Source organism: Triplophysa rosa, linkage group LG4 (genome assembly GCF_024868665.1).
Source record: "Triplophysa rosa linkage group LG4, Trosa_1v2, whole genome shotgun sequence".
NCBI lineage: Eukaryota > Metazoa > Chordata > Actinopteri > Cypriniformes > Nemacheilidae > Triplophysa > Triplophysa rosa.
The window spans coordinates 13,403,747-13,475,835 of record NC_079893.1 but is presented as its reverse complement, the minus strand read 5'-3'; the positions used below and the strand labels follow the sequence as shown (position 1 = coordinate 13,475,835).

The 72,089-nt window shown below is 40.4% G+C and overlaps 2 protein-coding genes across 2 annotated transcripts in view; both read right to left on the bottom strand.

Moving 5' to 3' along the window:
- Positions 1-1,740, bottom strand: part of atmin (ATM interactor) — a 22,260-nt gene extending 20,520 nt beyond the window's left edge. Inside the window, exon 1 of the mRNA XM_057330608.1 lies at positions 1,514-1,740. Within this exon, the coding sequence (XP_057186591.1) occupies positions 1,514-1,726 (213 nt within the window). The 5' untranslated portion in view covers positions 1,727-1,740. The remainder of the gene's footprint in view (positions 1-1,513) is intronic.
- A 12,379-nt stretch (positions 1,741-14,119) lies between these two features.
- cenpn (centromere protein N) lies at positions 14,120-60,619 on the bottom strand. Its single transcript, XM_057330981.1, has 10 exons — positions 60,426-60,619; positions 59,931-59,976; positions 59,693-59,752; positions 59,506-59,579; positions 45,786-45,959; positions 45,453-45,554; positions 43,462-43,516; positions 43,078-43,187; positions 42,784-42,907; positions 14,120-14,846 (listed from the first exon to the last, which is right to left on the bottom strand). Exons 1-10 carry the CDS (start codon positions 60,594-60,596, stop codon positions 14,746-14,748), a joined length of 1,017 nt encoding a protein of 338 aa, XP_057186964.1. The 5' UTR covers positions 60,597-60,619; the 3' UTR covers positions 14,120-14,745.
- Between the last annotated feature and the right edge of the window lie 11,470 nt (positions 60,620-72,089).

Below are 72,089 nucleotides of genomic sequence, written 5' to 3'. Positions count from 1 at the left end.
ACCGTTTCTGTCGGACATGTCCGATTTGTGAACCGTCGGACCGGTTGCCGGTTCGCGAATCGCTTCTTCTGACACGAACCGGTTGCAACAGCTTTCGATTCAGCAGTACACGAAACGAAGAGCTGCTACTTTCGGACAAGTCCGATTCAAAATCTTTAAAAGCAGATAAAAAGCGTCTAAGTCAGATATTTTTATAAAACAGAGGTGTGATACTATAAAACACATTGGAAAGATGTTTAGGACTTTATTACTGCCTTATCACTGTAAGTAAACCAATCTGCAGCACCGTTTACGTTCATGCCACTGCTAGAGCAGTTCTCGCTCTCGAGTCAAGAGCCGGTTGCAACAGCTTTCGATTCAGCAGTACACAAACTGAAGAGCCGCTTCTTTCGGACACGTCCGAGTCGGTCGTGAGTGAGAACCGATGAGCTAGTGAGCATGCGTGATTCACCGTGAGGCTACAGAACAGTGTGGACATCTGATGCTGAGCTAATGTTACGAGCGCACATGAACCGAGGCCTTAACATATATGGAGCAATCTGGCAAAGCGTAAGTTTATTTAATAACACATGAATCGTATTGAATTATGCATGGTCATATAATTTCTGTAAAATGCTGATGAAGATTAATTATTCACTTTTTATCTTTAAGACTTAAAATGTCATAGTTTGCTGCACTTCACTGTGCCTATTTGGGTGCTTTAGTTGCAAAATGTATATGTAAGAAACGTGTCAGATCATGACATGATGTGTTAACTGACAGAAGTTATGATTACTGGTTTTGGTTTATATTTGAATGTGCCAGTGTATTTTAATCCCAGCCGGTCGGGTTAATACTAGAGTCTAGACTTGACGCGTTTCGTCAGGGCGAGTGACGTCATTACGTCAGAGCGTAAGAGAATCGGTGAACCGGTCTTTTGAACCGGTTCATTGAAACGAACTGTCCGAAAGAACCGGTTCGCAGAAAAGAGCCGGACTTCCCATCACTACTGACTAATCAGCAGAATGGGGAGTTTCATTCCCGCCCACATTTAGAGAAGAATATTCAAGCTATCTATTCCTGAACGAAAAACGACAAATCGAGCTGAATTCTTGTTTTTCGTGTTTTTGGAAAAAATAAAAAACAAAAAAAGCCGTTTTCTCATTTTTCAACTTTAAATCAAAAAACGACTGAACGAATGATACATGGATTCGGCTACAGTTTTATCTTTGTTTAACAAATATAAGACTGTATTCAAATGCAATATTTCCTTTGAGTTTTTTGTTTGTCTATGTTCAATTATTATTCACATACCCTAATACTTGAAATGCTGGGATTTGCTTTATCAAAAAAAAAAAAAAAATGTTTTGTCTATTTTGTACCATTTACCATTTTTGTACCACACATCCAACTGTTCATTAAACATTAAATTAATCATAAACCTGCGAAACAAGAATACACATAAGCATACCCCAAAACAAACAGGTTAACGAGTAAAACAAATGGTTTGATGAAATGTTATATAATGTTATACCTTAACCCTGTGAGATTTTACCAGATGCATGTTCAGTGCTGGAGTGTTGGGCAGAATCTTCCCGCATCCCTCTACAGTACACAGGATGTTGGTGCGTACTTCTCTGCTGAGTTCTGTTATCGAGGGTTTTATAATCTCTCTGTTCTGTAAGGACGGCTGCTCGCAGCATTTCTGCATGTTGTGTGGGCTACTGCTGAGAGCAGAAGCAGCCATGATTCAACGTTTTCTTCTTCTTCTGTGGTTTTATAGGCGGGTTGCAAACCAACTGTAAAGGTGCATTCCGCCACCTACTGTACTGGAGTGTGACGAAGATGAGACAGGATTTCTATATTCTGTTTATCAGACCACTATTTCTCAGGAATGTTATTATTGCTGATACTACTTTACTCGATTCCACTCCTGTCTTTAAAATATTTATCAATCTAAATTCTGTAATACCCAAAGCTTGCATATCTCCTATAAGACAAATTCTCTCCTGTTCATATTTCTTACAACTTATCAGAACATGCTCTACCGTTTCTCTTTCCTGACATACACTACATAAACCAGAGTTGTGTTTACCCATAATATGAAGTGTAGCATTGAGATTTGTGTGACCCATTCTTAGTCTTGTGATTAGGGAAAAATCTTTCCTATTAAAATTTTGATTCATTTTACTACATTTTATATTACTTTAAATTCTGTCGAAATGTCTTTCTTCCTTACAAGAATCCCAGTATTTCTGCCATATACTTCCACATGCTTGTCCAATTAGTGATTTCCCTTCTGGCCTGCTGAGGGTGATTGCAATGTTAACATTTTCCTCTTCAAGTGCTTCTTTGGCCATTTTATCCACTGTTTCATTCCCAGGAATACCAACATGTGCTGGTACCCATATAAACGGCACTGTATCTCCCAGATGTCTTAATCTGAATAAAATAGTTAATATTTCTATAAGTAGATCGCTTCTACATGATTGAAAGGTTTGTAGGATTGACAGAGAAGCCATTGAATTTGAACAAATTAAAACTTTACTTTCAGAATTTGGCATCATCTCCTCCACCCACTCAAGAGCCATCTGAATGGCTACAAGTTCTGTTGCATGTACTGATACTGCATCTGTTAATCTGGCTTTCCTCCCATTTTTACTTTCTGGAACATAAAATGATGAACTTGTTCGCTCTGTTTCAGGGTTTTGGGAACCATCTGTGTAAATCTGAGTGAAAGCATCATAAATAGAGTTAATACGTTCTAGAGTTATGTGTTTGACCTCTCCTCTGATTTCTCCTTCCTGTATCAAATCATGTATGGTAAAGTCAATTTGTGGCTCATTTAAGAATTGCAGGAATTGGAGATATTGTTACAGTTGGATCAAATGTTTTTGATTCTATCTTCATTTCTTTTGCCCACTCTTGTGCTTTACAGGCAACCCCTGAACGTGAAGATAGTTTCCCAGTTTTCTTCAAGGACGATTCAACGTTTTGCAGAACAGCAAAGACTTTTACTTCCGGGAGACGTCACTCAGCAACGGTCTCGGGCTGTGACTGAAACCGCTTCCTATATCCTATATTGTTAAGAGTTGTAATAAGTGTGCTCCCATTATGTGCAGTGCATGTCATTTGAGTAAATGAAACGTGATGTACCTTATATTGTTATATGCAAATAAAAGAAGGAAAAAGATTCTTTTCTTCTTCCGGTTCAAGTGAAACTGATGTGTGTGAGCGTGTTTGTTACCTCCGTATAATATTAAGTTATTGCCGGTTACCATACGCAAAAATGTCTGCGCTAACATATATAGTGCACTATATCGTGTTTCCGCCATTTTGTAGTGGTGTCCGAAACCTGAGTGAACTACTTCAATCCTTAGGTGCGTCCCAAATCGCGCACTTATGAACTATTCTACGCCATTTTGTAGTATAAATAGTGTGAGTAGTGCGTTCACATTGAAAATCCTCAAAAAATGAAGTGCACTGTAAGAACCCGGATGATGCTCATTTTCGACCGAAAATATGAAGTGTGGAACTGTGGACACTTCACGCACTCAACAATCGTAGTTTCGCTTACGTAGCGGAAGAGAGGCGGGGCTATCACACGCTGCTCAAGCAAAACTCTCCTGATGTCTAAAGTAATCCTGGGCAAAACACATGAAAACTACTTAAATGTACAATGTACAAATAGATTTTTATTCACACGCATTGTTCCGTGCGACTGACGTCATTTGCTCGTCTGGGAAACCGATATACTTCCGGTTAGTATAAAACCGTTTAGTATTCCATTTGGGAGGATACTACACCCTTCTAAAATTCATACATTACATGGTTGAGTGCATAGTTTAAGTGCATAGTGTTTGCTCATTTGGGACACAGCTCCTATCGTTCACTCTTTTTTTACCCAAAATGCACTCTGATTTTGAGTGTACATTCGATGAGCACTCGCCCACTCACTATGGGTGCGTTCCAGTCCAAATTTTTATGCCCTTCCCTCGCAACTTCCCTCAGTCTCGTTGACTCGGATGTGCGTCATTGCTTACGTTGCACGAGTGCCCACTACAGGCGGAACTCGTGAATAAGGTTTAAATGGAACGCACTAAGCCCGATCACTTGGTATATAATTATTAAATAAACCCTTTTTCGCTTATGTAAATAGAATAGTGCATGAAACAAATTAATATCAGTTGTTGTAGAAAATATAAAAAAATCCTCTAGATAGCACTTAGAGCTGTTATAAAATGACACATTCATAACATCAGTAGTATAAACTTTGACTGTAAACGTCTAGGCTAAGCTAGCTAGACGTAATATGCAATTAAATCTCACAATATCTGTAGGCTACATACACCATAGGTTGAGCGATCTGCTGTGACGTCACATCAAGTTGAATTGTGGGATATAGAGCAGCTTGAAGTATACACATGAAGTAGACTCGCTCCCTCAGTAAAAATCGAGGGAACCAGGGTCTGTCCATATAAACTTCCCTCGTTCACTTCACGAAGTGGAACGCACTTCAAAATGGCGGCGGGGATTCCCCGAGGGGAAGTGCTTAGGGAAGTTTGCGAGGGTCTGTCTAAAAGTGGAGTGGAACTATGTCCCATGAATGCCACGAATGCACATTTATACACTTGTGTTTGTTCTTGTTGGGGCCAAGCTCCGTATAGGGGCTATGTGGTTAAGTTTGTTTCAAAGGTTATGATAAGGCCTTTCTAAAGGAAATTTGATTTGATAAAGCCTTGTTGAAGTATGATTTGATGTCGTTATGTCACATGCAGAGGTGGGTAGTAACGCGCTACATTTACTTCGTTACGTTTACTTGAGTAACATTTTGGAAAATATGTACTTTTTAAGTAAAATTAAAAGTGTGTACTTTTACTCTTACTTGAGTAAATTTCTAATAGAAAATGTGTACTTTTCCTTCGTTACATAACTTACATTGCGTGACGTTCCTTCGTTCCTTCATTTTAAAATATGCTTTTTAAAACGCGTTGTTTATTTCAAGGTTGTCGTCTCTTTTTACGGGCATTCCCGAGTGGTCGATTCTTTTGAGTCGATTCTTTTGAAAGCATTAATTGAACAATGGGCAAAACCATTTGAATAGGCTAATGAATCAGTTCAAATGATTTGTTCAGTTCACAGCACGATCTGAATCAGCTGAAGCGGCGGATTACTCACTCCTCGTAGCGCGAAACTTAAGAACACACAGAACACAAAGAGGATGAAGTAGATATTAATCTATATCTATACAATCAAAACTGCAAATGTGTCATATTGTTTACCAGCAATGATAAATGCCCGCCATATGCGCGCACCCGCGCGACCTGTTCGTCAGACACCGCAACATGCGCGCAACCTGTCAGACACAGAGACGTGGGCTTTCAGAAATATACATTTGAATAACAGAAGGAAGAAAACTTGTTGATGGGCGTGTGGTTCACTGTTTATTTACAAGTAAGAGCGTTTCACAACACACACGTGACACAACATGAGAAAACATGAGCTTTGTTCAAAAATGTGTATTTCATTTAAGAGCTGGACAGGGCCGGCCGGACAGGGCTTGACGCCGGCTGGAAGGCCGGCTGGACAAGGCTTGACGCCGGCTGGAAGGCCGGCTGGACAGGGCTTGACGCCGGCTGGAAGGCCGGCTGGACAGGGCATGACGCCGGCTGGATGGCCGGCTGGAACGTCGGCTGGAACGTCGGCTGGGACGCCGGCTGGAGGACCGACTGGATGGCCGGCAGGGACGCCGGCTGGATGGCCGGCTCACCGGACTGGATGCCGGCTGGATCACCGGACTGGATGCCGGCTGGACCACCGGACTGGATGCCGGCTGGACCACCGGACTGGACGCCGGCTGGATCACCGGACTGGACGCCGGCTGGATCACCGGACTGGACGCCGGCTGGATCACCGGACTGGACGCTGGCTGGATCACCGGACTGGACGCCGGCTGGATCACCGGACTGGACGCCGGCTGGATCACCGGACTGGATACCGGCTGCACCGGACTGGACTTAGGGCTGGACACAGGACTGGACACCGGACTGGACGTCGGCTGGACGCCGACTGGATTACCGGACTGGACTCCGGTTGCTGCACCGGCAGGGAGGGAAGTCCGCGCTGCCCGCCGCTTCCTCTTTCTCTTCAGCCGCACCACCCGCCTGGAGGTCGGCTGAAGGAAAGAGGCAAAGGGTGCGGCTGGCTCAGGCTGGGACTCCTCAGACGTGGAGCCCCAGGACTCACGTCTCCCCCGCTTCCCGCCAAGGCTAGCTGGCGCCGGAGAGGACGGTGTGGCGACGCCCACAACCCCGATCCGCAAAGGACCGTTCATCGAGGCAGCCGTTGAAGATTACCTTCAACTCTGCCTCAGTGAACCCCGAGTAGCGCGCGGTGGACAGGAAGTCCATGGCGAAGTCCTTCACAGGGGTCCCCCTCTGGCGGAAGCCGAACAGGACGTGAGCCTGGCGGCTCCTGTACGCCTCGTCCGACTCCATGCCTGCTGGGTTTGGTGGTGGCTCGTGTATTCTGTCAAGATCGCCGGAAGAACCCAAGCGCAGGCAGGCAGTAAGGGGATAACAGGGATTTATTTAAACAACAAAAACAGAACAAAAACACCCACAATGGGGGAAAACAGAACTAAGAAATATATATAAAACAAAAGACTTCCCACGAGGGAGCAAAATGAAAACAAGAACAATAAACTAAACTAAAGGACACGACCAAACGTCTTAAAACAAACACGACATGACAGGGTAGAACACAAAACTCACAAAGGGAATCAGGGTAAACCAAACACGAAATCCACAACTCGACACACGGGCAGGAACACACACAACGTATCCACAACGTAATACACGAGCACAGGACAAAGAAACAAGAGGGTATATATAGGGAACACAAACGAGGGATAATGACACAGGGCAGGTGTGGGTAATAAAACACTCAGGGAAAGATAACAAGGAAACGAGAGGAGTGGGGCAAATGACAAGACACTGGAGAGAACGTATACTATTGTCAAAAGGACAATAATATGTTTCTCTCCACACATAACCAAAAGCTTTGCCATGGCTCTGCTACAGGACCAAGAAAAACATGACTAAGGACGCAGAGCCATGACACTTTTTTACTTTTACTCAAGTAAATTTTAAAATAGTGACTTTTACTTTTACTTGAGTAAAGATTTTGGCTACTCTACCCACCTCTGCCCAATACTTCTGTGATCATTGGACACAGAAATAAGGATAGTGTGTGGTTGAAAAGACTGTTTGTCATGACTGTTGTTGTCGTTACATACCTTATGATAATAATGCTATCTCTGCTTCTGCGGCAGCACCAGCACATATTGAAGCGTTATGATTTTAGTCCGAGGTAAATTAGACACGAGAATCGTTATAATTAATGAGATCGTGTGGGTGTTTCAATCGAGATCGCGATCTTTTAACGATTAATCGTGCAGCTCTACAGTGCCATGTACACACCCAATGGCACCTGTGCCTCACCGCATGCCTGATTTACCCTTGCTGAATGGAGTTCCATCTGAAAGCTAGACTTGCCAACCACTGCCTTAACATTGGTCTACACTAACAGCGTGACCAAAACGAAAGGGGGATAGCCAAGCACCAGCAGAACATGGCTCTTACCACAGCCTGAGCAACCAGATGACAAAAGCTGCTCTGTGCTTCACAAGCCATCCAGCGATGTTCTATTCACATCAGAACACAGAACGTAATCATAGAGACCTGCCACCAACCTGTGATGTTTCTAACAGTCAATGCTTCCTCACCACAGATCCCACGCACACAAAGCCACGTGGTCGACGACACAATGGTGAGGCACTGCACGCCCAGAGCACTGCAACACGTCAAGCGGGGGCCCCAAACATCACAGCACAAGTGACAGCTATCCTGAATATCCTTCAAATCGCAGCAGCTCACAAAAACTCTATCAGACAATTTCTTACCTGCATAACTAAAAGTAGGCTAAGCTAAGTTTCACACGCTATCACTTGGCAAGAAACATAGCGAATCATAAGCCAGTTGAGCATTAACACCTGTTGCAGACATCTAGTGTCATCACAAAGGAACACGATATGCTCCTCTGCGGGAAAAGGTGAAAGAACATTCAAAGTCAACCTGTGAAATCTGAGGGATTTTGTGGCAACCGGTGGTCACCAAAAGCCCACCCGCCCATACCAAGCTTCGCTTCTAAGCCACAGCTAGCACCTTATGCCGCTACGAAGCCTGCATCACACCCACCCACACTGGCTCCGCCTACAATACAGCTTCGCTTAAGCAACCACCAAAGCTCACAAGCGATGCTAAACCACCTCTCAAACCCCTCCACCTCCCTTTCACGATGTCCATCCTTGCTGCGTCTGATAAGCAAAATCCTCTAGCTTGTTGCTGTAACAACACAGCGCCACGGCTTGCAACTTTCCAGGAACAAAGGGGGGTCATACTGATGTATGCCTACGACGCACCATGGGCCAGACATCATGACACCAAAGCCACTAACACACAAAGAAGTGGTGCACTGCCCAGGCATGCAGCGACAGAGCACATAGGTAGATGTTTAGTTTGATTCTAGCTCCAACCAGCAAACTTCACACCCTCACTATGACGCAAAGCAGCCACCTCCAGGACATCAAGAAAGATTATGTGTGACCTATGCCCAGGTCAACAAGGGGCAACTATGACTTTTTACAATCACATGCAAGTTCACCAAGTGGATAGAGTACCGCCCAGCAGCCCACAAGACAGACCAGTGCATCACAGCACACCTACACATGTTCTCCAGGTTCAGACTGCCACTGATACCCAGCTCAGACAGAAACGCCCACTCCAGGACTGAGATCAGGCACAGAGGTTTTGGAAACAAACAAGCATACAAGCCTGACTCCATTCTCTGAACCAGTCTCAGCCGGCCAAGTGTAATGAACCAACTGAACAACGAGCAGTACGCTGGAGAAGTATGTATCTGTTAACATGAAAACTGGGATGGGAACAGCCCCCTTGTGTGTGTCTCTTTTTGATCTGATGGCCTAAGGTCAGACAGCACCACCACAACATCCAAAGTGCCAGCCAGAGACTCCAACCTTGTCACACCCTACACCACTCAGCAGTACTTCAACAAAAGACACCGAAGCGTGACACCTGCTTTTGCCCAGCAATCATTGCAGAAAACGTGAAGGCCAGAGAGCATGCTGCACCCGGCAAGATTCACAAGAGGAACGTGATGTGGGTGACAAGATTTGGTGTCATAACTTTGCCCAGCTACGTGAGACAACCTCCCATCTGTTGTCCAAGAAACTTCTGCCACACTGGATGGGACTTCCTGTGATTGTAGACAGGTGCTCCCCCATCACTCACAGAGTCAAGAAGAACCAATCATAAGGAAGAACCAATCATCAGACGTGTCCATCGCCACCAGTTTAAAGACACTTGACCTCTGGGCAAGAAACAAGCTAATGTCAACCGAGCAGAAGTGAACTTCCTCCTCACAACCAAAACTGCGAAGAGGACGGGGGTTAGCTAGTAAACGCCACTCCCCATGACACGGCACTACAGGCATTTGCTTGGAGGCCAATCATGCCATCTCACCTGCTGTTTCATCCAGGACTGCTGTGGGTCGTGTTTGGGCTGTACAGTCTCACAAAACGAACATTTCTGAATGATTGTGTGAAGATATTGTGACTAAACAACACTCAAAATACTGAATATGTTCATGATGAAAACGCGTATGAGAAAGTCTACATGAGACATTCAGCATAGCGAGCTCACCACCTAATAAGGCAGAGAATTTTCTGCGAGATGTTCTAACAATGTAGCTACTAGTTCTATCGTCTACAGACACCTAATAATCTTAAGAAACACTTAAGCCATTTCTGTCTTTGTGCTCTAATTCGTGTGCATGCGATTTATTGCTTTTATCAGCTCTGTCTGCAGCCTCACATCAACGCACGTACACCTGGCTCCGCCTTCACGCAATGACGCTGTATCGGGGAGGGGGCGTGGCCAGCTCGAAATGCATTCTCAAGTCCACATTGAATTTTGCAACACTCCGCGCGCTGTGTAATGAAAATGCAATCCAAAATGTTCAGCCCGTGAATGTTAATGCATTTATGGAAAATAACATTTGAATGATCATTTTGCAACAGTTTTGCTTTGCTATCTTAAACACATATACTCAATCCGGGGAATGCCTTTTCATTTTAATTTAGCAACTTAAAGAGCGTAAAAATATGCATTTCAAAATACATATTAAAAGTAGTGTAGGAACGGACAAATGTCAATTGTGTAATTGAATTTTCATTTTCATTTTGCACCTAATGTTGCACATATGTTATTTTAAATGTATATTTAAAGACATAAATGCATTGTCATTTTACATACTGCATTGCCATTTTGCAAATTGCATTTCAATTTGATAATTGCTACCAAAATGCTTCCATAAACAGTGGTGAGGAACCCAAAACTCCAATCGAGAAAAAAAACTCAGGAGAACCCAGGTGTCAGGAAAGGTGTAGAAGATGAACCCAAATGCAGGCAGGCAGAGGTGAAGGGGTTAACACGAAATACTTTAATTACAAACAAAAAACCCACGAGGGGGTAACGAAGACCAGACTAATATAAAAACTGAAACAAAACACTTCCCTCGATGGGGCAAAAATAAACTAAACAAAACACGACACAATGTCAAGGCAGAACAAAAATGATACAATAACTTACACGAACTAAGACACAACTGAGACAAGAACATCCAAGGCCAAGGTAATTAACTGGGAGAGAACGACACGCAAGCATACAGCACAAAGACAAAGCACAGGTACATACACATGCAACGCAAGAGCACAGGACAATGAAACAAGAGGGCATTAAATAGGGCAAGACAAACGAGGGATAATGACACAGGGCAGGTGGGAAACATTAGACACGGCAGGGAAGCAATACATGAAACGAGAGGGGCGGGGCCAATGACAAGACACGAGAAAGCACATGAGATGTCAAAACATAAACAACTCATGGCTTTCTCACATAAATCCTAAGGGCTCCATCCCGATCCTGCCACACGACTAGAAATACAGAACCAAGAAGGCAGGACCATGACAGAGCCCCCCCCCCCCCTTAATGAACACCCCCAGGTGTTCACCAAGGGGTTGACTAACAAGACATGACAGACTGGGACAAAGACAAAAACCAGACAAACATGGTGAACAAGACAAGGGGCAGACACGCAAAAATTACAAATGGGTCAGGGTGGGTCAACAAAAATAACAAACATGGGAGGGGGGGTGGGACAAAACAAGGGTTCGTGGGGGGAACAGTCCTAGTCCCCGAGTGTGCTTGAGGGCGCGGAGTTCTGAGGGACTTAGGGGGGAAAGTCCTGGGGGGACCGCACTGCCGGCTGAGATGCTGGTTGGAAGGCCGGCTGAACAGGGTTTGACGCCGGCTGAAAGGCCGGCTGCTGCACTGGACAGAACACCGGACTGGACGCCGGCTGCTGCACCGGCTGGCTCATCGGCGGCACCGGACTGGACGCCGGCTGCTGCACCGGCTGGCTCATCGGCGGCACCGGACTGGACGCCGGCTGCACCGGACTGGACTTCCCCCTCCTCGGCTTCTTCTTCCTGGACCGGCCCACAGGACATGTGGCCGGATGCTGGGAAGCGGTGGGGGGCACGACTAGCTCCGTGCTAGAGGAGTCGGACGGGGAGTCCCACGACTCCCTCCTTCCACGCCTGCCGCTCTGCGCAGACCGATCACCTTATGACAAAAAGCATACGGCATTAGAATAGCAGTTCTAAAGCATACAGAGCAGTAAGTTCACAAATAGCTCGCACTGTGCTTTGATGTCATACGCCGTTCCGTCTGCGATCAAACATCTGTCTGTGGCACGAGGCGGTAACGTTACGAGTGTTCACCGGTGTTCAGCTCGCGTCACAGGCGGAAATTCAAAATATCGTCTGAACGACTTTCCCATTGGAGGTAAGTATGGTTAAAATATATAAATAGGCTTGTTTGAGATGCACCTTGACTCGCCTGAAAAGAAGACGAGAGTAGGCGGCTGCAGTAAAAGGAGGAGTGAAAACAGTGCAGGCAAGAGGGACAATTCCCAAATCGCACTGTCGAGTCGACTGGAAACGTCAGCAATGGAATAGATCGCGTTCACGTTTTTTTATCGCATTTTTCTTGGGCCAACTGTTCTAAATCGTATATTAGTCAAACTCTCAACCATGTCTAGGCTGTTCGAAAGAATTTAGATATGTTCTTTGACAAACAAAATGCTTAAACTAAGTTTCCAGTTTATCCCCCCAAAAAATACATTTCAAAATTGTATGTGATATTTATACTTCTGGGGAGTTCCTATATTGTGTAAATTCTGTAACTCATTTCCAGAGAACACAGACCCTATTTTTTCAGAGCATATTTTTCTTTAATTCCTGGACAAAGTGCAATAATTGTGGTTAAATGAGTAAAATGTTGTGAATTTAACATTTAACACAAATGTCGTGAATTTATAGAAAATGTAATATGGAAACTGTGAAAAAGGAGGTCAAACTTTTTTTAATATTAATAACTTTTTTTTTTCCCAAATGTATTTTTTTAATTGTTTGTAGTATTTAAGAATTATTTGGGACAATATTTAAAAATGCTGTCAAAAGCAAGTAATAAAAAGCTGGAATTCTGTTAGACTTATTAGATAATAGAAATTATATTTCTTGTTTTGAATTTATTAATAGGCCTATGGATGGATTGAACATTTTGATTTTTTTTCTTTCTTTTTGTCTTTGTTGTTTGGTTTGTATTATCTTTTATTATTTTTTCTCGTCTGTTTTTGAATGTAAACTGTATACCATCTTGTTTTGTAATGTTTTTGTTATACTTTAATAAAAAGCGCTTTTTATCGCAGATGAAATCTATGCAATTGAATTGCCACTGCTTTTACATCAAGGTGGTTATGAGGACTATATATTTCACATAGGTGTGTTTTTTCCACATATAAATCTCAAAACCTACTTCAGTTTAATGGACTTATTAATAGAACGCTTAAGAAAAAAGATATCAGCTGACGTTCTCGCCCAATGAGCATTTAAGCTGTGTCGTCAGCAAGTTGTTTCCCATCGTGCTTTCCATCAGCGCAGTCGGTGGAGAGCAACTGCGCCCGACTGACGAATCCGACACAGCCGCCTGGCCGTCGCGAGTTTTTTGACACACGTCAGCATGAATCAGAGCAAGGCGGACGTTAATTTTTAGTGTTTGATGCAACAAGTACATCATTTGTTTTTGGAAGTGTCCCTGGTTCCGGTTGATCTAACTAATGCAGCCTAAACCCTCAGAGGATTTATATTATGGAAGTGTATGCAAGAGTAAAAAGATGTCTTTAGTCTAGATTTGAACTGACAGAGTGTGTCTGCCTCCCGGACAGTGCAGGGAAGACTGTTCCAAAGTTTAGGAGCTAGACAGGAATAAACAGTAGTCACATTACTACTAAACAGCAGTCAAATATTGAATGTTTGGTCATTTACATTGTGTGTTGCACAACACTCTCTCAGCTTAAAAAGCTGAAGTGTCTTGAACAGTAGCTCCATCGTCTTTGATTTGATCGGTCACTGCTCGGCTCTATAACCAGTAACTCCCTCCTTCTTTCGTTTGATTGTCCTCCTTCTCCCTCACTTATTTTGAAATTGCACTGTTGCGTTTAGTCAGTAATTTAACACACACCACGGAAAAAAAATAGTGGGTATAAAACCCTGTGTGAAAAAATAGATGTGTTGTCAATATATCACAAAAAAGCTGTAATTTCATGTGATATTGGGGGCACTCTGGTTGCCACGGGGGCCTAGGCCAGCTCTGGGTACAGAGGTCTTCCATCCAGCCCTGTCTGGCAGTTATCCTAGCAGCCTTATCTGATGGCACTTTTAGCATTCATTTATGTTAGCCCACCAAAATCCAATCCCAATGCAGTAAACATTTCTCCATCATGGCAGTTAAAGAGGGGCTCAGGAATGCATTGTTCAGTGCTGTTCGCTACAGGTATAAGTACATTTTTGTTTCCATCTGTGAATTAGTGACAACATTTATCCCAAATTACAAATGAAAATGGGTAAAAATGACAATATTTGCAGATGTTGAATATTCAAAGACAAGTTCATATATACAGTATATGTATAAACAACAATATGAATGTTCTACATGTATTTCAGCAAGTTAAAAAAGTAAAAAAAGAATATATAATAGAATAAGTACAAAAATATTAAAATATTTTTTAATATCAATTCCCCCCATGTCTGTATGTAAGCAAATTATCTGGTTGTTGTGAATAAACTTGGTTAAAGGTTACATACATTTTAAACCTTTAAAAATATTTTCTGGTAAAAAGATTAATAATTCAATAATAATAACATTAAATTGGTCTAGAAATTAACAATTTGTACTAACACAATCAAAGAGTACAGAACAAGCAACAACCTAGGAATTACACAGTATGTTTTTTATAAAATGATCAAATACTTTATTTAAAATAATTTTTAAAGTAACAAGATAAAAAATGCTAATAAACATATTAGATTAAACTAAAAACATTATATTGTGCTGCTCAATCAGCATTACAGCAAATTCAGCGGTATCAAGTCCTCTCTCATGACTATGAACAATACATGCAAATACTTTCTTTTAACTTTGCGGGATGCACAGTATATGCTAATGTATGTCCCAGTGAATGAAACATCGGTGTCCTCTGTCATCCGAAAATTTGTACTGACACTTAGCTGGAAACACCAGGTCCTTTATCTGTGATGACAAAATAATTCCTCCCTTTCTGAGTGATGGCAGACAATAGTGGAGTAACTGAACCTTCAACCATCCCTGCCAAGGAAAAAATGAATAATTAGTAAGGACTACATTTATTTAAAATCTATTCAATTTATTTTTGAAAAGCATTGTTATTTTACCCCAAATGTAAAGGAGGGAAAACAATATGACTATGAAAGCTTTTATTTTATTATTTGATTCTTAAATCAGCAGGACTTAATCCATGACCACTGGCAGGAAAACAATGTTACTTAAAAAAAAAAAACATTTATCCTGTTAAAGAATGTAGCATCATATTTTTTAATTATTAAATTGATTTGTTTATTTTCACATGATATGTTGCATCCAAAATAAATACAAATTTAGTTAAGCATGCAGTTAATTTTAAATACCCTAGGTTAATATGACCAAAGAAGGCTGTGAAAATAAATCTGCATCATTAAACCTGTTATAAATTACAAAAATCTTTCATTATAAAATAAGAATTTTAAATGGGGTGAATCTCATTTTGCTCATAATTAATCATACCCTTTTATTCAGTACTTTTTACATCCTTTTTGCCAAGATAGCAGATTCGTCTTCGTCCATAATGCCTGATAAGTTTGGAGAACATCTGACGAGATCAGAGACAATTCCTTTATACAGTATTGCTCCTAATTATAAGTATTAGCAGATGACTACTATTAATCCGAGACTACTATATACTGCTGTTTTTTCCTGATCAATGTATAATTGCATGTATATTTATATTTTATTGCCAGAGGTGGGTAGTACTTAAGTATGTTTACTTTCAAGTACAAGTTTTCAAATATCTGCACTTTATTTTTACTCTAGAAAAAAATTGCTCCATTACATTTCATAAATAAATGTTGTTTTATAACCTTTTAATACTTGAGTACATTAAAATCTACTACTTTTTTACCTTAGTATTTTTACTTTTTAAAAGTACCTTATATACCTTACATACCTTACTTATATACCTTAAAAGTACAAATACCTTACTAACTATTAATAAGCAACAAATGAAGAGTTTATTGAGGAAAAAGTCGTAGTTAATGGTTTGTTAATAGCGAGAATTGCCCCCTATTCTGAAGTGTGACAAGTGTGAAGTCTCATGCACATTCTGGGCACACACTCAAAAAAAATGAATCAATGGCAGAGTTTGTAATTAAGTATTTGTATCGTTTTGATTTTATTTATATAATAGTTTTTTTCAAAATGTATGTAGTCAGATTGCATAGAATCAATATAAATCTGTTTATATCGTGGCCTAATGGTTAGAGAGTCAGACTCACGACCAGAAGGTTGCCGGTTCAATTCTCAGGGCCGGTGGGTAACGACGGAGGTGCCCTAGAGCAAGGCACCTTACTCCTACTTGCTCCCCGGGTGCTGCTGTCCAATTACTTTGGTCCCTTGAAAAAGGGGGGCGCTTCATATTAAAGAGCTGTAATTCCTAAATCCTTCAGCGAGTGTGCACTTTAAGACAATATCTATTATAAAACTGTAACTCGAAAACATATTGATACACAGCTAAAATAACAAAAAATGTGCCTCTGTCCAAATATTTATGGCCCTAACTGTAGTTAGATTAAATCCGTGATTTCATTTTGCACGAGCGCTAGCTAATATATATATATATAAGCCAACGGGTTTTGTTTATTCATATTTTGCTTATAGTTTGAGTGAAATACGTTGTATTTAATGTATTTTTCTCTGTGAAACTTTGTCTACTGTATTGACATTAAAATGTAATAACAATGTTGTACATTGACAAAACGATAAAAAATAACTGATATGTTTTTGTATAGCGCATTTTATATTTGTTGTGAGGAAATTTAAATGTGAGATCTGGAAATGTGATTAAATTTAGCGGGATCCGTCAGGTCGGGACGAAAATCATTCTAAGCAGATAGCGGGTGAACGCAAGTGAATTTTCAGCGGGAGCAGGTGAAATGAAATTTAGCGGGCACGGGCGCGAAGAAAAAAACAGCCCCGCGCAGACCTCTACTTGGTAGGAGAGGGCCAGTTCAAAGGTAGAAAGGTTGTTTGACTCCGCTGCGCAGACCAATGGGCACATAAAGACATAATATAATAACACCAGTACAGTGCTCACAATTCGTACTGTACGCACTAGTACAGAAATTTGGTCACATTTAAATGCATGAAAGGTCGTAAACCACAAAAAACACACAGAGATATGGCACACTATGTATATAGTAATCCCAGATGTATTTTTTTCCATGTTTTTCATTTGGGAATTTTTTTTTCTTATTAGTGAGTATCACTAATCACTAATATAATATTTACTCAAGGCCGATTTCTCTTAGCCATTGTTGATGTTCAAATTACCAAAACAAACACACCCCTACCCCCATCTTTCGCTTTCGTCAGCACTCGGCTAGGCTAATGTCCGTCCTGTGCACCTTTACTGCTGATTGGCTACAAGGTTGTTTTGGTACTCTGCCAAACTCAGTTGTCTAAAGCGTAATTCGGAAATCGGTTACCCCGCCTTTAATCTGGATGTTCAAGTTTACCAGACTTTTATTTTGACGAGTCGCCGCAAAGAGTGTGTGGTTGATGATATATTTTCTCTAATAGTGACATGCCTATGAAATAAACTCTCAAATCAGCTCTGGAGATGGAGTTCATGTGTTCATGTCCTCATACAGAGACGCAGACAAATGCACAAACGTCACACGCGTGTAGTCCTAACAAAAAAAAGTGGTGTACTATACTATACAAAACATAACCCCGACCTCAAATGGCCAAAGACAGGGTCAGTGTGTTTGTTTTTCTAGTAACATATAACAATTATTTCAGTTAAATATTTATGCATAGTTCTTCACTTGTGCTTTGAATATGAAGTTATAGAATTGGAAAAAAATAAGTTGGTGGAAAAAGGTTGGAAAAAAAACAGGTCTCCAGTACTGTTGACCACAATACAATATTTTTACAAAGGAAATGAGGATACAGAGAAAATGTAAGGATTCTGACTTGTCCGATTTTAAACAGTTGGGCTATGGAAGTGCCTTGTTTCATTTAATCGCATGTCATTTAAAAAAGCTAATATTAAAAGTTGTAACATATCAAAGATTCGCGATGCACTGCGCAAAAGAACCTGTGTATTCGATGTCAATCTCTCTCGAGCCAGAGGTCCGGAACAGATGAGAGTAGCCACTGCTGGGGAGCGCCCTTTAAACCAGCTTTAACTAAAAGTGAGCAGTTTTATCTATATTACCAGACGGCTTCAGCGGGACTCTCAGTCACTGACAGGACGAACTCCTCGCTGGCGCGTTGCCAACAATGACGTGGTTGTCAGAGTTGGGGCTGCGAAATGATTGTGTATTTTCTTAAATGCAACAATTGTATGAATGAATTGTGAACACGATACAGTTAAAAGGAAAGCAACCATAGAAGCAGCTTCCCAGCTAACACATGACGTACCGGTTACGTAATTTATTGGTCATTTTTGATAATTTCATGACTTACCAGCTGGCAACGTAGCTGGCACGTCCCAGGCACGTAATTTCATTACCATTAAATGACCAATTCATGACGTCGACAGCACAAACTCCTGACATTACACGATAACCAATAATGGTGCAGTTACGTACTATATTCGTAGTATTTTGGTAATAACTTGACCTACTGGTAACGTAAAGTACACGTCCTAGGCATGTAATTTCATTACCAATAAATGACCAATTCATAACATCACATTTACAGTCTCCTAACGTTGCAGGATAACCAAGAACGATCCAGTTACGTAATACATTGGTTATATTTTGATATCAACATGACCTGCTGGTAACGTAACTGGTCGCAAGCACGTAATTTCATTACCATTTATATTAGCCCATGCTTAACATTGACGATTCACACAACAATTATTATGCTTGTTTAAAATGTTTTTAGTCTGAACATTGTAAATCTGCCAGATTTACAAGAGATTTAACACGCTATGCTATGCAGGCTGCTCTGTGTTGTATGGGAATATTAACAGCGCGCGCCTCCCGCCTTGGCTCAAGTTCAGAGCAGCCAGCGCACAGCTGAACTGCGCCGGACAGGACCGCTCGTTTCTTTGAAGTTCTAATTTCACAACATTGGATTAAAGAGTTGTATAAATCACATTTTAAATGAAATATTTACTCGTAGGCTGACAGAACGCCGTCTGACAGGAGTAACAACGCTTTTTTGAGGTGCTTCTTTACTGACCGGAATTTACTGACTTAGAATTAGAGTCTCGCATCCAATCTTTATCTGAGGATAGTAAGAGTGTAACGACCATAGAAAACACTTTGGATGCGAGCAACATTAGCGCACAGCTCGGTTCCGGTTGAAAATCCCCCACAGCTGGGAAACTTCGTGACTGTGAGACGGCGTAGTCGCAGGACAAAACATCACTCAACCGTTCCGATTACGGTCTCGAACAGGTTTGCCCCACTCAGTGACGCACCGACTGAGAAACCTGCTGAAACTGCCATAGTTATCGGTGATTCTATTGTTCGGAACGTTAACATAGAGGCACCAGCCACCATAGTCAAATGTTTACCGGGAGACAGAGCGCCTGACATCAAGTCAAATTTAAATGTGCTGGCTAAAGCTAATCGTAAATTCAGTAAGATTGTTATTTACGTCGGCACAAATGATGTTCGACTACGTCAATCGGAGATCACAAAAGATAACATTAAAGAGGTGTGTGAGCTCGCAAGCATGATGTCAGACACTGTAATATTCTCTGGACCCTTCACTGCTTATCGTGGTGATGATATTTATAGCAGATTGTCATCACTAAATGGCTGGTTGTCTGAGTGGTGCCTGCAGAATGATATAGTTTTTATAAAAAACTGGAAGAGTTTTGAGGGCAGACCTGACCTGTTGAAACAAGATGGTCTCCATCCCTCCTGGGCTGGGGCTTCCATCCTGTCTAGAAATATGGCAAAAAGTCTTAATAATGCTAATGCTAAAGCTTGACTTGCTGGGGCCCAGGTCAGGGAGCAGACAGAATGGCTTAACCAACTGTCTGCTTGCCGTCTCACGTCACAGAATACACAAAATGTACAACATGTAATAATCCCTTTTTAAAATAGAGACTGTGTCTGTCCCCCGGATTAGCAAACATAAAATAATGCGTAAACCTCTTGAAATTTAATTTAATAAACGTTAAACAAATTAAACAGATAATCAACTGTTACGACTCGGATTGCTAAATATTAGATCTCTCTCTAATAAAGCACTTTTTGTTAACGATATGATAACAGATCATAAAATAGACATGCTCTGTTTGACAGAAACATGGCTAAAACCAGATGATTATATTACTTTAAATGAATCTGTCCCCCAAGATTATTATTATAAACATGAGCCTAGTCTAAAAGGCAGAGGGGGAGGTGTCGCAGCACTTTACAATAACTCTATTAGCATTTCCCAGAAGTCTAACTCTAAATACAATTCTTTTGAAGTCATGGTACTTCAAGTTTCAACACCTAATATTAAGGATAAAACATTTTAAAATTTATTCTGGCTATTTAAAAAATATTCTGAATTATTTATTCTGGCTATTCTGGCTATTTATTCTGGCCTCCAGGGCACCACACAGATTTTATTAAAGAATTTGGTGGGTTCTTATCAGAACAAGTACTGGCCACAGATAGAGTCCTTGTCGTTGGTGACTTTAACATCCATGTAGATAACGATACAGATGCCTTAGGAATGGCTTTCAAAGACACTCTTAACTCCATGGGCATTAGTCAACATGTGTCAGGACCCACTCACCTTCGTAATCATACTTGAGATCTAATACTGTTTTACGGTATAAATGTGGACAAAGTTAAAATCCTTCAGCAGAGTGAAGACATTTCGGATCATTATCTGGTATTATGTTTGCTTCACTGGCCTACGGCTGCAAATAAAACTCATTGTTACAAATATGGTAGAACAATAACTTCAACTAAAAGATGCGTTTCTCGATAATCTGCCCGAATTGTCTCAAATCGCTAGCATGAGAAATAACATTGACATAGATTAAAGTGAAAAAAATTCTTCTGACTGATTTTTTTCAGGCAAAGTCATATTCCTTTAACGACACTTCTAAATAGTCGAAACCAATAGCGTTTTAAAGGGAGATGTTTTGAACCACTTTACGTAGTATTGACAGTATTTTAAAAGCTATTTAATCTATGAAAATAATAAACCATCTATAACTTTTCAGTGCATTTTTTCATTTATCTTATAAGACCAAACAATATTTTCTGAAACTCTTAATAATTAACAGAAAAAAAGAACAAAATAAAAGCACCACTAAAGACCAAAAATTTTGTTTGCATTTGTCTCCAGAGTGCTTTTCACTTTTTCTGCCTTTTGGCTATGAAACCATTTAACATTTACATTTATGCATTTGGAAGACGCTTTTATCCAAAGCGATTTACGTTGCTTTATCCTATACATTTATACATAGGCATGTGCAATCCCTGGGATCGAACCCACAACCTTGCGTTGTTAATGCAATGCTCTTACCACCAAGCTACAGGAAAGCTATTTTCCTGAAGCTTGACTACACCTGACACCCGTTTCAGTGTTTGACTAGTTACAGTGTTTGTCTAGCTTTTCTAAGGCGACCGTTAAGATATCACTTTAACATTTCCATGGCGACGCAGCACTGCTTATCATGTGACACACCGCAAAGCCACAGCAGCTGTGACTGATGCATTGCTTTTATATAATTTTTCTTTTTTACTCAAAAAAATTCACAAACTGTTAACTATGTCATGAAATATCTGACATTCCGATTGTCAAATATGTGCATGTGAATGTGTTTTGTTGTTTAAACACTTTTATAATGATCGCGTTAGTTGAGATATAAGTGGCCGCCGCCATGTTTGTTTCTGCCGTGGTCTGAGATCTGCCGGATTTACATCACTTGAATTCATTCACTTCTCTTAAAAAACACAAAGGTAAGTGTCTGGTGAACTGGTAGAAGAATTGAGTGATCTTAACAATTGCTTACATTGCAGATACTGTGTCTGGTGTGAATAAAACACATCCGTCAAATTACATTTGAGGATATTGTTATTGCCGCTTCCTTAGACATCAGTGTGTATTATACAATCTCTAAATGTATTTTGTGCTTGTAGGCATGTGTATATGTCTGAAGCCTAAATGAAACATTCTGTGGTTGAAAGCACTGCACAGTTGTGATATGTGACTGAGTCTGTCTCTGGCTCAGTGCCAGCCAAAGCGTGTACTGTTCTAATCACACCGGTGTGATCGTATGCGGCAAAGGGTTAACAACATTATGAAAAGTGAATTTAAGACATTAAGGATAGTGGTGGGCGATACTGTAAAATTTAGTATTGATCCGATACCAAGTAAATGCAGGGCCAGTATTGCCGATTTCGATACCGATACTTTTTACTTTTAAAAAGCATTCACTTGAACTTACATTTACTTTCCTGTAAATGAAATGTCATGATTTATCAGATGAATGCATCATTAATATGCTAAATCTGAATACATTTATATATGAATATTTTGTGATTTGTGCTCTTAATTATGGGAGGCAAATCCTGCCAAATTTAAATAAATAAATTAAACGATGAAAATGAAAACCAGATTAGCAATTTCATTATACACAACTGCGTGCACAATATGTGCCAAAATGAAAAATAAAATGAAATTATTTTATTTTCATTTTCATTTTTACACTGACAATGCGTTGTCCCTGTCAAATTGAAAAAGAAAATACAATTGGTGATTTGACATTTCATTTTCACTAAAATCTCGAGGCAAGACTGCCAATTTGAAAATGAAAAGGCAAATGTGAAAAATAAATTGTAAAAACATTTTTTACAAAGGTTTTATTAATGTTCACGCAATAATACTGACACAATTCAAATTAAAATGTAAACTTTGATTTTCATTTTATTTTATTTTATTTTCTCTTCTCTTTTATTTAATTTTCGTTTTCATTTTCTTGTTCACAGTCATGCAAATTACATGTTAATTAGTGGGTGTGGACGAGCATCTGCATTACTGGGAACGCCCACAAAAACCGTCATATCCGTTTATTCGAACGAACGTGTGTAGACCTTGTCAGGCGCTTGGCCTTAGCGCTTTGTAATGATGAAGATGACTGTGCCTGGTGCAATACCGAAAAATGTTGAGTGGTGTTCTGCATCTCTGATAAATTAACAGACGAACAAACTAAAGCATTGGAGAGCCCGTATCTCTAGCGTGCCCTGAAACATGCCGGAGCGCGATTGTCCCCACTCCGCCGCTGACCTGCTCTTACACTGTACATTACCATCCGCACCCGAGCACGCTATCATCATTACACTGTGACTGCTTTAAAGAAAACATAAACAAAGCGATCTTTCTCAGCACAATAGAATCCATCGTAATGTTCGGTTTGAGGTTGATAAGATGTGTTTAACCTCACGCGCGCTGTGCGCAGACCAATTCGCTTATGGTATCACAAGAGCGGCTCATATGTGTTTAAATCAGCCCCGCGTACTTCATTCATTATGATTATGAGCCAATCGTTATACGAAGCGCTGCACTATGTTATGAATGCATGTTTTAAATGATGCGCCTGTTTAAATTCCTTGAAGTTCAGCTGTCATACCAAAAAACATCTAATACCTACAACACTATTAATTGATTCGAATGGTTTTTTTTGTCCCACGGCGCAGTGACACAGGCCTGCACTTATAAGTGTTGTAGGTATTAGATGTGAATTTATAAACAAAGTGCACACTATTATTTAAGCACTTTATTTACTTTGTCTCAAACAATAAAGTACTTTCAATCTTTGGCTTTTTACCCCCAAAGGCCCACTGCCATACATCGCAATTCGCAGTGTTTTTATTCACCGAGGTGAAAAAACTCCACACGATGCTCCTCTTCTTTTCGCTGGCTGCAGCAGCGTCTGCGTGCTTGAGCTTGGCGCTGCTGAGTCACGTGATAGCGGACTACAAAACACAGCAGGGCAGGGAGGAGCAACGTGTGCAAATTAAAACTAGGTGTATGGGAAATAGTTTTTTTTCATTATACAATTATTAGCTACATTAGTAAATAAATAAAATCAGTAGCAAAAACTAAAAACAAATTAGTATCGATACTTCAGGATCGATCTGCCCACCACCAATTAAGGACAGGCTGACGGAAATCCGTCGTAGACTCGCTGCAATTAACGGAAATCCGTCGTAGCGACGGAGAACTTTAATCCATGCGTTGAAGATCTTGACACAATTTTAATTCCACCTTCTCGGAAATGCTAGACACAGTTGCTCCTCTATGTTTAAAGAAGATTAAAAATGGCAGTCCCACACCGTGATATAATGAACACACTCAGGCTCTAAAGAAAGCGGCCCGAAAAATGGAGGGCATCTTTAAGAAAACTAAATTAGAGGTATTTTGTACAGCCTGGAAGGATAGTATTAGAAAATACAGGAAAGCCCTAAAAACTTCTAGATCCGCCTACTTTTCATCACTAATAGAAGAAAACCAGCACAACCCAAGGTTTTTATTTAACACAGTGGCTAAATTAACAAAAAATAAATAGTCAGTGACTTCTGATCCTGTATATCAGCATAGCAGTGATGAATTTATGAACTACTTCACAAATAAAATCCAAGATATTAGAGAAAAAATTATAATGCAATCAGAAGTGAAACCCGCTGAACAAACTAACTACAGCGCCCTTAAGGAGAAAATGCAATTATTTTATACCGTAGATCACGATGTGCAGTCTAAAATCATTAGATCATCTAAATCAACAACATGCATGGTAGACCCTATACCTACAAATCTACTGAAAGAGATGCTCCCAGAAATTATAGATCCTTTTCTTAGTATTATTAACTCATCTCTGACATTAGGACATGTGCCTAAAGCATATAAGGCCCCCAAAAAACCCAACTCGACCCTAGAGAACTAGGGAACTACAGGCCTATATCGAATCTACCTTTCATATCTAAAGTTCTGGAAAAAGTAGTTTCAACTCAATTATGCTCCTTCCTCCAAAGGAATGACATCAACAAAGAATTCCAGTCTGGATTTAGAGCATGTCACAGTACAGAGACTACTTTGATCAGAGTTACAAATGATCTGCTATTGGCGTCTGACCAAGGCTGTATCTCATTATTGGTGCTGCTAGACCTTAGTGCTGCATTCGACACCATTGACCACAGCACACTCCTACATAGACTTGAAAATTATGTCAGCATTAAGAATGGTTTAAATCTTATTTATCCGACCGTTTTCAATTTGTAGCAATAAACAATGAGGTGCCACGCAAATCGCAAGTCCAGTACGGTGTACCACAGGGCTCAGTCTTAGGGCCTCTGCTCTTCGCATTATACATGCTACCTCTAGGAGATATAATAAGGCAGAGGTCTCAAACTCGCGGCCCGGGGGCCAATTGAGGCCCGCGGGATGATATTTTGTGGCCCCCTACTTGACATCAAAGTTTAGTGTTAGTGCGGCCCGCACGTTGTTCTCAAACGCACCTTTTTGCTGAGTCTTGCCACGCTTTAATTTTAATTTTTTTATCACTTATTTTTTCTATCACTTATATCACGTTTTTTAGCATATGCGCTGTTAATGCAGCGTTAGAAAACTCCGTCAGTTTTTTTTTTACTTTCACTTTCTGTATGACTGAAGTATCAACGTTAGTCACTTGGTTGAAACGTGTTCCGGAGTGACACCAAGTGGACGGAAAATATATAGTATCACCCAGTTCCAGTCATGTCTCTCTCAAAACGTGCTGTGAAGAGAAAGGTTGGTCGATGAGCACAGGCAATTTCAGGAAAAGTGGGAGACGGAATATTTTTTTGTCGAGCACAGGGGCACCCCTACGTGTCTCATATGCACAGAGAAAGTTGCGGTGTATAAGGAATACAACGTCAGACGTCATTACTCAACTAGACATGCTGAGGAGTATACAAAATACCAGGGAGATGAGAGAAAGAATCTCGCCAATCTTAAAAAATGTCTATCGAGGCAACAAGATTTATTCAAGAAAGCAAGCAAAGAGAATGAAGCAGCACTTAATGCGGCCCAGCCTGACCCAGACTCTACCTCCAGCGGCCCCCAGGTAAATTGAGTTTGAGACCCCTGTAATAAGGCGACACGGAGTTAGCTTTCACTGTTATGCTGATGATATTCAATTTTATATTTCCTCGAAGCCTCATGAAACACAGCAGTTCCATCGAATAATTAGAATGCATAGTCGATATAAAAAACTGGATGAGTAACAACTTTTTATTACTGAACTCGGACAAAACAGAAGTGTTACTTATTGGACCGAAAACTGCTATACGTAACAACCAAGAATACTGCTTAACTATTGACAGATGTTCCATAAAACCCTCGTCATCAGCTAAAAATCTTGGCGTTCTATTCGATAGTAATCTGTCATTTGAGAGCCACGTCGCCAACACCTGTAAAATTGCGTTTTTCCATTTTAAGAATATATCTAAACTACAGTTAGGGCCATAAATATTTGGACAGAGGCACATTTTTTGTTATTTTAGCTGTGTATCAATATGTTTTCGAGAAGTGCACACTCTCATCTTTATTTAGAGTGTATTCACATCCAGATTAGCTGAAGGATTTAGGAATTACAGCTCTTTAATATGAAGCGCCCTCCTTTTTCAAGGGACCAAAAGTAATTGGACAGTTGAATAAAAAGCTGTTTTATTCACATGTATGGGCTTTTTCTTAAATAATTTCTTCATAAATGAAGCATGTTAAAGGTCTGGAGTTGATTCTACATGTGGTGTTTGCATTTGGAAGCTGTTGCTGTGAACCCACATCATGGGGTTCAGGGAGATCTCCATGCAAGTGAAACAGACCATAGTTAGATTTTAAAAACACTACACATCCGTCAGAAAGATGCCAGGAACATTAAGAGCGGCCAAATCAACAATTTGGGACATTCTGGGGGAAAAAAAACACACCGCTGAGCTCAGTAACAAAACGATCCTAGGTGTCCATATGAGATCAAAGTGGTGGATGATGACATTATCCTCTCCATGATAAAGAAAAACATCTTCACAACTTCCAGACAAGTGAAGAATTAATCCGGATGCTTCTGTCTTCTGTTACATCACCAAAAAAACACCAGTGACCCAGTGCCTGAGGACGTCATGCATGGAAATGGAATCACACTGCCTGAACACTATTTTACTGAAGATGTTGTATGCTCATATCATGAGATATTCCAAGCCTTCTCCATATCTTTTATTCTTTTTAGTCTTATGCAGGCTGAAATTAATTTGATCTCTCCAAAAAAATGCTTTCTAGAGCTTGTTCGGCTATTTCAGAAGTCTAATCTACCCATCCTATTCTTGAGGCTTTTGCACCTTGTTGTGAACCCTCTCTATTTTTTCCTTGTATTCTCTTTATTGTTTGATTGACAAACATTGACATATTTACCTCTTGGAGAGTGTTCTTCACTTGTCCGGACGTTGTGAAGGTGTTTTTCTTCATCATGGAGAGGATAATGTCATCATCCACCACTTTTATCTCATATGGACGCCCAGGATTGTTTTGTTACTGAGCTCAGCGGTGTGTTGTTTTTTTCTTAGAATGTACCAAATTGTTGATTTGGCCGCTCTTAATGTTCCTGGCATCTTTTTGACGGATTTGTAGTGTTTTTGAAAAATCTAACTATGGTCTGTTTCACTTGCATGGCGATCTCCCTGAACCCCATGATGTGGGTTCATAGCAACAGCTTCCAAATGCACCACATGTAGAATCAACTCTAGACCTTTAACATGCTTCATTTATGACAAAATTATTTAAGGTAAAGCCCATACATGTGAATAAAACAGCTTTTTATTCAACTGTCCAATTACTTTTGGTTCCTTGAAAAAGGGGGGCGCTTCATATTAAAGAGCTGTAATTCCTAAATCCTTCAACTAATCTGGATGTGAATACACTCTAAATAAAGCTGAGAGTGTGCACTTTAAGACAATATCTATTATAAAACTGTAACTCGAAAACATATTGATACACGGCTAAAATAACAAAACATGTGCCTCTGTCCAAATATTTATGGCCCTAGATGTATGTCATATGCTGTCAATGTCAGATGCAGAAAAGTTAATTCATGCATTCATGACATCAAGACTAGATTACTGTAATGCACTGTTAGGTGGTTACCCTGCAGGCTTATTACAAAAACTCCAACTGGTCCAAAACACGGCAGCTCGAGTTCTTACACGTACACAAAAGTATGAACATATTAGCCCGGTCCTGTCAACCTTGCACTGGTTACCTATAAAGCACCGCGTTAACTTTAAAATCTTGCTCATTACCTATAAAGCCCTACATGGTTTAGCTCCTCAGTACTTGAGTGAAATCCTCTTCTATTATAGTCCTTCAAGTGCATTATGCTCTCAGGAGTCCAGCGAGTTGGTAATACCTAGAATTTCAAAATCAAGTGCAGGTGGTAGATCCTTTTCCTATTTAGCACCTAAACTTTGGAATAGTCTTCCCTGCACTGTCCGGGAGGCAGACACACTCTGTCAGTTTAAATCTAGACTAAAGATGCATCTTTTTAAACTTGCATACACTACACTTCCAAAATATAAATCCTCTGAGGGTTTAGGCTGCATTAGTTAGATCAACCGGAACCAAAAACACAACTGATGTACTTGTTGCATCAAAGAGTGCAGAACAGTACTCTACTCTTAGCCAGTCTTGTCTCATTGTTCCAAGGTTACCACAGCGAGCAGGATGCAGTTCATGGCCAGACCTGATGGTAGAGCGGAGAATGGGAAGTGGGGACCTGACAAGAGCTGAGATGATAGAGCTGGATAAAGAAGGACGCGGTCTCTTGACATGTCTTCACCACAAAACTTCAAATGCTATTAGATTATTAATGATAATCTTAAAATTATAATTTACCTTAGTAAATTTATTTATTTTTATTTAGCCTTGTTGTGCAAGCTCTGTCGAGCTTGTGCAGAGGCAGCAGCTTTTGCCAGAGGGGAACTGGAATCCCCTGGTTGGGCCTGGGTTCTCCTGAGGTTTTTTTTCTCGATTAGAGTTTTGGGTTCCTCGCCACCGTTTGCATACTGTTTTTTTGCACTATTTGCCTGGCCGGGGGGGGGCTGCTTTAGAATTTTAAAGTTTTACTTAATTAATATTGGATATAGGAATTTATAGTCTGTTATATTTGACCTGTGCTTCTCTCTCCTTTATCTTAAATGTGTGCTCTCACTGTGTGTGTGTGTGTGCGTGTCTGTCTGTGTACGTGTCTGTGCATCCGTGTGCGTGTGTGTGTGTCTATGTCTATGTGTGTTAGTACGTGTGCATATTGTGTGTGTCTTCTGTGTTTTCACCTTTTTCTTGTTTTTACAGGTACAACTTTAATTGTTTTGCTTATAGTCAATATGTCTCATGTACAGCTGCTTTGTAACAATGAAAATTGTAAAAAGTGCTATATAAATAAAGTTGAGTTGGAACAAAGTTCCTCTGACAGGAAATTTTGTTTTATCAGGTGAGAGACTCCAGTTGCTTTTCAACAAATGGCGTTTATGAAAAAAAATGAGAGTAAAGTGCCTGAAAGCACTGTTTAAGGTTTTTTTTATTTTTAAGGTATTTATATAGCGGCGGGATCATCACCAAGATAGGAAAGTTTCCTCTGACAAAACAATTCATTCAGGTAAGACATAGCCTATAGTGGTTTGTATGAAATGTATAAAATGTTCTTTAAGTAATTATTTGGTTTTATTTGTATATTATTTAGCACTGGTGGCTGTTAAGAGCAGAGTGACCATGGCAACCGGAATATGCACTGAAGACTGAAAACAGCAAAATAATGACAAAAGACCAACAACGTCACATTAAGTAACACTCATTTCAAAGTGTTTTTGTTAATATTTATCTGCAAGTTATTTTGTAGCATGCTTAAATCATATGTTATGTACACTGTCTTTATGCTGTTTTATAACTATCATATAGCTATGTACACTGTCTTTATGCTGTTGTTTTATAACTATTATATAGCTATTATGTATTTAAATAGCTGTTATACAAATTACTGTTAATTGATATAAACCTGTTCCACGTTTCTTGAAGCTTTTATTCTTTTGACAGTTGTTGAAGCAAAATAATAAAATGTTATTGTGTACTGTTGTACAATAAATGAACTGAATTTTGAGTATGCATTTGTCATTTATATATGAATATATTCATAACTATCTGACATTGTCACAACGGTATGATTACGTAATCTGATGACCACACTTTCGTTGTGACAACGTAATCTAGTAACGTTGTGACTACTGGAAAAGTGAACTTCCTGGATTCGTTGCAACAACGTAACTCCGTGACGTTGTTAGTAATTAACCTCAACGTTGTGACAATGTAACAGAGGACATTAGCTAGTTACGTTGCCACAACGAAAGTTTGGTCGTCATATTACGTTGCAGTTACGTAACAATCATGTGATATGGTTAGCTGGGTTGGAGACGTTAAGCAGGAGAACAAGTGGGTATACGCTAGGGCTGTGCAATTAATCAAAAATTAATTGTAATCGTCAATTTTGGCTTCAACAATTACAAAAACAAAATAATCGAGTTAAAACGATTATTGTGCCACATTCCATTTTGCAAGGATCCTCTCTTTTCTTGTGGTATAAATCCACAGCGCACCACTTTCCTTACAGTGGTTCATCTGTGCTATTTCTTTACATTAATTTTTCAGTTGAATTCACAGTTTAAAAGCCAAGTTATTTATTTTCTATGTTGTTTTAAAAGTTAATGAGTAATCGTGTTAAATAATCGGGATCTCAATATTGGCCAAAATAATCGTGATTATGTTTTTTGTCATAATCGAGCAGCCCTAGTATACGCTAATATAGATCTTTAGAAGTCGTAAAAAGTAAGCATGCGGCGTATGCGTGCATATGGCCCGACTACACCACAGGCATGTAGTAATGCGTTAAACTGTGCTGCTCATTCATATTCACACAAAACAAGCAGGTGACATATTTAAAGAAGCCGGTTAGCGCCTCCGCTATTCCTTCCCTGTTTCCACAGTGCGGAAATCACAGGGCTCTAAATCAGTGTTAATTTCGTTAACGAAAACTATGACGAAAAGTATTCGTTAACGACATGTTTTCACTGACGAAAACGAGACGATAACTAAATAAAAATGAATGCATTATAACGAAAACTGTAATAAAAATATACTGACATTTTCGTCAACTAATAAAAACGAGACGAAAATATTCTTGTCCCACCTGGCGGACATCAGTTTGCGCGCATGTGCTGCTTATCTCATATAAACGGCAGAGAGAAGTCTCTGGGAGAAGGGGAAGCACACACATGTATTCTGTGTCTCCACGCGGGTTACAAAGCGTCTTATTTTCTTCACGATCGCCGGTAAAACGCCGCAAACTTGAAGCGCGACTGCAGGCGAGTCACCCCGAAACACATTACGAAGGCAAGCTCAAAGGTTTTATATGCCAATGTTAACTTAACACGAGCTGCTGCATAACGTGAAATGCAACATAGAGTCAGCCAAAAGAAACCAGCGCTGTCCTCTACTGATTATAGAAGTGATGAAGTGAGTCAAACTGTACATTCCAACCAAATATGTAACATGTTTGCATGACTAAAGAAATGTAATACAATTTATATAATATGTCTTTTTGAAAGCTATTCTCATTCATTGCTGTCTCAAGCAAAGACAGTGCGCTCTTTCTTCAAATAGGCATGCCATGAGCCAATAGCCTTTGAGTGTGAGCCCTGTCAGAGCGTTTCATTGGTTGAATGAACTGAATGAATACGCCCTACTTAACGAGTCAATTGAGTCAAATGGAATTGAACGAACTGGAACATGTCGTTCATGGTCTAATACTCTGCGTTCCAACAATGCATATCTAGTTACTGGAATTTTCTGAAAAATAAAGGTAATGACCTGGTTTAATTTCATTCTAAGGTGAAGTAAATTATGTCAAAACAGTTGAATCTTTGTATGGAACATTTAATTACACCAAGTAAATGATTTAAACCATTTAGATTTTAGTAGACTAAATATAATGTATATTTATTCGACTAAAATGTTTTTCATATTTCGTCGACTAAAACTAGACTAAAACTAAAATGATGGGGTTGACTAAAATGTGACTAAAACTACATTGCATTTTCGTCAAAAGACTATGACTAAAACTAAATCAAAATTTGCTGTCAAAATTAACACTGCTCTAAATATGAACTCCGTGCAGCAGGAAAACAAGTTTTAAATGCAAAAACAACTAAAATAGCAGTGCACCATTGATTTACATCACACACAAACAAGCGCGACAAATACACCTCACACAAACAAGTGGCTCTGTCTAAAACATGTGCAAAACTGTATCGAACGTGTGCGATTGTCCAATCCTTGCCTCGACGGCAAGCACGCCAAAATGCATTTGATATCTTCATGTATTGCTATGCTAATTCTTCTTTCATCTATTGACACTTGGTACATATCATCGCAGTCATGACCTGAGGTAATATACACAGTTTGGGCACAGCGCCACCTAGTGGTTCAGATATATTAAACATGACTACAAAAGTGGACATAATGTCATTCGATTTACATTAATATATTTGTAGAGTTTGGTTCCAAAATGAGATTTCGTGAGACTCCCATTTTTAAACTTTTTCCAAATTCATGCTTTTTATTATGTTATGTTTTTATTGAGTTAGTTAGCTGTATTTTTTTAGTTGTTGTCATGTCTTAAATCAAAACAAACCAACTGCAGTTTGATTGATATTAGGGATCCACCGATGTATCGGCTGCCGATATTAATGGTCTGATATTGGATTAATTTAACACCATCGGCATATCGGCAATAGCAATGGTTTATTAGGGCCCTATGATTTCCGTGATGCGGAAAACATAGATGGAAAGTAGCAAGCACGGATGGAAAGTAGCAAACACGGATGGAAAGTACCACTGAACAGCTTATAAAATTCAAATTGTGCTATGAATAGGCTAATAATTATTCAGCTGCTGTTTAAATATGCAATCTGCTTGTTCTACGTGTGAATGAGTGGTGTGGTTTTGTGTAGTGCAGTGAACTTTTTAGCATCTGGTGGACACGAACACAAACTGAATCAGCGCTGCTCTAAAAGAAGCTGCGTCTGAATTCGCTCACTCGTTTGCTCATTCACTATTCCCTATATAGCGAATGCGAAATAGTTCACTATATCCGGAAGGAGTGAATGAAAATGAGCAGTGGTGGAAAGAGTACTAGAAATTTGTACTTAAGTACAAGTACTGATACATTGCTGAAATTGTACTCAATTACAAGTAAAAGTACTGTGTTAAAAAAGTAATTGAGTAAAGGTAAAAATTACTCTTCTCAAAAACTACTCCGAGTACTAGTTACTCGTTACTTTTTAGGTGGTCTTATTTAATTAATTATGAATAATTATTAATAATCAAATTTGGAGATTTATATAGAAAATAGCTACTTTTAACAAAACACATCTTTACCTTACTGATAAAGCATATAACTGAATACAACTCACACAACATAACCATTCAATGTGTTGTTCTGTCTGTCTATCATGAGGTCAGTTTTCCAGTTAAAACCATTTATGCAATTCCAACACTGTCATGTGTACTAGGTCCCACAATGCAGAAATCAATAAACAAGAGCCCAAAATACTGCATGCAAAAAATGCAAAACATCTGTAACCTAAATTACATTGGATTAGCATTAACAGTCATATCTGTAGAGGAGCTGGCTGATCAATTACTCAACCTCAAACCATCCAAGATGTATGTGACATTATTTCTTAGATCGAACAATAAAGATTTTTACCTGAAGTTGTGGTTTATGTTTTTTCAGAAAATGCACGTCCACAGGTTCATGTCTTTAACAGTTCAAAATACAGATAGAGGCAACATAAAAGTAATCCCTGCGAATTCTTTCGATGTATTAATGACGTCTTATGTAAGCGAATCGATCGATCTGTGCAAAAAATTGAACGTTATTTACAACATTATAACGGGTAATGCATAGTTAGCGAAACAGCTTCGCATGCGTTCCAATCGCATATGTTCCCTACTCACTTATAAGGGAAGAGCACTTGATGTAGAGACTTTGGATAAAAATGGACTATTTTACCTCATGATATAGCCATTTGGATGAAACTTGGCGAACGGAGTGATACAGGAACTCAATATTTCTCCATATCTCGGACGAGCCTTTGTATTGTGTCCCTTTCCCGCAGTGACTTTCAAGTGCTCAAAACCGCTGTTTGATATGCGCCCTGCCTGCCGCACACTTTCGTCCTCCTCCATGATTAAGTTAAATTGGCGGCAGGTGTCTTGAAATCTGTGTGACGCAAGTTTTCCATGCGCGATTTGAGTAGAAGGGGTCACGTGACGGGACAGATTATTCCCCTTAAACATATAAAGTAGCGACGACAATGTGAGGAAAAATAGTGCAGTAAAAGTACCTATACAGCACTAAAAATGTACTCAAATAAACGTAAAAGTACACTGTTTTTAAACTACTTAAAAAAGTACATTTCCTGAAAAAAACTACTCGGTTACAGTAATTTGAGAATTTGTAATTCATTAATTTACACCACTGAAAATGAGTGAACAATTTCGGACACTGACGTAATATATCTTGCGTCTGACAGTACTGTCGCGGATATTCGTCATCACGATTATATTACACCTATGTGGCTTTATGGATTGTTTTGTAAAAAAAGTTCATCTCAAAATCATAATGCATTGTGGGTAAAAAGTAGTGAACAAATGTAGGGAATGAGTTGTTTACTCAGAATTCGGACAACACTACAAAATGGCGGACACCCGATATAGTGCACTATATCGGAGATAGTGGGCGAATGAGTTTACCTCAGGCGCATTTTACAGTTTCATTTGAGAGAAGCTGCTGTCAGACTGCGGCAAGCAGTCAAAATAAAGTCCAGTTAACCGCATGCCAAAACAGCTACAAAAAATGTACAAAACTAGAAATTAAACGCAAGTAGACTTAAAACAGCAAAAGAAAAAAACATAAGATGTAAGATACTGGTTCATATTAACATAGTTGTAAACTACAAAAAAAAGAAAACACAGAATCAAGAAAAATAAAAACTGATTAAATGGAATTTGGGAAAAAATAAAGCAGAATTTAGAAAAAAAACACGTATGTAACCTCAGTTCCCTGAAAGGAGGGTACGAGACATTGCGTATAGCTTACGCTATGGAGCTTGATTGCATCGCGCCGGTAAATTTTACCAGCCAATAACATTTGAGCGCCGCGTTATGGGCAGAGCCACCCACTATATAAGTCTACACCGAGCGGCATTGACTCAGAATCTTTCGACTGAATGAACATGGATAAGACCCTGAGATTTACAACACAGCAGCGTACGCAATGTCTCGTTCCCTCCTTTCAGGGAACCGAGGTTACATATGTAACCGAGATGTTCCCTTTCAAGTCGGTCTCTCTACATTGCGTATAGCTTACGCTATGGGGAACGCTTAAAATCCTGCTGTGTTGTATTCCCACCTCCAGAAGACAGCCTAAAGAGCCAGACCCGATAGCATCGAGCCCGTTGACTGCTTTTCCCCGGGGATAAAAAATGCCCTTCAGCTCAACCTGAGCGGAACTAAGCACGTTATTAGTATCCACCACTCCTTACTGGCCGCAGTACTACTGGAGCCTCATACATATGTGTCATATATCTCTTGTAACCAAGGGATAACATACTAAAATTAACAGCGCACTTACAATGGTCGGTGTGACCCACCCACACAAGGAACTGCTGAAAATACACAGCATACCGGACCAAGTCGACACCACTCCGCTCATTAAGGGGTGTGGACAAGCTCCGGCAACAACCAATACCAAGACATATCACTGCACAGACAGAGTATGCGGTGCAAATGATGGAATCTCGAAGTTGTAAAATCTAGCAAAAGTGTCTCGCGACGACCATCCTGCCGCCAGACAAATGTCCTGAATTGACATACCTTTTGCCCAAGCCCAAGATGAGGCGACTTTCCTTGTAGAGTGGGCACGCACTCCCCACAGACAAGGCTCTTTCTTAGAAGCGTACGGCAACTCAATCTCCTCTACAATCCAATGTGATAGCCGCTGCTTTGATATCGGCAGCCCTTTAGAGTGGCCCCCGAAACAGATAAACACAGCTGCTCCGCCAGTCTGAAATGACTAGTCCTGTCTAGATAAATCCATAGAGCACAGACTGGGCAAAGTGGATGCAGCCCCGGCTCCGAATTCTGAGGAGCAAATGCCTGCAGCGTAATGACTTGTGGTCTATACGAAGTAGAAAGGACCTTAGGCACATATCCTCATCTAGGCTGCAGCCTGACCATACAGTCATCCTTACTAAACTCCAAACAAGCAGTGTTTGTAGACAGTGCATGTAAGTCGCTCACTCTCTTACCACACGCTAACGCGAGTAAAGGTACCGTCTTAAATGAGAGCTCTTTCAACTCTGTCGTATGCAGCGGCTCAAAGGGCGGTCCGGAGAGTGCATTAAGCACCAGGGATAACTCCCAAACAGGCATCATGTTGCAGCGAAACGGGCATAACCGCCATGCACCTCTTAAGAATCCAGCGATGAGATGATGCTTTCCGACTGCACGACCATCGATGGGCAGATGAAAGGCCGAAATAGCAGCCACATACACCTTCAGTGTGGATGGCATGCGCCCCGCATCTAGATAATCTTGCAGAAATGACAGGATGACAGATACGTCACATCTAGCAGCATCTTCGTTTCTCGTCTTACACCATGAAATGAAAACCTGCCATTTCAAACTGTACTGACGTTTGGTCAATGGGGCTCTCGCTTCTGCGATCGTATCCAAAAATCGTTGTGGAACATTCAGCAGATGCTCCTCGCGCTGACCTGCCAAACATGGTCCCAAAGCAGGTCCCATAACTCCGGTCTGGGGTGGTCACACCGTAAGGGGATCAGCCACGGGGGAGACGTCAGCATCCCTACCAACTCTGGAAACTATGGCTGGTTGGGCCAATTCAGCGCAACTAACAGCACAGTCTCTCTCTCCTCCTTGATCTTGTGCAGCACTAGAGGTATAATTTTCGCTGGGGGAAAAGCATATTTCGGCCCCTTGGGCCAGCGACTCGAAAGAGCATGAGAAGAATAGCCGGCAGTGCATATTCTCCTCTGAGGCAAACAAATCAATCTCCGCCTCTCCAAACAGGCTCCAGATCAACTGCACAGTCTGCGGATGTAACCTCCATGCCCCGTGAACCGGACCGCCTCTGGACAGCATGTCTGCGCCGCAGTTCTGACTGCCAGGAACATGTACTGCCCAAATCGACAGGAGGTTCCCGTCTGCCCACAAAAGGAGATGCTCCAACAGCCTCTGAAGTGAGCGCGAGCGAATGCCCCCCAGATGATTGATATAGGACACCACCGTCGTGTTGTTTGTCCGAACCAGGACATGTCGATCCTTTATGAGAGGGAGGAAGCTTTGCAAAGCTAAAGATACTGCCTTCAGCTCTAGGCAGTTTATATGCCATGTCGCTTGAGCGCTTGTCCAAGCACCATAAGCCTGTCTGCCTTCGCAAAGGGCTCCCCAGCCAGTCAACAACACGTCCACAGTGACAAATTTTCTGCTGACCACTCTGCCCATCTGAACTCCCTGCTCGTACATATTTGTGTTGACCCAGGCAGCCAGCATCCGCCTACATCCATGGGTCACCATGATGCGCAACCAGCCGTCGCACCACGCCCTGTGCGGCACTCGGGATTTCAGCCATAGCTAAAGTGGTCTCATATGCAGAAATCCGAGCCGGCAGACCACCGCCGCTGCCGACATAAGCCCCACAACAGTCTCTGAAAACTCTGCAGAAACACCGCTCTTCCCGGTCTGAACAAGGCGAGAGCGCTGACCAAAGACTGCACACCTGAGAAAGACGCGCTCTCAGAGTGTGAATCCAAATTCATTCCTAATGTAATGCTCTGTGTGGGGCGCAGCCTGCTCTTCTGCATGTTGACAACCAGCCCCAGACTCTCCATGTGCTCCAGAAGCAGGCGCTTGTGGTTCTCCAATACATCTCTTGACTGGGCTATAATGAGCCAATTGTCCAGATAATTCATGACGCACATTCCACTCTGCTTGAGAGGGGCAAGCGCTGCATTTACACACTTTGTGAACGTTCTCGGAGCCAACGCCAGCCCGAATGGGAGAACTATGAACTGGTACGCTGTGCCTTCGAACGCAAACTTCAGAAAATGTCTGTGACGATGGGCTATCTAGATGAGAAAATAGGCGTCTTTTAGATCCACCAATATAAACCAGTCCCTGGGCTTAATATGCACGAGGATCTGTTTTACTGTTATCATTTTGAATAAGCGCTTCGCCAACGCACGATTCAGCGGTCTCAAATCCAGAAAAGAACCCTGCCCTTTTTGGGGACTAGGAAGTCACGGCTGTAAAGACCGCTCTCCACATCCTCCGTGGGAACTTCTATCGCCTGCTTCTCTAGGAGAGAAAGAATCTTTGCTCGTAAGACCGGCGCATCTTTGTCTGGCACATCCAAAATCATCACACCGTTGAAACGGGGTGGTCTGCGTGCAAGCTGAAGTGTGTATCCGCTTATGACTGTGCGCATTACCCACTTCAACACTCCTTGAAACGCGCGTCACGCATCCACATAGCGCGAGAGGGGTCGAAACGTGTTGTGACATCCGGAATGAGCCACCATCCGATGACAGAGCTGTCTGCTACACCGGCTGGTCCATCGGTATGCGTCGAGGGAGCACTCGTGCTCAGACCGAGACAGCACACTGGGCTCGTGCCCTGCGGAACACCGCTTGAGAGCGGGACTCCGCATACATGGCGCAAACGGAAAACACAGTGAGGAGGAAAAGAGCTCCGAGTGTGAATATTGTTTGGTTTGATCTTTTTTGCAAATAAAACATGTCAAACATTTTTCGCCGTCACCTGCGGCATGCAAGGGAACAGACGGATTCAACACAGCAAGACGAACTTTCTTGCTCGCCAGCTCCTCGTCCACTTCCTCCTCACAACACTCCCATCAGGAACTTTGTTGTGGGTCCGGCACCGGTTTCAAAGGACAGGGCCCCGCCTTCTTCGGGTACCGTGGCTGCCTTGCCTTCAGTCTCACAGCTGGCTCTGTGTCCATCCTCATGCCCACATGAGGAACAGAGGGCTCTCTTGTGACGACGAAGATCTGGATAGCGGCGGAGCTGCGGCCGGCCGCTCTCTCTTAGGCAGGAAATTGCTTAAGGCTTTTGACTGCTTCTAAGCCTCCACAAACTTCTCCGAGAAGGAGCCCACCACGTTGCCGAATAAGCCTTGGGAAGAAATGGGTGCGTCTAACAGCTGGGCTTTCTCAGACTCCCTCATCTCTGTCAGCGTCAGCCAGAGATGCCTCTTCAGTGTGACCAGGCTGCCCATACAGAGCGCAGCTTCTTGAAAGAATTGGAGTCCGGCCCCCGCAGGCGCGCACCCTGTGTCAACTCACACAATCTCCGCGTTTCAAACAAATGTAAATTCTATCTAACTGTTTTGCTGATTTCACTTGGATGAAATTAAACATTCAGCACATTTTCTACTTGTTTTAAAAAATCCCACATACTTAAATTATAAATCAGCCTATGTAACCTATGAACTATTTTAATAATTCACTAACAATAGAAAATGTTATGGATTTAAGGGTTACAGTGGGAGTTGTATTTGTTTTAATGGAAAGTATAATAGTGTACACTGGTATTTGGATTCTATTGGTGTGATGTAATCTGGAAGTTGGGAACCAATTGAACAACAGTAAGCCCTATTTGAATAATGCCCAAAACACACTACAAAAATTAATTTTGTAATGGTTTTAATGGAAACAATTAGAATTTCTGTAATGTTTTTTGTTGTCATTTTCTTTCAGCAGGGTAACTATACCCATACTGTGCTCCACACAACAATATTGAGCTGAAGCTTGAATTAGAAAAGTTAAAATCGCAAATCAAATTGCAATCGCAATGTCTGTCAAAAATATCGCAATTAGATATTTTCCCCAAATAGCACAGCCCTATCTCATATGCAGAAGTCCGAGCCGGCATACCACCGCCGCTGCCGACATAAACCCCAACAGTCTCTGAAAACTCTTCAGAAACACAGCTCTCTTCCCGGTCTGAACGAGGCGAGAGTGCTGACCAAAGACTGCACAGATTCCTGAGAAAGATGCGCTCTCATAGAGCGTGAATCCAAATTCATTCCTAATGTAATGCTCTGTGTGGGGCGCAGCCTGCTCTTCTGCACGTTGATATCCAGCCCCAGACTCTCCATGTGCCCCAGAAGCTGGCGCTTGTGGTTCTCCAGTACATCTCTTGACTGGGCTATAACGAGCCAATCGTCCAGATAATTCATGACGCACATTCCACTCTGCTTGAGAGGGGCAAGCGCTGCATTACATTGGAGTTACATGGGTTATTCGAATCCGCCGCCTATCGAAGAGGCAGTCGCGACTCACCTCTGTCCGGCTGCACGTGGGTGGAAATCCACTCTGTTACTGCCTTCTAAGCCCCTATCGCACTATCAACCTCCTGGCTGAGAAAGCATACATGGCAGCCGGCCAAGCGCCGTCGACGGTTCATACGATGGCCGTTCTCCAGGCTTTTCAAGCCAAGATGCTCCAGTAACTGGATGAAGAGGGGCCAGACTCCAATTCTTGTGTCTAATCCTCTTGCCGGATTGCCAAAGGGGAACATGTAAACTGCGTCCTCTTGTTAGCATCGTCAACTGCGAGAAGTAATCTGTAATCTTTAGTTGATGCTTGCTTCGAGAAGGAGAAAGAATCTGAGTCAATTCCGCTCGACGCAGACCTATATAGTGGGTGGCTCCGCCCATAGCTCGGCGCTCGAACGACATTGGCCAGTAAAATTTACCGACGCGATGCAATCAAGCTTCAGTATTTCAGGAAGGAGGGGTAACCCCCATAGCGTGAGCTATACGCAATGTAGGGAGACCAACTTGAAAGGGAACAAAACAGATTTCATAGGGCCCTAGTTTATTAATTAACTGCATGGAGGCAATGAGTTGGATGTCTGAATATCTCTGAGCAAAATAATTACTGTAAATAGCAGACTTCATTTAGATTTATTAAAGAAATGTTCCATTTTAAGTCAAATTTGAGTTAATGTTTTTAATAAAAGAAATATTGGATAGGAAAAATCACCTTTGAAGATTGTCATGTTCTCTTATTGTAATTTTATCTTAACTTGCATTTACATTTAGGCACATTTACACTTGTTAAATGTTAAATGGATCCAATTCATGTTCAGTAAAATTAATTGAATGCAGAAAAACTAGCTAGCATTGTATAGTACTGTGTGCAATTGACCAATATCGGTATCGGCAGATAGTTGTTTGTTAAAACCGGTATCGGCCCAAAAAATCTTATCGGTGCATCCCTAATTGATATCAATTGGAATGCACAATAAAAAACAATTTTTATAGTTCTCATTTTGGAACTAAATTCTGCATTTGTTGGCTCAATCAGAGTACTTTGATATCAAACTTGTCATATCCTACCTAGTGTCATATGCCTGTATCTTTGAGATACTATGCAGGGCTCTAGAGTGCGACCTTATTTCTCAATGGTGCGACTAAAAAAAATCTGAGGTCGCACCGGTGCCATTCGTGGGTGAAAAAAAGTCTCTGCGACTCAAAGTCTCCCTGTGATTCAACAACAGACACACATTAGGCCCATATCGTGGTCTAAACCAATCAGAGATAATGAAGGGCGGACCCCCCTCTGATTGGCCATGGTCCAGATATTCCTGTACGTGTATGTACAAGAGGTCGCGTTAACCGAAAATTCTCTGTCATTGACAGATTTTTTTTTACCAGTGACAGAAAAACCTGAAGGTTGTCCATCCGTCATTTTGACGGATTACAATGAGGGCAATTTGTAACTCCCCGTTTCCCTTGATTAGAGCGTGATATGCTCGCAAAGGGTCGTGCGTGTTTTCACCTGTCATTGTTACTGACTAGACATATGTGATGCGATCTGGGAAAGCCCGTCGGATGTCGTGCTGGGACACCTATCAAAGTAAACCACATAACATGAAGAATGAAGGAGTATCAATGCACATTTCCCGCCAGTCCTGTGTAAGAGCTCCCCGTCTGCAGCACCGGGAGTTATCCCCGGTCCGCTGCTCATGCGAGCCGGACCGCGATCGCAAAACATACAAGGGATGATCAAAAGTCCAGACACTATGCACATGATAAACAATGTAAAACTTGCTTCACTGCTTATTAGTTGTTGTCCATAATGTTTGCGAGTTTCCTTGTGTAGTTATAACGGCAGAGCTCTCATTCTTTAAGTGTGCCCTGCACCATTTTCCTTACTTTCGTTTTATTCAAACGGTTTTGTACAGTATTTTTATAGACTTCAACACTAGGAAATGTTTTTTTATTAAATTGTTATTAGAGTAAGTCTTTTACCACTGGACTTGTGATACTGGACTGTTGTGATTCTTTTTCATCACTTAACTTTAAACCCGTTTTCCTCCAAATTCCGTTCCTGAAAATCCTAGTGCTTCAGCCGACCTCAGCCATAACTTTTGTTACATACACAAGGTATAAGCAAAATAAAAACTTTTTGATTTGGAAAGGGCTTGAATATGGTATCAAAAACTAATATATAAATTTCCCCCATGTGTCAGGTTTTCCCAGATCGAATCACATATGAACATAAACATTAAATATATAGATGAATATAAACAACAACGGCTTTATTGGGCATTCAGTTGTATTAAAATGCAACAAGTTCCGAGACGCAAGTACAACGTGATGATGTCACGAACATACTAATTACCACCTAACGCCACCTTGCACCATAGTGACGGGTAATAATAGATTATGATGGATTTTTTACGAGCCTGTCAGTCAAAATGACGGACAATAAAAAAGTCTCCTCCACAAGGTCTTTAACACCTCTCACCTGAAGCAACACAATGTCGCAAGGACTGTAGCAGACTGGTGCTTGAGAACTTAACAACCCCTCTGAATAATTCCTCCTCGTCACTGAAGGTGGTCTTGACATTTCCCCTGTATCTCGTCTCGAGCTGGAAACAAACACAAAAGCATGTTTATTGAAGCTCAATGTTTTATGTAAGACATCTTGTTTAGCTGTATGTGTGGTTACTTTAAACTACATGTATACTATTACTAGTACGGTACACTAATAACTACACTAACTCTGATGTAAGGTCATAAATGTATTTCATCCACATACTCTATACACAGCTGTCTCCAGCTTTAGAGTAGGGCTGTCCCCAAATGCTTCAGAGGCCAACTGATCCCTTCTTTCTTCATGGGCAGCATGTTCTTTTTCAATACAGGGATCTGTATTACAGTTAAAATATAAGTTAACGCATACATAGTGTCTTAAACATTGGAACAAGGATGAGTCCATTTTAAAGGAAAAGTAGTAAAGCACAAACTATTTAAGTAAAATGTTTGCTTTTAGGCACAAAGAACATTACACTACAAAGATGTTCAAAATACAAAAAAAAACAATACATCACAGTTCTTATGCACAAATGTTAAACGTGAACAAGTTTTAAAAGCATTGCATTTAAAAAAAAAACATTGATGCAAACAATAATCAGGTACATACGAGAGGGACAAGTGTTTCCTTCATCTAAGATCCTTGAGTAATTGTTAGGAAAAACCTATCAAAAAAGAAAAAGATATTATCAAAAAGTATTGTCAAGTTATGGTAAAAAGTATAAATAGTAGGGATGTAACGGTATCAACATTTCACGATACGATAGTACCTCGATATGAAGACTATGATACGATATTTATTGGATTTTGTGCAGGAAAAAAACAAAACAAATGAAGACTTGGAAAAATGTGGCATAAGCGTTTATTAAACTATGACTGAACAAAGATCACATTTATTATTTTTAGATTAGGTAATTTTAAAGTGCAAAGAACAGTAATATAATAGCATAAAAATTAATAACATAAAAATTGAGAACATGAAACATGAAAAAATTTAAATGAAAAAAGTTTGAGTTGTTTGTCAACTTTTAACAACTCACAACCAGTCAGGTACTCGCCTCATTCACTGTTTCACTCACACACTCACCTCATTCACTGCTTCACTCACTGCTATTTTTTTTTCTCCTCGTATCATCATGAAACTTTTTGGGGTGATGTAACAAATGGCTCTTCATATTAGTCGTATTCCCCGAATTGTACTTCACCGCAGTCTGGCAGTGTCTGCATATTTTTTTTTTGTCTGTCCGTCACCTTTTCTCGTTTCTTGTTACGGGAAAACCGAAATGCTTCCACACATGTGATTTATAATTCGCTTTAGCTTCAACTAGAGGTGGGCGGAATGGACAAAAATCTATTTCAAGGAATGAGTAATTTTATTTCACGGTAACGATATATTTCATGAAACAATCTCCCATTATAATTCTATATTTTATACCTCATTTTTCTTAGATTGATTTAACTAATTTATTTATTACAGTTCATTTAAATGCTCACCATAGTTAAAATGTAGGTAAGTTATGAAAATGTACTAAAGATATCAAATTAAGTTCTGATAATCAGATGTATTATTTATTCATATTTATCTTCTGGCTATATCATATGTATACAGTAGGAAGATAGACAACATATATAACAATAAAGTATGAATATGCACAAACAATGAGAGTACAGTATATGACTAAACTGGTGTTCATGGGGTCTGTACTGTAGGTCGTTATCGCTCTTCACTCTCTATTAGATGAGCACTTTTAGTGTGTTGCGACTCTGTCTTTAGGTTTGTTTATTCTCGGGCTTGTTTTTGCACTACGAGTCTCTGGTGACTCCTCACGCGTCTCCCAAAACTGGAGGTAGAAGCGCGTCACATCAAAGCGCTCACGCGTTCTCGAGCATCATCGCGCATTTCAACGCAAGTTTCACCTTGGCTCACCTGAAGTTAAACTTTATAAAACTATTAACAGCTTTTCAAAACAACCTGACTTCTGAAATACGTGTTGAGAATGAGCTTTTTTAAATGCTGGCGCAGATCCCTGCACGAGCACTGCGAGTGAGAGAAGCGCCGGACTGGAGCGGATCACTAAACTACAGACTGAAAGATGGTCAAAAGAATGTTTGATACGTTCATTTGTTACGGGTGGATTAATTCATTAGTTTTTTTCAGAATAGCGCCTAATTTGCAGAGCGTCGAGTTAACCACGCCTACTTATTTACATTCCGCGGAATACATGGAATAGAAAAATAACGGAATATTCCGTCATTCCGCCCAGCCCTAGCTTCAACAATTTGTAAATCCGTTTCTATGCCACTAGCGGCATCCGCCATTTTCGCTCAACTTGATCTGTAGCGGGCGGCAGCAGAGCGGAGAGGATGATGGGCACGAGTGGGTTGATGGGAATTGTAGTTCCCACTTCCCTCAACTCGCTCCATTCGGCTGAAAAAACTACACTTTGCCTGGAAGATCTATCGTCATGCGACCACGATAGTATCGAAAAAAAATGCTATCGCGATACTTCGATATTTACAATACCGTTACATCCCTAATAAATAGACGTTACTTTGATAAATTGAAAACAGAAAACAAAACTTTGCAAAATATAAGGTTACCTGCTGATAATGTCTCAGTAGGAGAGTCCTCATTGCAGTAAGACTTCTGTTGCTCAGGTGTGCATCCTTGATTGACCCGTGTTTAGTGGATACCATCAAAGCCTACCAGTGAAAACACCAGCAGACACAGCCAAAACAAAGATTTATTTAATATTGTATTTAGTCCTGAGAAAACAAACAGATCTCTCAAGTACCCCCCCCCCACCACCCCCCTTAAAGAGCTAACAATATAGTCTAAATTGAAATTATTGATTTTGAAAACACAATATTTTATGTAAAATGGCAAAGAGGTAGATGGAGGGAGATTGATTACGAATGCAAGGACAAAGTGACCTGATATAGAAGGATCTTGTGTTTGGCCACGAGGTTGCAGATGAACACATAAGAGGTATGCAGATGGTGAACAACATATGTTGGCTTGAGGTGATTGGGTTTGCTGAAGTTATCCCCCCAAGCAATCCGAATCCATAAAGCCTCATCCTCATGTTTCTTTATCTTAATGGAAATCTTGAAAAGCAAAAGATTTAGGTTAACAGCTTACCTGGATTTCTGAAGAAAATATGATATTTACACAATAATGGTGTGTAATGACAAAAACTATGTGTATCGTTAAGATTTTAACGGTATTACTGTTATCTATACTGCTTATCAGTCCGGTACTTTAACTGTATTCTTATCAGTACTTTTTGATATAAAAAACAAATTGGGAACAGAATTAACATTGCTTTATTTGAATGAACATAATTAACAATAAATAAATAATTCAAAATAAATAAAATAAAAAATACAACAAAAGAAATTATATTTTTCATAAATTCTTCCGTAATCCTTTGGGGCATCAAGAGATGAACTACATTGGGCTAAGCAGTCAAAAACAGTGCATCGCTCTGTCTGTACATGATGCACTTTTGACAGGTGCTTTGACAGATTACTTGTGTTTCCACCCTTGCAAGCAAAGGTTTTGTTGCACTTGTGGTAACGAACATCGTCACTGTCAGCATCAACTTTGGTGAAGTGTGACCACACTTTTGAACGTTTAGTTCTCTCCGCCATCGTCGCGAATTACGAGCGTCTTTCTTCTGTGCGGCTGTTCGTGTGTTCTGCGCGAGAGACACGTGACGTGCCGCTTTGCGTGCTCTGCTGGGAATATCGAATATGCATGCCCCAAAGACTAAATTCTTGGTGTTATTGAAAATTAGAAACTATTGTGGAGAAGATTTTTTTCCTGAGGACCGAAAGAGGAACCGATAAGGGCGGAGCTTATCGATGCTCCGGTCTTTCATAATATTGCCCCGGGGCCTGTTTAATACCGGGTTTCGGTACCCATCCCTAACAATGAAGTAAAATGGAAAAAATTTTCCATCATGTTTATAAAGTTTCACATACACACAACAGCATTGTCAAAAAGCATTTACGTTGTTGTGTGTACACAGATTCACAAAAACAATACAAGGCCAGTGGATGGCAATGTCACTTTGTAAAGAAAATGCACTTGCGCACATAGGCCAGTTTTATTTAACCAGTTTTAACAAAAAAGCGCTTTTTAGTACTATTTGTTTGCGTATATTTGTGTTTTAGTTTGGTGTATGTAGGATATTATGTTTCTAAGATTTACCGTAGGAACATTAAACATTTTCAAAAACGTAAGTTTCGAGACACGTTTTAAAAAGTTGAGTTCTCTTTCGAGAGAGGTCTCTCTACATTGCGTGAAACGCTAGGGGAATCCCCTTCTCCAAACCTTTACTGAAGCCTTATTGCACAATGCCAGTAAAATGAAAATTGTAACTGGCCAATGCCGGTCAAGACGGCGCTTAGGGGTGTGGCGGCACCTCTATATAACCCGCCGCCTGGACCGCATTCCCTCAGAATCTTTCTCCTTCACTCACCTTTGCAAACTGTTGAGGATACGACCTACAGAAGAGGAATTCATCGGATCCTTCTGCTCGTGTGTTCCGGTATGCCGATTTGTACCTTATGTTCGGGGCCCATCGGCCCGCCGTCAGCGGTCTCGGCCCCCCGGGTCTCCAGTGTTCTTCGTGGATGAGAGCCTCCGTCCCGCTGATGAAGCCGTGGAGGTGGTCCGGTTTGGCGCGTCGGGAGATGAGGACTAGCTCATGTCGTTGGCGGCTTCGTACAGGGATCAGAGAAGCTGCAGGCTCAGCTGCGGCGTTCTCTGGACGGGGAAGAACCTAACCCGGACAGCGTTAAGTACCTGCACGCGGCCACAGATTTCGCCACTAAGCCGCACCATGGGCTTCAAGGTTGCGCTCCACCGTCACCTGTGGCTGACGTTGACGGATCTCAAGGAGGCAGACAAGAGAGCCCTCCTGAATGCTCTGTTGTCTCCCTCCAGTTTATTCGGGGACGCCGTCATTCAGTGCTTCACGGAGGACCAGAAGCGCTCGCGTGCTATGAGCCAGGTACTCCGCAGACGCTCTGCTCAGCCGCTTTCACGTCACCGGTTCTCATCTGACCAATCAAGCAGCCCACGCCCGTGGCGGCCGAAGTGGAGTTCCTGACTAATTCGCTGGGAGGAGCGTGCTCGACGGGGGACCTCCCGCGAAGAGTCCGAAGCACTTGTCTGTCCCCTTAGCGGTTGCGGGCAACAAAGAGAATGATTGTCTTGTGAATGTTCCTGTGTCAAATGTAATAAAAATGCAAACATTTTCACAATCAGAGCATTCTCCTCCTCTTATGAACGCAGCAAGCTCGCCACCTCCATGCCGCGAGCCGCTGCCGTCTCATTCTGTGCCAGGTTGGACGCACCCCCTGGCCTCACGGCGATGCACCAATCCCCTCTTATGTCCCGTCTCATACTCTGGTTACTACGAGTCAGAGCTCTTTCGGCAGAGCTCAGATCGGCGCTCATGCACCGCCGCTGACGGCGGCTTCTCCCACGCGCAGGATAACCTGGAGAGTGCAGAACGAGGCACTGTGTCTCTTGCGGGTCTACAAGGAGGTATGGCAGTCCATCACGGGTATCTCGCCTTGGGTGCTGAATATAATAGAGAACGGCTACTCGCTCCAGTTTCTGCGCCCCGCTACAATGGCGTGGTCCCGTCCATATTCTCCCTGAAGATTGTACCGATGTTCAGACAGGAGATTGGCAACCTCCTCGTGAAGCAAGCAATAGAGGTAGTCTCCCCAAGCGAGAGAGAAAGCGGCTTCTACAGCCACTATTTTGTCTTTCCAAAGAGAGATGGAGGTTTCCGGCCGATTCCAGACCTGAGACCCATCAATCTCGTGCGCTGTACAAACGCGCTTTCAGAATGACGACGATAAAACAGATTTTCACGCAGATTAGGCTCGGGGACTGGTTTATTTCCGTGGATCTGAAAGATGCATACTTTCATGTTCAGATAGCCCCTTGCCACAGGCGCTTCCTGAGTTTGCATTCGAGGGCACCGCGTACAAATTCATGGTGCTCCCCTTCGGACTGGCGTTAGCTCAGCGCACATTTACAAAGATAGTGGATGCGGCTTTATCCCCTCTGAGAGCGAGTGGTATGAGCATTCTGAAACATTTGGACGATTGGCTGGTTTTAGCCCACTCGCAAGAGATGCTCAATGCCCATGCATGCAGGCTCCTTTCGCACATGGAAACCTTGGAACTGTGTGTAAACAGACAGAAGAGCGTGCTTCTCCCCAGCCTGTCAATCGTGTATTTGGGAGTGTGCTTAGACTCGATCACCATGCGCTCTAACCTGAGCCCAGAGCGCGTGCGAAGTATCATGTCAACCTTGAGCCTTTTCAGGCTGGGACGCCCTATCAGGCTAAAAGTGTTTCAGAGGCTTTTGGGGCTGATGGCATCAGCAACAGCGGTGTGCCACCTCGGTCTGTTGTTCATGCGTCCCCTCCAGCTCTGGCTGAGGTCCCGAGTGCAGAGAAACGCTTGGTTAGCGGGGCACGTGAGAGTCGCGGTAATGCGCAGGTGTCTAAACGCCCTGAAGCCGTGGCACAGCCCCGACATGTATCGCCGTGGCATCCAGTTGGGTCCGATCACCGGGCAGAAAGTGATTATGACGGACGCGTCAGTGAAAGACAGTGGCATATCAACCGCTTAGTTGAAAGTGGTTTTCTTGGCCCTGAAGTGCTTTCTCCCGCAGATCGAGTCGCACATGTACTGATACGTACAGACAACACGTCGGTAGTGTCATACATAAATCGACAGGGTGGTGTTCATCGAGAGCCCTCTTCAAAGCAGGCAGTGCATCTCCTCCTTTGGGCCGATCGTCACCTGCTCTCCATCAGGGCGATGCATGTGCCCGGTCAGATGAACTGTGGTGTGGACATGCTGTCGAGGGACGGCCCCCCTCATGGGGTTGAACCCTCAGTCAGTGAGCTTGATCTGGGATCGGTTCGGAAAAGCGGATGTTGATCTTTTTGTGACAGAAAAGAATACTGTTCTTCTCCCTGTCGATGTCAAATGGTGCTGGGAAAACGGTCTTGACCCGGAGCTATGTCCTGTATTTGAGATTCCAGCCTTTCTGCAGCAGCACTTGGACGCCGGCAGCTCGCCGTCTACCCTGAAAGTTTATGTCGCCTTTCACCCTCCAATTGACAGTCGCTCCGTAGGCAAGCATACTTGGGTGGTGAGATTTCTGTGGGGCGCGAGACGGCCAAACCCCCTTGCCCTCCTACGGTGCCACTGTCAAGCCCTTGCAATTTGACGGGACTGAGGGAGCTCTCCCTAAAAACCGTCCTACTACTTGCTCCTGTGTCTGCTAAGCGTGTAGGGGACATACATGCGCTGTCTATCGACGCCGCCTGCATGCGGTTCGGAACTAATGACTGCAGCATCACGCTCAAACCTAAAGTGAGTTATGTGCCTAAGTCGCTCTCAACACCATTTAGATAGCGCTGATTAGTCACTGATTAGCCTCTTCAGGTGTTTTATCAGAGTTGGGGCTAAACTAGTCAGGAAAATGGATCTCGCGGGCCAGAGTTGAGAACCACTGCCCTAGCGTTTCACGCAATGTAGAGAGACCTCTCTCGAAAGGGAATGTCTCCGGTTACTGTCGTAACCTCGGTTCCCTGAGAGGAGGGAACGAGACATTGCGTAAACCTCCGCGCTGTTATGTTCAGTCGTAAGATTCTGAGGGAATGCGGTCCAGGCGGCGGGTAATATACGGGTGGCACCACACCCCTAAGCTCCGTCTTGACCGGCATTGGCCAGTTACAGTTGTGCAATAATGATTCAGTAAAGGTTTGGAGAAGGGGATTCCCCTTGCGTTTCACACAATGTCTCGTTCCCTCCTCTCAGAGAACCAAGGTTACAACAGTTTGTGGTTCTGAGACGCTTGTTAGTCCAAATAAAGTTGGTATTGACTTATCTTTAAGGGTCTAGCGGCTGGCAAATCCCACGTTGAACTCGCCAAAATTTGAGAAGCAGTCGTCGGTAAAATGACGAGCACATTACACAAGGTTTTAATTGTACTGCAGTGGTATCGTGGAAAAAAAATGTAACCACTGATCCTTCACATTGTCATCCTTTGGCAGCGAAAACAAAGTACATTTGCGTTCACAGCACAAAACACAGCGTCCCCTCGACATGTTGTATACGCAACACTACCTGAAGTGATAGTGGGCTGGTCAGAGTGTTCCTGTTTCGCGGGAAGGCGGGTATTGTGCTGATGCATTACACTGTGACGTATCAATGTTACACTCAAAAGATTCGAAAGCCTAACGATTCGTTTGGGCGGTTCGGAGTTGACTCCTTACTTTGGAAGCCAATATCTTAATTTATCATGGACTTTTTGGAATAACTTTGCAGATCGTCAAAATTGAAGGAAAGCTACGTTACACACTGAAATGCCAGTAATTTTATGAGATTCATGAAACCTGCTCTTTAAGAGCGTTCTATACAGATCTAATATACTGTGACGCGTCCGTTTTGTTTCCCAGCTGTTAACGTTCGTAAAACAGACTGATTTTACATGGACCCTTGCTAATATGGGAATTTTGAGGTAATTTCAGAGTAAGTAGACGTGAAAGAGAACTCAGTTTAGTGTGCGGTCTGACTCTCTAGGCGCGCATGTTTAAACATGTTTTCTGCATTAGCCTCACACTGCATACAATACATGTACACAATTCGTTATCACTGCTGTTTCGTACCTTAGCCGGGGATATGTTTGTATTCTATAATTTATGAAGAAATTATTTAAGGAAAAGCCCATACCTGTGAATAAAACAGCTTTTGATTCAACTGTCCAATTACTTTTGGTCCCTTGAAAAAGGGGAGAGCTTCATATTAAAGAGCTGTAATTCCTAAATCCTTCAGCTAATCTGGATGTGAATACACTCTAAATAAAGCTGAGAGTGTGCACTTTAAGACAATATCTATTATAAAACTGTAACTCGAATACTCTTTCATACACAGTTAAAATAACAAAAAATGTGCTTCTGTCCAAATATTTATGGACCTAACTGTATATATATATATATATATATATATATGTGTGTGTGTGTGTGTGTATGTATGTGCATGTGTATGTACACTGCGTTCCAAATTATTATGCAAATTGGATTTAAGTGTCGTAAACATTTAATTTTATATTGTTCAATTAAACTTATGGATGGTATTGTGTCTCAGTGCTCTTTGGATCACTGAAATCAATCTCAGACACCTGTGATAAGTAGTTTGCCAGGTGAGCCCAATTAAAGGAAAACTACTTAAGAAGGACGTTCCACATTATTAAGCAGGCCACAGGTTTCAAGCAATATGGGAAAGAAAAAGGATCTGTCTGCTGCCGAAAAGCGTCAAATAGTGCAATGTCTTGGACAAGGTATGAAAACATTAGATATTTCACGAAAACTTAAGCGAGATCATCGTACTGTGAAGAGATTTGTGGCTGATTCAGAGCACAGAAGGGTTCGTGCAGATAAAGGCAGAATGAGGAAGGTTTCTTCCAGACAAATTCATCGGATTAAGAGAGCAGCTGCAAAAATGCCATTGCAAAGCAGCAAACAGGTATTTGAAGCTGCTGGTGCCTCGGGAGTCCCGAAAACCTCAAGGTGTAGGATCCTCCAGATGCTTGCAGTTGTGCATAAACCTACTATTCGGCCACCCCTAACCAATGCTCACAAGCAGAAACGGTTGCAGTGGGCCCACACATACATGAAGACTAATTTTCAAACAGTCTTGTTTACTGATGAGTGCCGTGCAACCCTGGATGGTCCAGATGGATGGAGTAGTGGATGGTTGGTGGATGGCCACCATGTCCCAACAACGCTGCGACGTCAGCAAGGAGGTGGCGGAGTCATGTTTTGGGCTGGAATCATGGGGAGACAGCTGGTGGGCCCCTTTAGGGTCCCTGAAGGTGTGAAAATGAACTCTGCAAGGTATGTAGAGTTTCTGACTGAGCACTTTCTTCCATGGTACAAAAAGAAGAACCATGCCTTCCGTAGCAAAATCATCTTCATGCATGACAATGCACCATCTCATGCTGCAAAGAATACCTCTGTGTCATTGGCTGCTATGGGCATAAAAGGAGAGAAACTCATGGTGTGGCCACCATCCTCCCCTGACCTCAACCCTATTGAGAACCTTTGGAGCATCCTCAAGCGAAAGATCTATGATGGTGGGAGGCAGTTAGCATCAAAACAGCAGCTCTGGGAGGCTATTCTGACATCCTGCAAAGAAATTCAATCAGAAACTATCCAAAAACTCACAAGTTCAATGGATGCAAGAATTGTGAAGGTGATATCAAAGAAGGGGTCCTATGTTAACATGTAACTTGCCCTGTTAGGATGTTTTTGATTGAAATAGCTTTTGATTTCAGTAAATATGACCTCCTAATGCTGCAAATTCAACAAATGACCATTTTCAGTTTTTTACAACCTATGAAATGTTTTCAAACTCTGTTGTGCATAATAATTTGGAACAGTGCATTTTGAGTTTTTCATTTTTTAAATAAATACTGTTGTCAGTGGGAGGTTTGTTCAATAAAATTCCAAATGTACCCTAACTGTTGATTACTTGAAAATTATACTGACTGTCATTTGCATCGACAAATTAGGAAAACCAGAGAAAGATATCATTTGCATAATAATTTGGAACGCAGTGTATAATATTAGTGCTGTCAATCGATTAAAAAAATTAATCGGATTAATCACACATTTTTTCTGTGATTAATCACGATTAATCGCACATAACTATTATATTTTAAAATATACTTTTACATTTTAATAATTTCACATTTAATCTTCAAATTGATGTAGAAACAACATATTTCTTTAACAGCATCATTTTATGAAAGCTAGCATTTTGATATTAGTACTGTAACTGATGTCTCTATTAAATTGATTATTTTAACATGAATTATAGCCATTCAACAGTATAATTGAGAGCTCATGTAGGAAACATACAGGAATTGAAGGACACTTTACAGTCTTTATTAATGCTAAATTATAAATTAAATGCAGAAGAATTCTCATTAAAGCTACAAAATCACATTGATTTCTTCTTTTATTTTGTTCTTTGATTAACATTAGTGACAGGAGTCAGAGCAGCACGTTTAAGAACGTGGCCCTTTAAGAGCTGTCTCAGTCGCAGATCTGACCGTCACCGCACTCCCATTTTCACAACACTTTGCATTCATTTAAGATTTTATTTTACACTTTGAAGTCTGTGCTTAAGAAAATGCTAGACAAAACGGGCTTTCTGACATAATCTTGTGTGGTTTTATCCATTCAAGCACGAAAGAGAACTTAACACGGATGCGCTGTCTGACAGAGATTCACCGACGCAGCCCTTAGCAGGTGACTGTTTACACCAGACTGGACCTCGCGTTGCGTTTTGCCGCGTCCCACAGTTTAGAAGCGTCTATCTCCATTGAACGCGTCAAAGCAACTGTTTCAAATCGCGCTTAAGTGGTTTAAAAGCCTGTACACGAATAAGAGCGTGATTACATAATGTAACGCTAGACAAAGGATGTCAAAACAAACGGATGCTGCGTTAATTGCGATAAATATTTTCTCACGCGTTAATTTGAAAAAATTAATCGCATGCGTTAACGCGTTAACGACAGCCCTAATATATATATATCTTAAGCACAGACTTCAAAGTGTAAAATAAAATCTTAAATGAATGCAAAGTGTTGTGAAAATGGGAGTGCGGTAACGGTCAGATCTGCGAACTGAGACAGCTTCTTAAAGGGGCCACGTTCTTAAACGTGCTGCTGACTCCTGTCACTAATGTTAATCAAAGAACAAAATAAAAGAAGAAATCAATGTGATTTTGTAGCTTTAATGAGAATTCTTCTGCATTTAATTTATAATTTAGCATTAATAAAGACTGTAAAGTGTCCTTCAATTCCTGTATGTTTCCTACATGAGCTCTCAATTATACTGTTGAATGGCTATAATTCATGTTAAAATAATCAATTTAATAGAGACATCAGTTACAGTACTAATATCAAAATGCTAGCTTTCATAAAATGATGTGTTAAAGAAATATGTTGTTTCTACATCAATTTGAAGATTAAATGTGAAATTATTAAAATGTAAAAGTATATTTTAAAATATAATAGTTATGTGCGATTAATCGTGATTAATCACAGAAAAAATGTGTGATTAATCCGATTAATTTTTTTAATCGATTGACAGCACTAAATATATATACATATATATATATATTTTATATATATATATATATATTTGTATATGTATATACGGTATATGTATATGTTAAATAATGATCTCCAAGTGTGGTTGCGGTTACTTTAGATTTGAGTGAGTTCTTCAGTTTAGTGTAATGTCAGTACTAACCATAGACATAAGAAATACCTAGACTGGGCATTGGCTGCTGGATCGTACATCAACAGCGCAGCCATGGCAGTCCTGGCAAAAGCCCACTATAAATGAATGGCGGAGCTGCGGATTTTCTGGTTAAAAACACAATAACATTTACATTGTCATTTATTTTAATACTTTACGATTTACATGAAGTAAAGAAACATTTCGGCTCCAGTTATCGAGTCATCCAGTTACTTGAAAAATGTATTATTGTCATAAGGAATTCTTAAAATTCAAGCTTGTCAAGTTTGTTTGTTTGTTTGTTTCACGCCATACCGGCTTCCATGGCTATTTTTATGGCGAGAATTTTTTTTGTCTATATTATATCATCTTTTTTTTTAAATTATCTAAACGGTATTTGATGTTAGGCTATTAAAAATCTCTTCAAAGGATGTATAAAAACATTTTCTCAGAGTTAAAACCAGCACAATCTACTAAAACATGCTTCAAGGATAGAGGACTTTGACAGTCAGTGAGGACATATTGGAGGGTCTTTTACTAGTATTAAAAACGTGTGTCATCCTGGAATGGCCTATTCTGCAACTGGTGTAAACAATTTGGTCCCATCGGTTTTAAAAATTATGAAATCTCTTGTTTCCAACACTAGGGTTGATTTCATGTAGTTTATTCATAGTATATAGGTTCAAGCTTGTCAAACATTCATTTTGCTAATTGTTTAATAATTGTGCAGACATGCCTAATATGATATAATTTAAGGAAGATGAAATGCACATATGATCAGAACACAGCTCTTTCACTTTGAAATACTCGGAAATGTTGATATAATGTGTCTTTACTATACACTGCTATTTCACGCAGTTAATTATCCACGGCAGTGTTATTAGTTTTACCATAACATAAATTTACTGCTGTAACTGTTTTACCGGGCTAAAAAAGCCTATTTTATCTTTGACACTGTCTAAGATGATGACATAAAAAGCCATTTCCCTTTATTTTTTTCAGATAATATGTAAATTAAATTATATTACCTTGGGTGTTTTGTTAGATGACTCAAATAAAATGGAGATGGCAAAAATCATTAGGATGTTAAGTAAAGATCATGTTCCATGAAGATATTTTGTAAATTTCCTACCTTAAATATATAAAAACTTTATTTTTGTGAGTGGATGGTCTGCCACAGTGCCCCTGATTAACAACTTCAAAGGCAATTTTCTCAATATTTAGATTTTTTTGCACTCTCAGATTCCAGAGTTTTAAACGGTTGTATCTCAGCCAGATATTGTCCTATTCTAACAACTCATATATCTATATATTCAGTAGAGTTGGGGTACTCGAACTCGAGTCCAGACTCGAGTGCAATTATGAATGAACTCGGACTTGTCACGTACTCGGATGAATTTGCACTCGGACTTGTCACGGACTCTGACATTTTGGACTCGGGAATTTTGCCGAGTACAGTCGAGTCCGCATTATGAGTAACATGAAAAATTCCCACTGCTCCATTCTCTGGCAGTGAAAGTGTTGTCTATACCAGCACCCTCTGCACCAGTAGAGCGTGTCTTTAGTAAAGGTGGCATCATCATGAGACCACATCGTGCCCGCCTGACTCACAAAATGGTCACAGAACTTGTATTTCTGAAAAGCAATATGGCCCTGATTTAGCGCCCTGTCTGTGTAATATAGTACATTGTATTTTCAGTGTTCATTGCAGTTCACGTTAAAAAGTTACCATAACAGAGCTCTGTTCTGAAAAATGTTTCTTGTCATTGATAGACAGATAAGTAAAAGTAATGAAGCATCAAGCTTGTTGTTATGACTACTAATTATTTTCTGTTTTCTACATCCTCTGTAAATGTGGGACAGGGGCATCAAATAATTGAAGTGTCAGTTGTTGAACTGGAAGACACAATAGAGATAGAATAATGAGAGAGGTTAATTTGTATTTTTATAAACTTGTAATTTTATAAAAGTTTTACATATACCTCTATGATTTATTTTGCTTTAAAACAAGTTTTATTACACATGAAACCAATATTTGGTTTTTAAAAGTTCAAATATTAATTTAATGGCTATATTTTGAGATTAAATTAAATAATAATAAAAAGGTCGGTTGTATTTTCAATATTTTTTTCCAGTATAATTCAGCGACCGGACTCGACTCGGACTCGAACATTAAGGACTCGGACTTGAGTCCAACTCGGCACCTTTTGGACTCGAACTCGGACTCAATAGGTTACGACTTGGTCTCGACTCGGACTCGACAAAGGTGGACTCGAACCCAACTCTGATATTCAGATTATGTAAAAATCTCAATTTCGAAAAATTGACCTATAAGACTGGTTTTGTTGTCCAGGGTCACATATGTGTGTGTATGTCATGGATATGCTGTGCATACCACTAAACATGGCACCATATAGGAGATTCTCATTAATAACAAGCACAATGATTGGATATTAATGGATATTATATATATATATAATTCCTTATGACAACAATTAAAAGTCCAACTATCGACATATTAAAGAGACATGTGCCCAGTTGTATTAACTTAGCCGCTAAATTAAGACTTAAAAACTAGTCTCACTGAATAGCAAATAGTCGGGACTAATCAGTCTTACTTCAATATTTCAAGTAGACCAATCTACCGTTTTATGTAACCGACTTAAATAAGTTATGACCAGTCTTCAAGAAAAAAATTAAAGACTAGTTTAAGCAGTTTATGCAACCGGCCCATGATGTTTTTGTACTCCATGTAAGCCGTAAACCATTGAAATGTCTTAAGAAATGTAAAAATGTGTACAGGACTGTAATGGCGGCACCGTTGCCGTACTGCCGCAGCAAGGCAAAGCGGTTAATGCGCTGTCTAGGTATATCCTATGTCTGTGGTACCAAGGCTAGTGTTGTGGGCTTACGAGGCCCCATCGGTAAGATCGGGCCCCAGGCACCTGCCTGTTTCGCCTGTAGGACGGCTGGCCCTGCCAGCAATTAATCAAATCATCTAACAAAGTCTAGAAACAAAGTTATCACTTACAGGCACATTTGAACAGTCAAAAAACACAATATAAACAAATGATGGAAAGAGGTGACTGAGGCCGTCGAGGTTAAGAGGCAGTTTGAAGCTGTGGACAGTGTTGCCAGATAGAGTTGAAGGTTTCCAGCCCAAGAACGGTCCAAAACCCACCCAAACGCACACAAAACCGCCCAAAATATTTGATTAAATTTGATCAATATTTAGCTATTTTAAATGCCACAATTAATGTACCATGCTATGGCTAGCGACATACACCAGCAGCAACGGAACCACAGTAACAAAATGACAACATAAGACGTTCACATCTATGTCCCATGGCCGCCCTCACACCACACACAATGCACTTTTACAGTGTAGATTTAGATCATTCACATACCCAATTCGTTAATAACGAGTTCAACAATGTGTATTGAAATTATATTTTATACTTCAAATATTTTTATTTTAACTATTATTATTACTACATTTTACTCATTATAAACAGGTGTGTAAGTAAGAGCGAGACAGACAGACAGAGAGAGGGAGATCTTAAGCCTACCTTTAAATGCAGAACAGTAACAGGGTGTCGGTTGTAACTTGACAGGATGCTGAAGAACACAGCTGAACGCAACTTTTCAGAATCACTTCGGCATATTGACTGTTTATATTGCCAGCTGAGTGCTGGCTGCAGCTTCTTTTTTGGCGGTTGCAAAACTGTCTTTGGCAGTGGCAAACTATCACTCGTGATTGGCTAAAAGCCGCGGGCTAGCCTGCGACCTCGTCAGTGGGCGTGTTTAGTAACGTCACGATTACTAATTGGATGGAGTACAAGCACACTTGGGTTTTGTTTAATAATAAGCCTACACAATGTACATGTTTCAAACCCGCCAAACTGATCCCAAATCCGCCCAAATTTTGTCCACCCGCCCAAGCCAATTATTACCCGCACAATCAAATTCAGAACCGCCCAATCTGGCAACACTGGCTGTGGACAACGCAGCATTAGACTCATGCACATTTTAAATGCATAAAATAGTTATAATATTACTTAATTCGGTCCTAACTGTTAAGTTAAAAAAATGTTCCTTTCAGCAATGGTGCTGTTAAAATAGTTTTTGTGGACTATTTGAGTTTTGAGCACTTAAAAGTTGTTTAATGGTATATTATCTAATGGTCTGTTAATGGTGGAGGCCTTATGGTTTAGGTAAATTATTGTTTGAAATGTGAACGGTACACAACACTAGTTGTCACTTTGTTTTTGTTACATATTGTGTGTTACTGTTATTACATGTCTGATAACCCCCTCTAGGTATGCTTTAAGCTGCTCTTTAAACTGTGTCAACTCCACAAAAAGTGCATCATCTGTGGACAAAGAAAAAGAAATAGCACAACAATTTATTTAACAAACAATTCTGTGCTACATTAAACACACATTCTTTGAAATCAAATGAAAAATCATACATAAGACCTCTTACCTTGTGCCTCAACAAGTTGACATGTATGCCAGGTGTCACTATCAGGGTTTTTGATACGGTCTGATGGATTTAAAAATGTATATAAATTTGAACACTCTGAAGTTATTAAAAGACAAAATGTAAAACCTACATGAATTTGTAAAATTTTAAGTTCAGGAACATTGTGAAAGACAGTTCAGGCTGAGTGCATGTCTGCAATTATTTACTTTGTTTAACATTATTTTGGGAAATCACTCACTGATCATTTCCAAATTGGTTATATGCTTCAGGTTCAATCTTCTCTCCTAAAACACAGAACGAGAAAGTGATTCTCACAACAACTGTTCTTTAACAAGTGATCTCTTGTGTTTAGCAATTGAACTCTAGCTGCTTTGGTTTATCCATAGTGTTTCATTTGACCATAAGTCCATCTAAGTGAGGTTCCTAGAGAGCGTTTTAGTTCGAAGTAACGTTAGCGTACACATATAGCAAAACACCTTATCCAATAAGCATAGCATATACACATATACCGAAGACACTTATCTGACAAATAAATACCTACATTTAAACTGAAAATATGGTCAGTCTGAAAAATAAATAATAGGGTTTATGGAAGACTATAGCGTTACTAAATTCCCACAGAATCGAAAAGAGTGAAAAAAACGCGATTAAAAAACGAACTAAACATTATGTGTAATTAAGCATTAGCCTATTCAGTGGATGCATCTCAGTGAATGTAAGTTAACGTTCTTACCTCGCAGAAACTGATTATGTTTTCCACTAAAGTCCATTTGGGTCTCGTATAATCCAGCGCGCGCAGCTGATCTGCAGTTAAACAGTTCCAATTTTTCAGAAGATCCTCGATATTTCTGCTCGGTATTTTTTTAAATATCCTGCGCAAAACAAATCTAGTCTGTTCATCCATTGTTTGACAAACCGCTAAAAATCAAACAGAGTTGAACCGGAACATCCGGTTAGACAGACAACGAGTTACAAATCACATAAAAGTCATTGCAGAAAAAGATGATAGAAACATTCAGCCTCATGTCATTTATTTTAATAATTACATGGCATACTATTATTGCTTCCAATATAATGTCGAAGCTAATCGAAATTAAAAATCGAGGTTATCTTCTTGTTTTTATTTTATGGCAGTCCAACTTTTTCGTGCATTACCGCCACCAACTGAAACCGGAGTGTAAAGCATAGACAGGAAATTATTTAAAAATAAATAATATTTTATTATAACTTAATTCACATTTCTTAAAAAAATCTAACTTTCGTTTTGCATTGGAGATCTGCCATTATTACTTTTTGAATATTTTCTAGTTACAATGTTTTATTTAAAATTTTCATCAGTTTATCTTTTATTATTTGCCTTTTATTATTATGTTTTACAATGCATCAGTATATGTTAAACTCCTTCTGGTTCATTACACTTATTGAACCTCTCTGTAGGATGTTTGTTAGCATTTGACCATGTCCTATTCGAAGTCTAGAGATATTATAATTTTTTATTAACTATAATAATTTAAACCATAAAACACTAAGAACATGATTACATAATAAATACGTGATTTTTAAACATTGAAAAAAGGAGTTATCTGTTTTTGCAAATAACTCTTCAATTAATATAAATAAAATAATGTGTTTTTGTGTCTTTGTTTGCGTTTGTTTATGTTTAATAAAAAACACAATGGGTCAGGGAGCATTTGTTTCATCAAATACAAAATATTCGTTTTTTGAAGCTTTTACAACCATTCATTCGATTGGTCGGCAGGTGAGGGAACGACGTCACTTGAGCTGCGTTCCGTTTTACCGTGAGTGGACTGCGAAGTGGACTTCACAGGGTATTCCGCCATCAGTTCTATTTGTATGTCAATTTCTGTTATTTCTCTCAATGCCAGGGGTTTAAGGGACATTACCAAACGGAAAGCTTTGTTCTAGTATAAAATCATTTAAAGGGGTCAAATGACAGGGCTAATATTATCGTTATTTTAGATGTAATGCAATGTGTATACACGCCTGAAATAAGGTCTGTAGTTAACAAAACCTCTAAATATTTTCACGTTTTAATCTGACATAAAACACACCGGTTATAACCGGTCGTGATTTTTATAGCTAAAAGCGACTACATCCGTACGACTGCGGTCAAGCCAGCCGCCACTTCGAAAACGACAGTCAAACTAGCCCTCACTCGGTTTTGTTATGTGCGCATATACTGCGCATTACGGTAAAAGCGGCTTTTTGGATTTCAAAATAAAGCGATCTATTTCTAACGTGGTTTCAGTCTATCGATTGTGAATTAATTAAAATACAAATGCATTTAGAAAATTAAATATATTTATATATAATTTTACCCATAAAACGATGTATGGTATTGAAAAAAGAACACCAATTGCACTACAATTGAAGGCTTTAACCCAGGCCAAACGGGAAAGATTGACAGTTGTGTTGCTAGGCTTTTTTAAGCTGTTTTTTCTGCTAGGCAGTTTTTATATTTTTTACAACAATCTTATCCCACCTCGGTGTGTCACCTAAACAATATCAGGACTGTTATTAATTTTTAAATGTATTACCTGAAATTGTTCAATATTTTAATATATGAGATTGTAAACGTCTTAACTGTTTCCCCATTTTCTTTTCCAGTCGAATGACTTGTCCAGCTCAGCCTTCTCTTCAACAGCCTCACAACATTTTCTTGCCCAAAAATGCACACCGACCTGTAGCACTGACCTCTACCATTCTGACAAGAAGACCCTAAGTGGTAAGAATTGGTAACCATCTCCTCCACAGCGACCCTCCCTGTGTTTGCCCCAGGAATCCATTACCCACACTCCCGCATCTGTTTCGTGTCTGCAATCCCCACACCTGTCAACGGTCCCCTCAACACCCATGGACTATATATATTCTGTACCTGTGTCTTCTGTCGGTGTAGCCTTTCACCTGTTAGTTTAAATCTCTGTAAACACACTCTGTCAGTTTAAATCTAGACTAGATCTTTTTAATCTTGCATACACTACTCTTCCATAATATAAATCTTCTGAGGGTTTAGGCTGCATTAGTTAGATCAACCGGAACCAAAAACACAACTGATGTACTTGTTGCATCAAAGAGTACAGAACAGTACTCTACTCTCAGCCAGTCTTGTCTCATTGTTCCAAGGTTACCACAGCGAGCAGGATGCAGTTCATGGCCTGACCTGATGGTAGAGCGGAGAATGGGAAGTGGGGACCTGACAAGAGCTGAGATGATAGAGCTGGATAAAGAAGGACGCGGTCTCTTGACATGTCTTCACCACAAAACTTCAAATGCTATTAGATTATTAATGATAATCTTAAACTATAATTTATTTTATTATTAAGTTTATTTATTTTATTTAGCCTTGTTGTGCAAGTTCTCTGGAGCTTGTGCAGAGGCAGCAGCTTTTGCCAGAGGGGAACTGGAATCCCCTGGTTGGGCCTGGGTTCTCCTGAGGTTTTTTTTCTCGATTAGAGTTTTGGGTTCCTCGCCACCGTTTGCATACTGTTTTTGCACTATCTGCCTGACCGGGGGGGCTGCTTTAGAATCTTAAAGTTTTACTTAATTAATATTGCATATAGGAATTTATTGTCTGTTATATTTGACCTGTGCTTCTCTCTCCTTTATCCTAAATGTGTGCTCTCACTGAGCGTGTGTGTGTGTGCGTACTTGTCTGTGTACGTACGTGTGTGTGTGTGTGTGTGTGCGTGCGCATCCGTGTGTGTGTGTGTCTCCTTGTCTGTGTGTGTTGGTGCGTGTTGTGTGTGTGGAGTGTTTTGTGTGTGGGTGTGTCTGTCTTCTGTGTTTTCAACCTTTTCTTGTTTTTGCAGGTACAACTTTGATTGTTTTGCTTGTAGTCAATGTGTCTCATGTACAGCTGCTTTGTAACAATGAAAATTGTAAAAGCGCTATATAAATAAAGTTGAGTTGAGTTGAGTTGTTAGTGACACCTCAAATTTTAGAAGAGTATTGGTGAATAGCCATGATGATAATGTTTTGGGAATTAAATGCAGCTGCCTAAAATGTCGACATTTTCATATGAATCACTGGGATGTCGGATTAATGTTAGAACAGCTTCATGGGGTTATTTTTAAAAGAATCGGTTCAAAAAAAATATTTGACTCATTTAAGCAATCCCTGTATTTCTTAACCCTATATTGTTGTAATTGTATACAAAATATTACATTTAATACAGAAATCTATCTGTGTTATTATTTGTAGCTTGACCAGCCAAAGTGCATATAATACATACAGTATATGATTTGGCTTTTGTCTTTGGCTTTTTTGTCTACCAGCTGCTGTAGGGTGGGCAATCTTCCAAAAAAAGGCATATCACAATCTTTATTAAAGACCATATACAATCTGTTGCTTCTTTCTGATTCTAAAATTTAGACATATCTACAGTATCTGCACAATTCATGACATTGACATTTAACCATTGTGACACTGCAAGAACATGCAGAATGCAATATTTATTTAAATATTAACTTTTATTATTACAGTATTATAGTTTTTACACTGTTATAAAAAAAATATGGCTAGTTTAGGAAGACAAAGTTATTTGAAGATTTTTTTTAACCAGGATACAAAATACCATTGAGACTTCACAGTCTCTTTTTCCTGGGTCAAGACAGTGGCACACAAAGTTTCACACAAAACAAAGACACATAACACTCAGTAGCAAAAACTAATAACAAGTAAATCAAGATAATCATCGAATCCATCCTCTGCACTTCTATAACTGTCTGGTTCAGCTCAGACCTAATCTGATCTCAGAAGACTACAGAGAGTAGTCCGGACTGCTGAGCGTATCATTGGTACAACCATCCCCACTCTCCAAGAACTGTACTCATCCAGAATGAGCAAAAGGGCTGGTAAAATTACTCTGGACCCCTCACACCCAGCACACTCCCTTTTTGAACTGTTACCGTCTGGTCGACGCTACAGAGCACTGAGCACCAGAACGACCAGACACAGGAACAGTTTCTTCCCTCAGGTAATCCATCTTATGAACACTTGACATTAAACGTGGAACACACAACTCTATTTTACATTATTTATTCACCAAATTTGCACATATCAGACCTGTACATACATAATTGTCTTGTATATTGTGTTTTTGCTGTTTTTTACATTGCCTATTTCTATATTGATGAATCATTTCAAGATGGCGCCGCGGATGGCTGCCTCGGTTTGGAGTGCTCTAGTACTTATGTCTTTTTTGTTTGTTTTTCCTGTTTTAAGCTACTCTTCTTTAATCACTTTTACCAGGGACGAATTGCTTAACATTAAGCAATGCCCTTCTATCAATCTTTTCCCTAATTTTGAAAATTCAGACGTCTTACTGGACATTTTACTCGGAGGAGCGGCAGCTCTGTACAAACGCTCTAAAAGACGCAAGCGGGGAAAGCGAGCGGGTGCGCTCGTCAGACTCCGACGACGCGGATTTAGGACCCCGCTGCCGAGTATACACCTGGCGAATGTCCGCTCCCTTACCAACAAAACGGACGAAATACTCTTACTCACCAGGACAAACAAAGATTTTTCCAACTCCGCTGCGCTGTGTTTCACAGAAACATGGCTCAATGACACCATACCGGACAGCGCGTTACATCTGCCGGGTTTTCAGCTGTTCAGAGCGGATCGCATTGCCGAGTCAACAGGGAAGACACGTGGTGGTGGATTATGTTTTTATATAAACGAAGGTTGGTGCAGAGATATAACAACACTGAAGAAGATGTGCTTTTCGTACTTAGAAGCGTTCTCTATCAACTGCAAACCTTTTTATTCGCCACGCGAGTTTTCCTCATTTATTCTCGTGAATGTTTACATTCCTCCACATGCTTGTGCGAGCGCGGCGCTGCAACAGCTGGCGGATTACATCACTGACACGGAGCAGCAACACCCGGATTCTCTTATTATTATTATTGGGGACTTTAACAGAGCAAACCTCTCCCGTGAGCTGCCAAAATACAGGCAGCATATCACATGCCCCACCAGAGACAGCAACATTCTGGATCACTGTTACACCACAATACGGGATGCATACCACTCTGTTCCCAGAGCAGCTCTGGGTCTCTCTGATCATTGCCTGGTTCATCTTCTTCCGACCTACAGACAGAAGCTTAAATCTGCCAAGCCTGTAGCAAGAACAGCAAAGAGATGGAGCAGCGAAACAGAGCGGGCCTTACAAGCCTGTTTCGACTGCACGGATTGGAGTGTCTTTGAAGCTGCAGCCACTGATCTGGATGAGTTAACTGACACAGTGACATCCTACATCAGCTTCTGTGAGGACATGTGTATTCCCACCAGGACTCGCTTAACATACAACAATGACAAACCATGGTTTACAATGAAACTGAGACAGCTTCGTCAGGCCAAAGAAGATGCTTACAGAAGTGGGGACAAAGTCTTGTATAATCAGGCCAAAAACACACTGACAAAGGAGATAAGAGCAGCTAAGAGAAGCTACTCTGAAAAGCTGAAGAACCAGTTTTCAGCCAACGACCCTGCATCGGTGTGGAAAGGCCTGAAAGACATTACCAACTACAAGCCATCATCCCCTCAGTCTATGGGTAATCAACGACTGGCTGACGACCTGAACGACTTCTATTGTCGTTTTGAAATGCAGAGTCTCACCCTTCACACCCGCCCTGACCCTATCTCTGCTATACCATTAACACCTCCTCTTGACATTCAACCTGCACTTAAGATCTGCGAAGAGGATGTTTGCCAGCTTTTCCGCAAACAAAAGATCAGAAAAGCACCAGGCCCAGACAATGTCTCACCCTCCTGCCTGAAAGTCTGTGCGGAGCAGCTGTCGCCCATCTTCACTAATATTTTTAACAGATCTTTGGAGCAGTGTGAAGTCCCTTCATGCTTCAAACGCTCCACCATCATCCCTGTACAGAAGAAACCCAAAATATCTGGACTTAATGACTACAGGCCTGTTGCTTTAACATCTGTGGTCATGAAGTCATTTGAGAGACTTGTACTGGCCCACCTGAAGGACATCACCAGACCACTTCTTGATCCCCTCCAGTTTGCTTACCGAGCAAACAGGTCTGTGGACGATGCAGTAAACATGGGACTGCATTACATCCTACAACACCTAGACAGACCAGGGACTTACGTCAGGATCCTGTTTGTAGACTTCAGCTCGGCCTTCAACACCATAATCCCAGACCTCCTCCTGCCCAAGCTTACCCAGCTCTCTGTGCCAACCTCTACCTGTCAGTGGATTATTAACTTCCTGTCGAACAGGCAGCAGCTAGTGAGGTTGGGAAAATTTAAATCCAGCACATGTACCATCAGCACCGGAGCTCCTCAAGGATGTGTTCTTTCTCCACTGCTATATTCACTCTACACAAACGAATGCACCTCTACAGACCCTTCTGTCAAACTCCTGAAGTTTGCAGATGACACCACAGTCATTGGCCTTATTCAAGATGGTGATGAATCTGCCTACAGAAAGGAGGTTGCTCAGCTGGCTGCCTGGTGTAGTCAAAACAACCTAGAGCTGAATGCATTCAAGACAGTGGAGATGATAGTGGATTTCAGAAGGAACCCTCCATCACTTCCTCCCCTCACCATCCTGGACAGCACTGTGGATACTGTGGAGTCATTCAGGTTCCTGGGCTCCACCATCTCTCAGGACCTGAAGTGGGAGTCCCACATAGACTCCATTGTAAAGAAGGCCCAGCAGAGGTTATACTTCCTCCGTCAATTGAGGAAGTTCAACCTACCACAGGAGCTACTGACCCAGTTCTACTCAGTGGTCATCGAATCTGTTCTGTGCACTTCAATTACTGTTTGGTATGGCTCGGCCACCAAATCAGACCTACGAAGACTACAACGGACAGTTCGTAGTGCTGAGAAAATTATTGGTGCTCCTCTGCCCACACTTCAGGACCTGTACGATTCCAGAGTGAAAAACAGGGCAAGAAAAATCATCATTGACTCCACACACCCAGCACACAAACTCTTTGATCTGCTGCCCTCTGGCCGGCGCTTTAGAGCACCAAACACCAGGACTTCCAGACACAGAAGCAGCTTCTTCCCCCAGGCAATCTCCCTCCTAAACAGATAACTGCTCCTTAAGAGCAATATTCCACTTCCACTACTCCTATAGTGTGCACTATAGTGCCTTATTATATCTACATCTTATGTATACATGTATATAACACTACCTCTACTTACTAAATTATCCATTTGCACAAGTGTACATACAATCTGTTAATATTTTTATTCTACTATATACTACCCAGTACAATGTCTCTTATATGTTATTATCCCCCATTTTCTGTAAAATAGTCTTTATTTTATATATGCACAATTTAGAATCTTTTAGACTGTAAATCGTATTATATTGTATTGTCATTGTGTTAAATGTCTGTACTAGAAGCTTCCAACACCAAAGAAAATTCCTTGTGTGTGCAAGCACACTTGGCAATAAAGCTCTTCTGATTCTGATTCTGATTCTGATTCTGAAGCCTTTGACTGGGTTCGAGACCCATTTAGCTCATCTGCAATGGATAACGCAAATGGACTGTCGCTGCAGCAACAAGAGCAGCTCACTGAAATGAGACAGGACCGTGGTTTGAAAATTACATTCAGTGACCTACCTTTGGACAGTTTCTGGTTGACTGCTGCCAAAGAGTACCCAGTCATTGCAGACAGTGCAATCTCAGTGTTGTTATCTTTTTCCACAACCTACTTATGTGAGCTCAGCTTTTCCAGTTTGACTTGTATAAAGAACAAAAACAGAGAAAGATTGAGAGCAGTTGACCAAGAGCTCCGTGTGTCGTTGTCATCAATTCCAGCGAGGATATCATCTTTGTGTTCATCAAAACAAGCTCAAGTTTCACATTGACATCATATGTGAGTACTACGTTTATTATAATATGCTGTCTTAACAAGCAATTTAAAGCAATGCAGTTTTGTGCCATTTTGTTATATTTTAGTGGTTAATGTGATGCTGGTGTGCCGTGAAATTTTTTGCAAATTAAAACTGTGCCGTGGCAGAAAAAAGGTTGGGAAACACTGGTCTAGACCATATTTAAATCTCAGTTAAGATTATTTTTCTACACAGCGGTGTGTAATTCTGTCTGGTTTATTCTGGTGTTATGGATAACCTTAAAGTTAACACTAACCATATTATTGTATCATACTCTATGTTTTTGTAAAATAGAGTTTGCTCTCAATATGTTTTACATGTGTACATGAAGATTCTGCTACAATTGACTCTATAAACGTTAATTAAAAAAAAGGAACATACAGGTATTGACTTTACAATACAGTTTTCCCACAATGAGGTATAGCAATGTTTTTAGCCCTTGTCAAGCAGCTATTCACAAAACACATGAGAAGTCAATAAAAGGTTATGTATTTCATAACTAACAATGAATTTATAGTCTTAATTGGTCAGACAGTGTCCCACATAAGGTAAGTTAGTCTAGGCGTGGCTGAGCTTGAAATAGTCCAAATTCAGGCTATGCAATGTTTAATGAGCAACATTTTTTTCCTCTTCCCATTGACTGTCTATTTGATCTTTAGCTCATTGCTATGGTAGTTGCTATTACGCCGATATCGCTGTGACACATAACTTTCATTACGTACTTCCGTCAGGAAGTATTTTCTTCACAGACGCCAGCTTTTTTTAATATCTTAAACATTTAACTTACCCATAGAAAAACAACTTGTTATCTCAAAAATGAAAATGTTAATGTTAAGGCCATCGCTTTTAATAATTTGTCCTTCGATTCTGAGAAATAAAGTTTTTTTCAGTTTTGGTAGCAGATGGTTACGGAAAGATATCTACAAATAGGAAAGCAATTAGAATTTGTACTTAATATGCTGTAGTCTGTACCCTCTGCCCCTCTTTTCTTTCTATTTTCCTTAATATATAGTTGTATATTCCTGTCTCTATATGAATACTGTAACATTAATTGTAATTTGTAAGGAAATCTAATTATATATTGACTTGTTGTTAAATTTCTATGTTCAATTGCAATAAAAAAAAGGTTACGGACTGAGTGTATCGTGTTGTGGGCGGAGTTTGCACGTTCTACTCCTGTTTTGGCTATAAATTATTAAATAAAACAACACAATTACTTTTTGTTAACATAGATCATCTAGATACAGTACAGCGCAATAACTAGTTCAGCTGTACTAGATATTTTATATATTAGGTTAGGATATATCTTTTCACAACCCTATTTTACAAGCCTACTCTGTTTTACAACCCTGAACCAGAAGAACTACAACTGTAGTGCTGATTTGTATCAATGTGCATTACGTGGCTATAGGGAGTTGTAGTTTTTAAACATTAGTCTTTTTCATAAAAGTGGAAGGTGCAAATATTTACTGGAGAGCGTAGTGAGAGGTTTAGGGGGATAATAAAAACAACCATGTAATTACAGTTTAAATGTCTAATTGTTAAATGGGTAAAAATGAATTTTAACCATATTTGACAGTGCCCCCAGTTGTTGACTATCCTCACATGATAGCTGAGGTCAAGAACTCACTATAACAGTTGATCCCATATATGTAGCAACTTTTGATGCTGATTAATATGTATTCAAACGTGCAATGAGGTGAAGTTTTAAAGGTCAAAATTTCAAGAACGAGCCATGTAGAATCTTCATACTAACATATGTTACATTCCAGGTCAAGGCCTTTCCAGCAATGTATTTGGTTTAGCTCTACAACAAAGTTAACATTAACTCATTTTATAGAAACATACAGAGCACTTTGAAGGCTCAATATAAAACAAAGTCTTTCGTTTGTTTGTTTGTTACTGACACAAGGTCTAGATCAGGGTTCCTCAAATCTTACCCTGGAGGGCCAAAGCCCTGCAGAGTTTAGCTCCAACAGTGATCCAACACATTTGCACGTGATTTTCTAGTGATCCTGAAGACCTTGTTTAGCTTGCTCATGTGTGTTTTATCCGGGTTGGAGCTAAACTCTGCAGGGCTTTAGACCTCCAGGGATTTGAGGAACAGGGTTTGATGGGCAGTGCTTACACATACATACTGTCTGTACTATGTTAATGGTGCCAACAAACAATTACAAGAAATAAAAATAATCTGATTGGATCGGGAGTCATCTCTTGGATTTGTATCTGTGATGTGGATGAGTAATAACGGCATTCTGCCCCTTCTGTCCCATATCTATGAGGCTGATAACGGCCATTCAATTGAGCGATAACATTCAAAGCGAGTGTTTTAGCCCCTCCAAACCACCTGAATAGTCCAACATGGTCAGGATCGTATAAAGTTTTAGCCTCAATATCCCTCTGTCTATAATGTTTCCTACATGTACTCTGAAAATGACACTATTATGAACATCTAGATGACAGTCTCCACATCAGATTTGTGGCTTATTTGTACCATGGGATGAATTGTTAATAAAATGTATATTATCATTACTGTTCAAGACCTCAGCTCAGTGAGCTTCTTAAAAAAACAATTCAGCTTGGGTTTTCGCTAAAATTTATATTTTGTAAGTAATATTGCAGTGTTGTTTCTATTCAGATTCCCTGTATAACATGTGGTTATATATATGGTTCATTTATATTTAGATGGTTCTATATAGTCTACACTGTCAGTATTAATCTGTGTACAGTAAGTACGTTTCGCATATCTATTTTTATATGAGACATGGTGTGACTATGACTTCTGATTCCAAAATGTAGTTCAGGTTGAATCTCAATGCTCTCAGTTCTCTCTTCTCCTAAGAGTTGATGAGCCAAAGACAACTCAATAGTCTGACAAATCACATTTGTATTTCTGTTTGCATTTACACATATATACACTTATATCAGTAAGTGTTTACAGACATCAGTTGCATACAAAATATCTACAAGTATTACAAATTCAGTAACAAAAGAGAGTAAAATATGAGAGCATATGGTATCACAGATAACAATAGATACTATGCATATAAGACAGCAGATCCTTTTCATATATTAAAAGAATTGTTCACCCAAAAATGAAAATTTTGTCATCATTTCCTTGTCATTTTCCACAACCCTCCGGTTGTTACAAACCTGTATACGTACATTTCTTTGTTGTGTTAGACACAAATTAAGATTTTAACAAATGTTTGTATCATTTTGGGTCACCATTGGTTCCAATAATAGGACAGAAGACTTGGTTACAAACTTTAATTAAAATCTTAATTTGTGTTCAGCACAACAAAGAAATGTAAACAGGTTTGTAACAACTGTGGGGTGAGCAAATGATGACTAAATGTTTATTTTGGGGTGAACTATTCTTTAATGTGCATAAATAAATTGATGATACTAAGTCAGAGCAAATGTACAAACCTAAATACTATGGTAGATGTTTCAAAAGTTAGGAATAGGTAATACAAAAATGAAAATTTTAACACAATG

What these genes read in the sequence shown, in the direction of transcription:
- cenpn (XM_057330981.1), bottom strand. Translation starts at nt 60,596, where the DNA reads ATGGATGAACAGACTAGATTTGTTTTGCGCAGGATATTTAAAAAAATA. An exon ending in TCAACTTGTTGAGGCACAAG is followed by an intron (nt 59,580 to 59,692) that starts GTAAGAGGTCTT and finishes CTTTGTCCACAG; the next exon opens with ATGATGCACTTTTTGTGGAG. An exon ending in GCGACATTGTGTTGCTTCAG is followed by an intron (nt 14,847 to 42,783) that starts GTGAGAGGTGTT and finishes TTTCCTTGGCAG; the next exon opens with GGATGGTTGAAGGTTCAGTT.